The following is a 69,857-nucleotide window of genomic DNA, read 5'->3' on the forward strand; positions in this document are numbered from 1 at the left end:
CCCCGGAAAAACCAGCACACGGATGTTTATAGAAGCTTTATTCAAAATTGCCAACACTTGGAAGCAGCCAAGATGTCCTTCAGTAGGTGGATGGATTGTCAAATCGTGGTCCATCCAGACAATGGGATACTATTCACGGTTAAGCTGCGGTACAAACAGACAAGGAGGATTGTTCAGCACTGGAAAGAAATGAGCCATGAAGCTATGAAGGAATCTTAAATGCATATGACTAACTGACACCTGGCGTGCTGTGATTCATGGGGTCGCAGAGTTGGACACGACTGAGCGACTGAACTGAACTGAACTGACACCAACCTCTCTGAAAGGGTACACACTGTTTGATTCCACTGATATGACATTCTGGAAAAGGCGAAATCAGGGAGATGGTAAAACGATTAGTGATTGCCAAAGACTGGTGAGGTCAGGAGCTGGAAGGATGTTTAGGGCATTGAAAATCGGCTGCATGGTACCTTAGTGGTGGATATACACGGTACGTTTGTCCAAACACCCAGAGTGAACCCGAAGGCAAGCTATGGACTTCGGGTGATTATGACATGTTAATGTAGGCTTATCAGTGAAGAAATATTTACCACTCTGAGCAAATACTGAGGACAGGGGGCTATATTTATGTGGTGTAGGGTGTCTGTGAGAAAGCTCTGTACCTACCCCTTGATTTTGCTGTTAATCTAAAACTGCATTTTAAAAAAAGCTCTTCAATTTTTAAAAGTGTACAATGTGGTGGATTTTAATATCTTCAGAAGGTTGTGTAATCAGCAACACTATCTCACTTCAGAGATCTTTTCTAATTACTGTGCTTAGTCACTCAGTCATGTCCAAATCTCTGTGACCCTTTGGATGGTAGTCCGCCAGGTTCCTCCATCCGTGGCATTTTTCAGGCAAGAATGCTGGAGAGGGTTGTCATTTCCTTCTCCAGGGGATTTTCCTGATCGAGGAATCAAACCCCTGTCTCCTGTATCTCTTGCTTTGCAGGCAGGTTCTTTACCCGCTGAGCCGTCAGTTCAGTTGCTCAGTCGTGTCCGACTCTCCGCGACCCCATGAATCGCAGCACGTCAGGCCTCCCTGTCCATCACCAACTCCCGGAGTTCACTCAAACTCATGTCCATTGAGTCGGTGATGCCATCCAGCCATCTCATCCTCTGTCATCCCCTTCTCCTCCTGCTCCCAATCCCTCCCAGCATCAGGGTCTTTTCCAATGAGTCAGCTCTTCACATGAGGTGGCCGAAGTATTGCAGTTTCAGCTTTAGCATCAGTCCTTCCAATGAACACCCAGGATTGATCTCCTTTAGAATGGACTGTTGGATCTCCTTGCAGTCCAAGGGACTCTCAAGAGTCTTCTCGAGCACCACAGTTCAAAAGCATCAATTCTTTGGCACTCAGCTTTCTTCACAGTCCAACTCTCACATCCATATATGACCACTGGAAAAACTATAGCCTTGACTAGAAGGACTTTGTTGGCAAAGTAATGTCTCTGCTTTTTAATATGCTATCTAAGTTGGTCATAACTTTTCTTCCAAGGAGTAACCGTCTTTTAATTTCATAGTTGCAATCACCATCTGCAGTGATTTGGAGCCCAAAAAAATAAAGTCTGACACTGTATCCCCATCTATTTGCCATGAAGCGATGGGACCAGATGCCATGGTCTTAGTTTTCTGAATGTGGAGCTTTAACCCAACATTTTCACTCTCCTCTTTCACTTTCATCAAGAGGCTTTTTAGTTCTTCTTCACTTTCTGCCATAAGGGTGGTGTCATCTGCATATCTGAGGTTATTGATATTTCTCCCGGCAATCTTGATTCCAGCCTGTGCTTCCTCCAGCCCAGCGTTCCTCATGATGTACTCTGCGTATAAGTTAAATAAGCAGAGTGACAATATACAACCTTGACGTACTCCTTTTCCTATTTGGAACCAACTCACTGGAAAAGACTCTGATGCTGGGAAAGGTTGGGAGCGGGAGGAGAAGGGGACGACCGAGAATGAGATGGCTGGATGGCATTACCGACTCTGTGGACATGAGTTTGAGTGAACTCCGGGAGTTGGTGATGGACAGGGAGGCCTGGTGTGCTGTGATTCATGGGGTCGCAGAGAGTCGGACACGACTGAGCGACTGAACTGAACTGAACTGTTGTTCCATGTCCAGTTCTGACTGTTGCTTCCTGACTTGCATATAGGTTTCTCAAGAGGCAGGTCAGGTGGTCTGGTATTCCCATCTCTTTCAGAATTTTCCACAGTTTATTGTGATCCACACAGTCAAAGGCCTTGGCATAGTCAATAAAGCAGAAATAGATGTTTTTCTGGAACTCTCTTGCTTTTTCGATGATCCAGCTGATGTTGGCAATTTGATCTCTGGTTCCTCTGCCTTTTCTAAAACTTGCTTGAACATCTGGAAGTTCACAGTTCACGTATTGTTGAAGCCTGGCTTGGAGAAATTTGAGCATGACTTTACCAGCATGCGAGATGAGTGCAATTGTGCAGCAGTTTGAGCATCCTTTGGCATTGCCTTTCTTTGGGATTGGAATGAAGACTGACCTTTTCCAGTCCTGTGGCCACTGCTGAGTTTTCCAAATTTGCTGGCATATTGAGTGCAGCACTTTCACAGCATCATCTTTCAGGATTTGAAATAGCTCAACTGGAATTCCATCACCTCCATTAGCTTTGTTCGTAGTGATGCTTTCTAAGGCCCACTTGACTTCACATTCCAGAATGTCTGGCTCTAGGTGAGTGATCACGCCATTGTGATTATCTGGGTTGTGAAGATCTTTTTTGTACAGTTCTTCTGTGTATTCTTGCCACCTCTTCTTAATATCTTCTGCTTCTGTTAGGTCCATACCGTTTCTGTCCTTTATCAAGCCCACCTTTGCATGAAATGTTCCCTTGGAATCTCTAATTTTCTTGAAGAGATCTCTAGTCTTTCCCATTCTGTTGTTTTCTTCTATTTCTTTGCACTGATCGCTGAGGAAGACTTTCTTATCTCTCCTTGCTATTCTCTGGAACTCTGCATTCAGATGCTTATATCTTTCCTTTTCTCCTTTGTTTTTCGCTTCTCTTCTTTTCACAGCTATTTGTAAGGCCTCCCCAGACAGCCATTTTGCTTTTTTGCATTTCTTTTCCATGGGGATGGTCTTGGTCCCTGTCTCCTGTACAATGTCACGAACCTCCGTCCAGAGTTCATCAGGCACTCTATCTATCAGCAATAGTCCCTTAAATCTATTTCTCACTTCCACTGTAGGGATTTGATTTAGGTCATATCTGGATGGTCTAGTGGTTTTCCCTACTTCAATTTAAGTCTGAATTTGGCAATAAGGAGTTGATGATCTGAGCCACAGTCAGCTCCTGGTCTTGTTTTTGCTAACTGTATACAGCTTCTCCATCTTTGGCTGCAAAGAATATAATTAATCTGATCTCGGTGTTGACCGTCTGGTATGTCCATGTGTAGAGTCTTCTCTTGTGTTGTTGGAAGAGGGTGTTTGCTATGACCAGTGCATTCTCTTAGCAAAACTCTGTTAGCCTTTGCCCTGCTTCCTTCCGTATTCCAAGGCCAAATTTGCCTGTTACTCCAGGTGTTTCTTGACTTCCTACTTTTGCATTCCAGTCCCCTATAATGAAAAGGACATCTTTTTTGGGTGTTAGTTCTAAAAGGTCTTGTAGGTCTTCTTCAGCATTACTGGTTGGGGCATAGGCCTGGAGTACTGTAATATTGAATGGTTTGCCTTGGAAACAGAGATCATTCTGTCATTTTTGAGATTGCATCCAAGTACTGCATTTCAGACTCTTTTGTTGACCATGATGGCTACTCCATTTCTTCTGAGGGATTCCTGCCCATAGTAGTAGATATAATGGTCATCTGAGTTAAATTCGCCCATTCCAGTCCATTTTAGTTCACTGATTCCTAGAATGTCGACGTTCACTCTTGCCATCTCCTGTTTGACCACTTCCAATTTGCCTTGATTCATGTACCTAACATTCCAGGTTCCTATGCAATATTGCTTTTTACAGCTTTGGACCTTGCTTCTATCACCAGTCACATTTACAGCTGGGTGTTGTTTTTGCTTTGGCTCCGTCCCTTCATTCTTTCTGGAATTATTTCTCCACTGATCTCCAGTAGCATATTGGGCACCTACCGACCTGGGGAATTCCTCATTCAGTATGCTATCATTTTGCCTTTTCATCCTGTTCATGGGGTTCTCAAGGCAAGTATACTGAAGTGGTTTGCCATTCCCTTCTCCAGTGGACCATGTTTTGTCAGACCTCTCCACCATGACCCCTCCCGTCTTGGGTGGTCCCACATGGCATGGCTTAGTTTCACTGAGTTAGACAAGGCCGTGGTCCGTGTCATCAGATTGGCTAGTTTTCTGTGATTATGGTTTCAGTGTGTCTGCCCTCTGATGCCCTCTCGCAACACCTACCATCTTGCTTGGGTTTCTCTTACCTTGGAAGTGGGGTATCTCTTCACGGCTGCTCCAGCAAAGTGCTGCCGCTGCTCCTTACCTTGGACGAGGGGTATCTCCTCACGGCTGCCCCTCCTGACCGTGAATGTGGAGTAGCTCCTCTCGGCCCTCCTGTGCCTGCGCAGCCACTGCTTCTTGGACGTGGGGTAGCTCCTCTCAGCTGCCGCCCCTGGCATCGGGCATGGGGCAACTCATCTCGGCCGCCCTTCTGCGCGGTCCGTTGCAGCCGCCGTGCTTCCTAGAATAAGATTTCAGCTCATACTGATCAGAACATAGACTGACCTTCAGTGCGATCCTCTGCAGGCTTCTGGAGCTCTTCCTCCGCTCAGCTTTCTCTTCTCCAGCACTTTGTCATCTCCCTCTAGTCGTCTCAGATGCCCCAGACCCTGGTCTGTGCTGCATTCCGCCTTGATCACCTCCCAGGGCTGACCTCCCTTCCGACTCAGAGCTTTCCCCTCCCAGGGATCGCAGCCTTGCATTGCCTGTGGGCCAACATCTAAACACAGAGACTGTTTCACACATTTGTCTGGTTTTCTATTCGTGCACGGTGGGTGTGTAGGTCCACACCCTGTGATTCCCTGATGGCTGGGTGCATTACCCTTCTGGACTGGATTACAAACAGCATCTTTCTGATTGATTTCTCTGCCTTTATGCCTTTATTCTCTGTCAGATAGAATTCGAAAATTCTATCCTCAAGGTGGCAACTGGAGTGACACCTTAAATCCAAAGTCACCCTCTGACTTTGTGAAATCTCTCCGTAGGATCTGTGTTCCTCAGAGTAAATGATAAGGTCCGAGTGGTGGCTGGCACACCTGACACCATCAGGCCGAGCCCTCCTCCGCTCCAATGCACACGTGGTCCAGGTGTCCTTTGCTCCAGCCCTCTGCCCTCCTGTATGTCCCTGACACACGCCCGATCCTCTCCCACCTGAACACAGGCCCTGGGTGATCTTTCCACCTGGAAGCTTCTCCACCTGGTGATTTCATGGCTCACTTCCTCCAATATCTTTATTCTGTGTCCAAAGGTCACTCTGCTGTCTTGGACCTGCCACTTAAAGTATAAACTACCCACTTGTCCCCACACTGTCAACTCCACTTGTTCCACCTTGACTGTTCCGCTTAGCACTTATCACCCCTTAAAATAATATGTAATTATATGAATCAGCCTTCAATCAGGATACAGAAGCCACACAATAGACTGAGGAGAGATGGCCGTAGAATGAAATAACTGTAAAGAACCATGAAGCGGAGCCTGGATGGGAGCAGGGTTTGGGGGAGACTGGATACACGTATATGCTTGGCTGAGTCCCTCCACTCTTCACCCGAAACTGCCACGACATTGTTAATCCGCTATACCCCGGTACAAAAGGTTTTTGGTGTTAAATAAAATAAATAAATAAAAAAGAACCATGAAGCATAGCCCAGGATTGAGGTAGAGTTGCTAAAGAAGTACCAAATCTGGGGGAGCCCCCTCCCCAGGGCTGGGGTCCGACCTTGTGGGAGAAGGGAGCCTGCAACCCAAAGGATGGAGAAGTTGCTGGGTTGCCCTGGACCAGAGCTGGTTCATGCTCTGGGCAGAGGCCAGCAGGCAGGGAAATGCAGGCTGAGACCAGCAAGCAGGAGGGCCCTCTCCCCTCCAAGGGGATAGGTTGGAGCGCCTACAGGACTCACTGGGAGCCCATTGGTGGGGGAGGGGCATCCCCTGTATTCAGTGTGGTGAATGGCTGTGGACATCCCCTCCTGGTGCCACCATTAGCCATATAGCAGGAGAAAGAAAAAGGATCAAATGGAAGCACCCTGGAACCAGGAAGGAAGCCCCTTCATTCTCAGCCTCCTACCAGCAGAGCTTAACTCAGGGCAGGAGCAAAGGAGGAATGCCCACTGGCCCGGCTCCGTCACTGCAGAACCGGCAGTGGAGGATAGTAGGCTGATGCTGGGTTACAGAGGCAGTCCACTCACAGCTGGCACTGGAATCCGTTCAGTTCAGTTCAGTCGCTCAGTCGTGTCCGACTCTTTGTGCCCCATGAATCACAGCACGCCAGGCCTCCCTGTCCATCACCAACTCCCGGAGTTCACTCAAACTCATGTCCACAGAGTCGGTGATGCCATCCAGCCATCTCATTCTCTGTCGTCCCCTTCTCCTCCCGCCCCCAACCTTTCCCAGCATCAGAATCTTTTCCAGTGAGTCAACTTGTCGCATGAGGTGGCCAAAGTATTGGGGCTTCAGCTTTAGTTAGCTATCTTAATTACTTTACTTTTTTCTGCGTTTTAACTTCCAACTACTTTACATTTGAAGTAGGTTTTGGAAAAACAGCATGTACCTGTATCATGACTTTTAATCCACCCTGGCCATCTCTGTCTTTTACTTTGCATATTTAGTCCACTTATATTTTGACAGAATATTTAATGGTAGAGCTTGTGTCAGTTTCCTAGAGTTTCTGTAACAAGGTACCACAAACTCTGCAGCATAAACAGAGAAATTCCATTCTCTCACAGTTCTAGAAGCCAGAGATCTGAGGTCAAATGAGACAGGGAGGTGAAAGTGAAACTTTGCTCAGTCGTGTCCGACTCTCTGCAACCCCCCAGACTGCACAGTCCATGGGATTCTCCAGGCCAGAATACTGGAGTGGGTAGCCTTTCCCTTCTCCAGCAGATCTTCCTGACCCAGAAATTGAACCGGGGTCTCCTGCATTGCATGCGGATTCCTTACCAACTGAGAGATCAGGGAAGCCCAGACGGGGAGCAGAAAATGCAATAAAGGGAGTCTTAATGAGAAGGTCCTCACTGTGGGCCACTGGGACTGTCTTCCTGAGGACCTCTGGGTGGGGTCACAGTAGACTGTCCCACTGGGGAGCGAGGAGCCCAAGGTACGCAGCCCCTGAGTCCCGCTGTGTGCGGACTGGGCGTGTCCATTCAGCTGCACATCGGCTAAGACCCGTGTGTAACGGGGAGGCCCAGAAGAAGGGGTGCGGGCAGTGGAGGCGGGAAGCCGGGGTCCGATCTGCGTGCAGGAGCCACGCTCTCCAGCTGCAGGGTGGCCATCAGCTCCGTCCGACAGTCCGCCACTCGCCCTGCTCTGATGCGCTCAGGTTTCACAGTAAATCCGATCTGGTCAGTTCTGGAACTGAAGCTTCGGGGCGGCGCTGACCACAGGCCCTGAGACGCTGTCAAGGGGTGGTGAGCGGAGCTGGCTGCAGCCACACGGCCAGCCTCCTCTCCCAGCCCCACACACGCCCCTCCAGGATCCGGGAAGAACACAGCTGGATGCCTGGGCAGCGTTCTGCCCGCCAGGGCACAGGGCCATGGTGGAGGACCAGAGGGCCTGGAGGGTTTGGATGGCACCCCGCAGAGGGTGGGGGCAGGCATCCCATTCTCCCTGGGAGACCTGCCTGTGTCCAGGGTTTCCTCAAGGCCTGAATGAAGTCTGTCACTGTCATAAATGCTTAGATCAGGGACTCTCAGGTAATAACCCAGATCCAGGTTCTCTGGGGAAGGTCCAGGAGAACAGGGAACAGGAAAAGCTCTCTCATGATCTGGGGACACCTGCCTGCTTACTAAGGTCAGGCCCTTAGTAAGGACCCCGCCCTTTCCCGCTCCCGGGGAGGGTGGGCTTTGTGCTTAGCAGTTCCTTCCCAGATGCGGTAATTACTGGGTCCTGCCAGCACCTTCAGTGCGGCCCCCGGGGATCATGGAGAGGCTGATTATTATTATTGAGCCAGTGCTTGGGGCGGACCATCTACAGCCGTGCCCAGCCTTGGGCCAGCAAGGTACAAAGACACCACTGTCTGTTCCCAGAACCTGCCCGTGGGGCCCTGGGCCAGCGTGGGTCTCAGATAGGCTGGCTCAGGCCCAGAACCCACAGGGTCAGGGAGCAGGGAGGCCAGGATCTTGTTGGGGGCAGCCGGCGCTGAGACTAACGGAGCGGGCGCAGGGAGGCTCAGCCTGGACCCCCGAGCACCAGCCCACATGTGGCTGGTTTGTGCCTCACTCGGCCCATTTATCCAAATGAAACAGGCTTCGAGGCCTGTCCTGGGGCGACACGGGGGTCAAAGCTGACGGGAGAGGGGAAGTTCTGGGGTGGTCGGGGCTCTGGAAGAATGAAAGAAGTCAGGGAGTGGCATGAGTGTGGGTCCCACTCCAGGCAGGACGCAAGGCAGAGCCCAGGTTCACTGAGCCTCCTATGTGCCCAGGGACCCGCACTCATGGGTCCTCCCAAGGCTCACGGGACCCAGAGCCACAGAAGTGTGGGTTCCCCTCGGAGAGGGAGCCTCTGAGGCCCCAGAGACCCAGTCATTAGTTTATTCTTTCAGCCACAAACATCCAGTGACCGCCTACCACGTGGCCGGAGCCCCCACTTTGGGGAACTACAGGTGCAGCAGGGCAGACGGCGGTGAACCCACAAGTGCAGGAGCGAGCGGCCCCACTGGGAGGAGAGCACGCGTTCACCTGGAAACCCAGCCTCGCCTCGGGGTCCAGAGTGAAGGGCTGGGAGGCCAGGCTCCTCCTCCGGGGCCCTGGGGTGGGACACTCTCTGAAGAGGAGCTATCCAGACTGACCCCAGGTCATAAACCAGCGCCCCCAGCCTCATGAGGATCCGAGGTTTGCTTCCCAGGCCTAGGACCAGCCAGGGCAGGGGTGCCGGGTGGGTGAGAAGTTGGCTCTGGGAACCCTGGGACTCCACCAATCACACCCCGCGCGTCCCTTCTGAAGCTCAGTCCCATCAGCGGGCTACCGGAGAATGCGCCTAAGATCCCAGCCCAGGGCTCCAGGAGGGGCTCGGTGGAGGAGGGGAGGAAGGCCTGACCTTCGCTCTGGGCTCGGGCAGAGACACGCGTGGGCCCTCACCACCGCCACCCCCACCGGCTGACTGCCCTCCGGGCAGCTGTCTGTGAGCCAGCACCCTCGGGAGGCAGACCCGGGACAGCATCGCCCTTACCCTGGGGCACCTGACAGCCACTCCTCAGACTCCAGCGCTGAGCACACAACCACCCCCCTCCCCCCACAAGGACTGGGCTGGGGTGCTGGGTGGGCGGGGCGGGGTCCGTGCCAGGCGCTCCGGGTATAAACAGCCGCCTCCTGTGGAGCCGGCACAACTTCCCCCAGACCCCAGACCCGCCGGCACCTGGGAGCCCAAAGTCCTGGAGATGAAGGCCCTGTTCCTGCCCATCGCCCTCAGCCTGCTCGCCGCCCTGAAGGCCCAGGACCCCCCATCGTGCCCTCTGGAGCCCCAGAAGGTGAGCCTGGTGGAGGGGAAGGCGGTGACTCATGGAAGCCACCCGATCAGGCCTGTCTCAGGAGGAGGGCTCTGGCCCCAGGCTCCCCGCAGGAAGGGGTCAGGGAGCAGGGGGCTCTCTGTTCGCCTCTCAGTCAGGCTCCTGCTCGGCCCAGGGCTGCCCGGGGAGCAGCTCCAGCTCAAGGCCCAGGGAAGCGACTCCTGGGACCCCCGATGGCATGGCTGCACCCTCCGCAGAAAAGACACATCGGGTGCAGAGCCTGTTCCCCGAAGAAGACGGGCATCCTGCCTCTGTCTAGCACCGAGAGCCCTGCACCCCGGGTTGTTCTGACCGACACCCGGGCTGCAGACGTGCTGAAACCCAGCCTGCACTGGGGGAGGCAGGTGGTGGGTGCAGACGCGAACCTGGCCTGCCCCATGCTGGGGGCTCACGGCCCCGCCTTGCTCAGATCGCAGGGACTTGGTATGTGAAGGCCATGGTGACCGACGAGAGAATGCCTAAGGAGATGAGGCCCAGGAAGGTGTCCCCTGTGACGGTGACGGCCCTGGGCGGCGGGGACCTGGAAGTCAGTTTCACCTTCGTGTGCGTGTTGCCACACCCCCTGCCCTGGCCCTGCTGTCCCCTCCCCTCCCCCTAAATGGGCCAAGAGTGGCCTGGGGCCAGCCCCTCAGGACATCTCTTCCCACCCCAGATGGGGGTGCTTGCTAAGATGCGCATCCCCTGTACCTTGAGGGGAAAGAGTCCCGGGTGGCAGGGGTTGAAGGTGCCATCTGGGGGACGCTGGGCGAGAGGCCCATGTGCCAGGCGAGCTCAGATGGGCCCAGACGTGATTGTGGAGTGTGGCTCCCTTGCTCCTTGTGTGTCCCAGGAAGGAGGCCCGCTGCCATGAGAAGAGATTGAGGATGCACCCGACTGGGGAGCCCGGCAAATACAGCTCCAGTGAGTCCCTGCCCAGCCCCGCCCTGCAAGCAGAGCCCCAGCCTCGCCCTCCCCACAGGTGGTCTCGCTGCCCGGGGTCCCTGCCCTGACCCCACTCAGAGAGTCTGACCCCTCCCTTCCCAGGGGTCTCTTCCTGACCCCAGACACCAGATGGGACCGGTCCATTCATAGCAGGATGGAGGGACCCCCCTTCCTCTGGATGGTCCTGGCCGTCCACTCCACGGGGAGGCAAGGCTTGGGATGGAGAAGCAGGAGGGGCAGCTGCTGGAGTCTAAAGGGTCCGACCCAGCATCTGAACCCTCCAGCCTCTCTGACTCCACACCTCCTGTTGAGACTTTCCTAGGAGGAGGCTCCTCCCCAGGGTTGGGTCTTGGCAGCAGCATGTCCTGGGCACAGGCCCAGGGGGTCCCTGGATGAGGGTGTTGAGAAGTCCGAATGTTCCAGAATGTTCCTTATTGTGGTCTCCAGTATGTTCTCTAGGAACTGAGATGGTCAAGACGTACTTTCTCTGTCCATCGACAGATGGCAGCCAGAAGCACATGCACATCCTGGAACTGCCCTTCGGGGGCCACTACATCCTTTACTGCCAAGGCCAGCGCCAGGGGAAATCGGTCCACATGGGGAAGCTCATAGGTGAGGGCCTGCCCTCCTGCCCTCGGATCCCTATGTCCTCACCCACCCCACGGCCTCTGCCTCCAGAAGCCAGAGGAACCACATCGGCCACTCCTGGTTCCAGAATACAGACCTCGTGGTCCGTGTGCGACCAGCACAGTTTATGGCCCAGGCAGCCATTCCAGGCTCCTTCTGGGACTTGACCAACCCCAGGGGTCACTGCACATGCAGAGTCCCGCTTCCTGGGGCCTCGGACCAGGGCTTGGTCAGCGTGGGGGAGGTAGGAGGCCCTGACGGAGGAATTCTTGGGGCAGGGACCCTCACAGGGGTGAAGGCCAGAGGGCAGAGGGCAGCGCAGTTCCTCTGAGAGGGGACCCCTTCCAGGTCACGGGTCTGACCCTGCAGGTGGCTCTGGGATCCGGCCTGGGACCCCCCGGAGCTCCCAGGGACTCGGGTGTCCCCTGGGGCTTCCCCCGCTCCTTCCCCGGGACCTGCTGGCTGGGAGGGGCCTGTCTCCTCCGAACCAGCTCAGCATCCACCCCAGACTGAGCCCTCCTGCCCTGCACCCTTCCTGGAGCTGGGAGGGACCCCGCTCACAGGTGTCCCCTGAGACCTGACTACCGGGTGCCTGGCCTGCAGGTAGGAATCCTGACGTGAGCCCAGAGGCCCTGGAGGCTTTTAAGAAATTTGCACAGCGCAAGGGCTTTTCCCCAGAGGATGTCTTCACACCTGAGCAGACGGGTGAGGAGCCGGCCCTGTGGCACCCCGGGTCCACTCTGCATCCACTCCACGCCCCGGGGCCGCTCTGTGTCCACTCCATGCCCCGGGGCCCTCCCTCCATCCGCTCCTGCTCCTCCCCGGCCCTTGGCCCTTCCGTGGGGAGACGTCAGTGCTGTGATGGGTCACAGGGAGCCCCAGGGGCCCGGCTCTGGGTCTCACGTCCTGGCTGTGGGCGGTGAGGGGTCTGGGCCGTTGTGCAGGGCGTCTTCTCACTCCTGGGTTTGTGTTGGTCTCTGCAGAAAGCTGCGAGCCGGAAAGTGACTAGGGTGAGTGGTGCTGGAAGCCCGAGGGCCCCGGCTCACTGGGGTGGCAGGTCCACCGGGCTCCCAGGGCAGGCAGGAGGGACCCCGTGGGGCCAGGAGGAGGTGGCTCTGCTCTGCAGCCCCTCCGGCCGGCCCCTCCCTCAGGGTCTGTTCCTGGGCTTCACTCGCACGAGGCGCCCTCTCTGTGCTTGGGGCTCACTACTGTGTCACTCAGGCCATCTGTGCCCGCCCAGCTGTGCACCCGGAGAAGGTGCATCCGCCCCCCACGCTGCAGCCCTGGGGGCAGGGAGAGCCCCGTCTGCCCCCTTTCATCATGACTTTTCCCCTCCTCTCCAGGGCAGGGGGCACTGAGGCTCCATGGCAGCCCCCGGGCCGCGCCATCAGGACCCTCCATCCCCCGGGATGTGGGAGGAGACCCTGGGACCTGGGCCTCCCCACCCCCTGCTCCCCCTTTCTCCCCCAGCCCTCCCTCCCCTCTCCTGGCTTCAAATAAAAGGCTTCAGCGTCCCCGGTGGCTCTGCCTGTCTGTGGGGTCCCTCGGCGGGGGAGGGGGGAGGATGGGGAGGTGGAAGCCTTGCAGGAAGGACCAGAGGATCCGCTCGTGTCCTGGGTCCCCGTGGTGTGTGTCTCTGTCTGACGGGCCTGGGGGTCCAGGGAGAGGCGGGGTGCTGCTCGCCTCTGCTCGAGGTCCCGGGGGGTCTCTGCAGGTCTGATGCCCACGAGCACAGGTTTGGGTGGTCCCGAGGTTGGGGGGAGGGCTGTGATGTTCATGAGCACAGGTTTGGGTAGTCCCGAGGTTGGGGGGAGGGCTGTGATGTTCATGAGTGCAGGTTTGGATGGTCCCGTGGTTGGGGGAGGGTTGTGAGGGTGGCAGGGTCAGCCCCAGCCCCAGGTGGGGACACCTGTGCAGGTGGGGATCGCCCAGCCCCCTGGCCCCCCACAGGCTAGAGGCCAAGATGGGAGTGAGGGGGGTCAGCCTGGCCCAGGCGCCCTAGGACAGGGACGGCCCGACACTGGGTCCCAGACCCGGACGACTCTGCTGGTCCCTCCACCCAGGCCTGTCTGCACACAGGCGCTGCCCCTGGGGAGGGGACCACACCAGCAGTGACCTCCTGGCTTCTTCTCATGCCCACCTGCCATCTCCCAGATCCCCCTGGGGCCTGGCATCATGTCACCTGACAGCCAGCTGATGGTGACCATGGTCCCCTTTCTCCTGGTGGGAGGAGGATCCCAGCCCAGCCTCCCTGGAGACTGGGGACAGGGGTCCCTCCACACAGGGTCGGTGAGATTCCCCAAGTCTCAGGACCCCCAGTCCCCAGTGGGGGTGGCCAGCTCTCCCAGACCCTCCTGGACACAGCAGGCCCCACATGCAGATACCAGATTCCAGGCATTCACTGATCTGGTTCTCCCCTGGGAGGCAGAGAAGCAGCTGGGGCTGGCAGGGCAAGGGCTCAGAGTTCTGACGTTTGGGGGTAAGACTCGTGGCGGGGGTGCGAGGACCTGCCTGGTGACAGTCCTACTCAGACCTGCCCAGGAGGCCTCCCTCCACCTCACCTGGAGAAACCTGGGCCGAGCTGGGGGCCCTATGTCCAGCTCAGGCTTCTATGGAGACTGTTTTCAGGGTCCGGCTTCCTGGGGAGAGGCCGCAGGGCCCACACGGAGACACTCTCCTCTGTCTGGGAACCAAGCCCAGCTCTAGCCCACTGCTGTCTGCTCCTTAACCACCCTGGGCCTGCCTGGAGGGGTCCAGCTTTGCACTGGGCCGGGGGCTGTGGGGAGGATGGTCAGGGAAAAATGAGCTGGGGGCAGCAGGATCTGAACAGAATCCTGTAAGCGCGTGTCCCGCGGGAGGGACCAGGAGGACCTCAGGCGGCTGTGTCCCAGGGCTTGTGTCCCGCTGTCAACCATTGGGCTTGTCCCCAGCTGGACCTGGCTCTGGCGTGGAGGCTGAGGAGTGACACCAAAACAAAACTGGCCCCACGGGCTGGACTGACCCTCACAGTCTCCCGGCCACTGCCCTTCCCCCGAGGCCCCCTGGGGGTGGTGAGACCCAGCCCTTCCTTCCCAAAGGAAGGAAGCAACTTCCCGCATGGCAGCACCTCATCCATGCGAGGAGCAGCCTGACCTGCACATCTAGCTCGAAGGTGTCGGGAAGAATCCTCTGGATCTCGCTGCTCTCCTTCCCTGGAAACCGGGGTCAGCGGCCATGGCACATCCAAGGCCCTGCCGTCCACTCAGCAGGCGGAGAAGACCCACACCCAAGGGGCTGGCCCTGTGGGGTTCACCCACCTCCATCCCCTCTTCTTCTTGGGTCAGCCTCCAGGGGATAGGTAGTGGGCTGCCCAGGCCACAGTGGCCAGCAAAGAGCACGGGTCATGGCACCTTTGCTCCCTGTCAAGCTCAGACACTCCAGGGGGCCCCTCCCCTGCTTCTGGGAGGCACAGCCTCCCCGCCTCACCCCTCCACCACCTCATTCCAGAACATTTTCATCACCCTGGAAATGCCCCTCACCCTATGAGCAATCACCCCCCATTCCTCCTCCCCCGCCCCGAAGCCTGGAAACCACCACTGGACATGCCTGGGTCCCCCGTGGAGACACTGTCTGTGCATCTGCCTCCTCTGTGTGCTTCTCAGCAATGAAGTCACGTCACACGTGGCCTTTCGTGCGCCTGTTTCACCCAGCGTGGCGTCTCAGGCTCACCCGTGGGGCAGGTGTGGCAGGGCCACATTCCTTCTATGGACGAAGGTACACCACTGTGGCTGGACCACATACGGCTATCCATTCTTCAGGATGGGCTGTTCCCATCTTTTGGCTGCAGGGGATAAAGCCAGAGAACAGGCTTGGCCATGGACTCGGGTCCCGGTCTGCACTTCTTTTGGGTCAGGTACTCTTGCCTAGAAAATCCCATGGACGGAGGAGCCTGGTAGGCTGCAGTCCATGGGGTCGCTACGAGTCAGACACGACTGAGTGACTTCACTTTCACTTTTCACTTTCACACATTGGAGAAGGAAATGGCAACCCACTCCAGTGTTCTTGCCTGGAGAATCCCAGGGACGGGGGAGCCTGGTGGACTGTCTATGGGGTCACACAGAGTCGGACACGACTGAAGTGACTTAGCAGCAGCAGCAGCAGCAACCCAGGTAAGCGCTGTAGGCTCTCAGCACACCCTCCTGGGGTTTCCTATTACCCTTCACAAGCTTGATGTCTCTTGGTCCTTCTGTCTGATGACCCAGCCCGAGGACACTGGAGGTGTTGGTTCTGCCACAGACTTCTGGGCGCAGAAGTCACAGTGGTTATTTATTTATATATATATATATATATTTTAGCAACCAAACAATAGCTTCCCAGGGGGTGCTGGTGGTAAAGAACCTGCCTGTCAATGCAGGAGACACAAGAGATGCAGGTCCAATCATTGGGTTGGGAAGATCCCCTGAAGGAGGGCATGGCAACCCACCCCACTATTCTTTCCTGGCGAATCCCCATGGACAGAGGAGCCTGGCGAGGTACAGTCCATGGGGTCACAAAGAGTTGGACACGACCAAAGGGACAGTACAAACAACAGCCACATTCATCATTTATTTGGCTTTGATGGGTCTTAGTTGCAGCATGTGGGATCTAGCTCCCTGAACAGGGATTGAACCCAGCCCCCCTGCATTGGGACGGCAGAGTCTTAGCCACTGGACCAGTAGTCAGGATTCTTAACTACAAATACTGGATAGGACTCTAGCTGATTTTTTTTTTTCAAGTCCTATTTTTTTATTCCCCACTATCATGGGAAATCTGAGCAGATGAATTCCCCCTGTTTCAGAGTTAAAGCAATGCCATACATAATGCAAATAGGGTGCATGCATAAGAATTCTTTGACCATTTTTCTTCTGCTACACTTATAAAAACAAAGAAGACATTATTTTCCTATTTAACCAAATGATTCAGGCCCGTTCTCTTTGTCCCTTGGTTTTTCAGAGTGTAATCTCTTTCCTCAGCTACGGAAATGGGATTTTCTTCCTGTCTACTCGAGATAATCGGGTGGGACAACTGACATGATACTTTGAGGTTCTGATAATTGTGCTGATTGAGAGACATTTTTCTGTAAGAGTTAAGGTTTATGTCCTGAGAAACCCATCGTAAATATCTTAAGTTGAAATGCATTTAATACACCTAATCTACAGAACATCATAGTTTAGCCTGCTGCTGCTAAGTCACTTCAGTCGTGTCCAACTCTGTGCGACCCCATAGACGGCAGCCCACCAGGCTCCCCCGTCCCTGGGATTCTCCAGGCAAGAACACTGGAGTGGGTTGTCATTTCCTTCTCCAGTTCTAGCTGATTTAAACAGAAAAACAGTTCAATGAGATTCACGGGAATCTGGACATTCTGACTGGATCCATGCACAGGTAGCAGGGGGCAGTGTTCGGCCGGGGACACCCCCACCCCCACTTTAGGCAGAGCCTGGTCCGCTGGTCACGCTGGGCCTTCAGACCCTGGGTGGTGGCCTCAGGCATCGCTGTTTCTGGACCTGCACTGTGTTAACTTGACGGCAGCTTCGTTTCAGATGCCTGGCCTCCAAACTGAGCCAGGACACATTTCTGTTATTTTAAACCATCAACACTGTGTGTGCACACGTGGCCAAACACTCAGAGACACACAGACATACTCACACAGGCCACTGTCAGGCCCACAGGTGAGCGTCTCATCTCAGGCTGAATTAGCCCCTCTGAAAGCCCATCTGGAGCTCGTGCCTTCAGTCCTGCAAGGCCTGGACCAGCTCCTCCCAGAGACCAACCCCCACCCGGCCTTTCCTGAACCCTGCCCCTCATGAGTGGCCAGCCGATGCCCTCCTGAAGGGGCTGACGTGCTCCCATTCACACCATCTGCCCGCAGACCAGGGCAGATCTCTCTGTTCACACCAGCTCCTCCTGGGACTCAGGGCAGAGCCTGTCTGCTCACCTTCCCAGCTCTAGGGCCGCCGCCCCCGTGGCCCGCAGCCCCTCCGTCCATCTTCAGACCCTGCAGCGTCCCGTGGAGGCCCCACGCGGGGTCCTCTGATGGCCCACCCCCACATCTTCCCTGCCCGGCCCCTCCCGCCCCCTCCCCATATCAGGGGTGATGGCATTGGCCTGCAGGATCACCAGGATCGTCTCCGTCTCACACTGAGCTGACCGGCCCCCTGGTCCAGCCGCACCTTCGGGTCTTCACCATGAGCCTCACCTGGGCATCGCCTGGCCGGGAAGGGCACACAGGCGGTGCTGCCAGGACCAGCGAGAGGGATGGTTCCGGGGCCTCTCAGGGGGCAGTGCCCAAGCCACGCTGACTGCACAGAGCAGACGTTCCTTCCTGCTGCCGGACAGAGAGGACGGGGCCACCGTGTGTGAGGAGCCACCTGAGCGGGGACACAGAAGGGCTGAGACCCTCGGGAGCAGTGGGGAGCCCCGGCCTCTTCGTGACCTCAGGGTGATGCGCCCCCAGCAGAGGGCTGCATGGTCAGGGGGAGGGGTCATAGAAGGTTCTGGGGTCTGGGGAGGATGGGACCACCCGCCACTGGAGTCAGAGCTGTGCAGTGTGGGAACGGTGTGGAGCCTTCCCCTGCCTGTGCACAGGCAGACACACACTCACACTCGCTCACAGACACACAGCACATGGTCAGATGTAGGTACACCTGTGCATGCACAGGAGTCACACAGACACACTCACACAATACAATGTGCTCACAAACACACACTCAGCCTGACACGCATACCACATAGCTGTGCATGCAGTACGCATACACACACATGCAAGACACCGTGCACACACGTGTGCATCCATGTACAGAGGCACACACGCACACACACATACGCACAAACACCTGCACGGGGCACAACGATGCCGTTTGCACGTGGGTGGAAAGTTCCGGGCGCAGAAAGGCGGAGCAATGGGGGCTGCGGAAGCGAGACCTCTGTGCTTCTGTTGGTGGAGTCGCCCCAGCACCTCGGAGCTGGAACCAGGAGGAGCGGCAGCGACGGGGGAGGAGGTGGATTTGGGAGGAGGGCAGACGGTTCAGGCTACATGAGGAGCAGAGAAGGTTCCAGAGGGTCAGTAAGGCCTCTTGGATCCACTAGGGTACTGACCAGAGCACAGGAAGGTTGATTCAGGCTGAGAGGAGCAAGGGGGCTGCCTGGAGGGCAGGGGCAACGTAGGCCCAGTGGGGAGCCTGGAGGAAGTGCTCAGAGCCAGCCCGAGGCTGCACTTGGGACTCAGGAGGTCTGGGGATATCGGGGTATCAGCTCCAAGGCAGGAGCTGGAGCCTGGATGGGGACTGGCTCTCCAGAGGCCTCGAGGGACCAGGGCGGGTCCAGGCTTATCGGGGCTGGTGCAGTGAATGCTGAGGGGCGGGAGGGGGAAGCACAAGGAAGCCGCTGTCCTATCTCCTGGCTCTGAACCCAGAGGCACCGCTTCCCGTTCTGATAACCTTCTCCTCCCAGACAAGGCTTCTCCGGACTTGTCAGACCCAAGAGCCATGGGAGCTAATGACACGATTGAGAACCTCCACTCACAGGATCCAAAGAAAACGATGCCTCCCCTCCCACCCCGCCGGACTGGGGGGCCTTTGTGAAGGGGAGGGGACGGGGCTTTCAGGTCGGGGATAAATGGGTGACCCAGAGGCCAACCACCCCCGGAGCAGACATGGGAACCTTGGCCGGGCAGCTGCTCCTCCTGACAGCCGGGCTGAGTCTGCTGTCCACACTGGGGGCCCACCCCACTGATCCCCGCCAGCACTCAGGAGGTGAGGGGCTCTGAGAGGGTGGGGTGGGGGATGAGTGTGGCGCAGGTCAGGCACCTGCGCTGGGCTAGGGTCCCAGTCCTGCTGCTCCCGCCCTGGGCGAACTTGGCCAGAGTCCCCTGTCTGTGTCTTTGGGGACGTCTCCCACACAGAGGAGGGGTGCCAGGCGATGTCATGGAGAGCCCACTCCCCTGTCGGAGCACGGCGTCTTCCTGCCCACCTGGGGGAGGGGGGTGGCAGGCCTAGGCCTTTGAGCAGATTTCCATCCATAATGGGTACTCTCGGCCTCTTAATCCTGGTGAAGTCACGGCCAAGGCGGATGGCCTTTCTAAGACGTAGTTCCCTCGGAGGTCAAAGTCACAGTTTGCAAGGAACTTTGCATATCTTAAGCCCTTCTGTAAACATAAAGAATATTGTCCCCATTATATTTTGCAAGGCTTATTGCATTTAGGGTCAGTATTAAAGATCAAATGCATTATTATCAAGCATATTAAAAACTTGGAAGAAAAATGGTGCAAGTGGAACAGTATTTGAGATTTGCATGTGTCCAGATGCCACCCACTCTCCGGTCACTACTGAGTTCCCCTGGGGGACTGTCACAGCCTCACCTTCTCGGGACCCTTGGTGTCTCCTTGGCACCAAGGACGTGACCTGGATGTCCCCGAGGCTTGAGCGTGTGCTCCTGGCGTCCCCAGCACCAGGGTTCCCGCTGTAGTGTCCACAGCCCCCACCTTCCCTCTCTCAAAGATGGTCAGCTTGACGGCTTCTTGTCCACCTGGGCCCAAGGACCCAGATTCCTCTCTCCTTCCCTTTTTCCTTATTAAATACCCGTATCTGCGTCCTCCCTCTTCCCCACCCTTGAAAGGACTGGACTCATTCAATCCTGAGACCTAGCCTCATTCTCTCAAGAAAGTGAACTCCAGGAGCCAAGGATGAGGCAGGAGCTGGTCCTGGGAAACCAAATGCTGGTCACTGGTCCTGCCCCAAACCCAAGGGCTGCCAAGCACACGTGTGCTTGTCATCAGAACAGAACTGCCCTGGGTTTCAGGGGATGGTGTTTGGCAAGAGCAATGATTAGAGGTCCTGGGGCCCTCAAGTATGTCAGGACAAAGAAAGGTCTGGCCACACGGTCACAGTAATTTCTATGTCAGGTTCCTCAATGACCTGGTAAATGAATGATAGATGACCGGATGGTGGGCAGCGGAATGTAAGAACGGAGGGATGCAGGGACCCATGGACGGGTGATGAATGGATGGATGGACGGATGGCAGAAGGATAAAGGAACGGAGGAGGGCGGGTGGATAGGGGAAGGACGGGAGGATGGTGGGTGGGTGGATGGACGGATGAAGAGGTAAAAGAATGGGGGGTGGACGGATGGACGATAGTGGGTGGATGGGTGGTAATGTCGGATGGTGGGTGGATGGATGGATAGTGGGTGGATGGTGGAAAGACAAAAGGGTGGTGGATGGATGGACGGTCAGTGGGTGAGCAGATGAATAAATGAACGGATAGACAGTTGGAGGGAGGGATGCTGGATGGATGGATGGTGAACGCGTGAGATGAGATGAATAGACAGGGGTGGATGTCTGAGAGCAGGACTGAGAAGGCGCACATGGACACCTCTAAGGGCGCAGTCTAAACTGACGTGACCATCACTGTGAGCTCTCTGCACACTTGCTCCCTCTCCTCTGCTTTGCTTGTTGCCGCTTCTGAATCCAGAACTGTCCCACTCTCACGGGGTCCAATGCCTTGCGCATCTCCACTCGACAGGTTCGTCAACCCACCCTCCTCAGGAGGTTAGGGCTGAAGCAGTCTCCGTAGTTGTGGTGACAGGCTTAGCTGCCCCGAGGCAGGTGGGAGCTTTCCAGATCAGGGATCAAACCGGTGTCCTTCACATTGCCAAGCGGATTCTTAACCACTGGACCATCAGCCATGCTCAGCTGCTTCAGTCATGACTGACTCTTTGCGAACCCATGGACTGTAGCCTGCCAGGCTTCTCTGTCCATGGGGTTCTCTGGGCAAGAATACTGGAGTGGGTTGCCATTTTTCCTCCAGGGGATCTACTCCAGGGGACCTTCCCAACCCAGGGATCGAACCCCTGTTTCCTACAGCTCCTATGGAGCCCTATCATTGCAGGTGGATTCTTTACTCCTGAGCCACTGGGAAAACCAGGACCACCAGGGAAGCCCCCAATCATTTTATATTTTCCTCACAAAAGCTCTTATTACAGACATCCTTTTCCCCCAGCTTTTAGGAACATGGTATATAAAGCACTGGGCCAGAACCCTAGATACCCCTGGGGAAAAGAAGCTTCGCCCCTGCCACCCTTCACCTCCGTGATGAACATCAACGCTGCTTTGGAAATTAGAATGCCCATCATGTGAATGCCCTTCTCCCCCCGCCAATTCTTGACCTTGGGGCTGTTGGACCTTCCTGAGCTCTGGAGCCAGGCAGCAGCTACCAGGGTCGATCCTATGTCTTCCACACGGTTTATATGCTGGTTCTCCTGGCAGACTCCATACGGGTAAGGATGATGGTGGAGGTAATGAAAAATAAAGCCAAGTCGCCATCATGGACTGAGAAGGAACTAAGCCTCAGTTACCTGGGAAGTGCTTCACAAGCCTTGTCTCATTCGCCCTTACAGGCTCTCACTCGTGCTGGAAATGAATGGTTAGCTGGGATTGGCTTCCGCGGAGATGAGGAACAGAGGCCTCTCGTCCATAGGACAGGCAGGCCAGTAGTCATCCTGATGTGCCCGGTGGACCCCCCGGCGGGCTCATCCTGCAGCTCAGCGCTATAGGTGGGACGGGTGGGAGACTGGCTTGGGGTCTTCACCATTGCAGGCTGACAGACCCTGGGATCGTGCTGGGTGCCATCAGCAGGATGAGCTCACGTTTCTGACAATAGATCCAACGGTGCAGTTCTGAAGGTCCCGTAATGAGAGGCTCCAAGCCCTGTGTCCTCGTGGGGGGAGGAGAGTGAGTCAGGGCAATGACCTTTCTGGCAGCTCCTCCCCACCCCCACCCCGGCCCCCCGCGCCTGCTGGGTGTTGGTCTGTGCTGCCCTGGGCTCTGGAGACACTCAGGTAAAGAAGATGTGTTCTCAACCCAAACCTTCACAGCCTCCTTGAGCAACAGGTGGGCAAGCTTGGCCCAAGAGAAAGGCCGGTCCTGCTGCCTGAGGCTTCACCGGGCTTGAGATGGGGGGACTTCATCCAGGCTGAGGTCTGGGGGAGAAGAAATTTGCAAGTTTCCTTGGATAACTTGTGACCATTCATTCTGTGTGGCCAAGTCAGTGCTGGCTGGGGACGTGGATGGGGGAGGCCATAGGTGTCCACCTGTTTTGGAAGAGCAGGACACCAGAGCATCCGAAAGGTGACAGCAGGGGCTACAGTGTTGAAACCATCCTCTTGTTTTGTTTGAGCAAAGATACTGCAGAATTCCAGGCCAAGGTCCTGGAAGCCTTGGGGAGGGTGGGGCGGTGAGGGGCGTTGACAGGGCAGGAGCCTGGCTGGGAGGATGAGCTGGAGATGACCCCTGGGTTGAAGGAGGCAAGTTGGGGACACAGCAGAGAAGGAGGGGGCCTTTTGTTTGAGAAGCCAAGGCCCAGCCCCTCTAGACTCTGGCACATTTCCAACACCAGACGTGGGCTCCAAGGTCACTTCTGTTTTCCAGGAAGCCAAGTGGATGCCTTCTGTTTAAAATGCCCTTCTAGGAACTATCACCCGGGAAATTCCAATCCTGTAAGTGACCACTGGCTCAGCCACATGGAGGGCCGGGTCTCCAGGTCTCCGGGAGACGGCATTCCCATCGGGATGTCAGAGGGGACACTCGGCCCCTGAATGTGAGAGAATGGGCTTCTCTGTCCCCTGAAAACCTTAGCTCTCCACGGGCAGGTGGGGGCTGGCAGTTTTCTGTCCTGTGCTCAGATCTGTGTCCCCCGGCCACTCCCAACACTGGCTCGTGGTGCTTCTACACCATATCTGAGAACCAACTTCCTCCGGTTTCCTGGAGCCCAGGAGCTCCGTTGCCAGGCCGCCCCCCGCCCCCGGCGATGGCCTTTCTCACTGAGGCTGGCCCTGCACCCAGGGACAGGACCCCTGTGCTCTCCCTAGTTACCAGGTCCCATGCTTGGGGGACACGGCGCCCTGTCAGCACAGTGCCTGCCATCTCCGCTAATTTCATCCGGAGACCCAGGCAGGAATTCTGGGGACCACGAGTCAGCTGCTTACCTACTCCCCACAGCATTTGGGAGAACCCATGGGGATGAGCCTCCAGGAGCCTTGGCTGCTGGCAGTCCTGCTGGGGCCAGTAGAGAGGGGACACCGTGCCTGGTCCCCGCAGCCCCCAGCCACTGCCTCCTTCCAGGGGGCAGCGGGAGCCGGCCCCTTCCTGACCTCAGGGCTCCCCGCATGGGCCTCCCTCCTCCCTCTGGTCGCCCTCCTTCGGGCTCTGGGACCCTCTCTGACCCCGTGGGCTCTGGCAAGTCCGACCCGCATCCCTTCCAGGGTGGAGACCCATCATCCAAATCTGGTTCGTCAAGGAGAGGACGCAGGGCCTGGCCTACTTCAAAGATGTGATGAACAGCCAGCACTTGCAGATGACGGCACTCTTCGGTGAGGGGCTCCAGGACAGGAGGGCCGTTAGGACGGCAGCCTGGCCACAGAGGGGCTGCCCACCTCCGCGGGCACCTCTGGCAGCAGCACTCAGCCTTCGGGTCAAACTGCATTGCACCCTGTTCGCTGACCGGGGCACTCGCGTGTGTGTGTGTGTGTGTGTGTGTATGTGTGTCGGGGCGTGTGTGTGTGTGTGCGTGTGTCAGGGCATGTGTGTGTGTGTGCGTGTGTGTGTCGGGGCATGTGTGTGTGTGTGTGTGTGTGTGTGTGTGTGTGAGCCTGCACTGTCTTCCACCATCACTCTCAGCTGACCTCTCTTGGTCACTTTTTTAAAAATAATCTAATTTTATTTAAATACTTAATTTAAATAATTGTATCTTTGGCTGTGCTGAGTCTTTGTTGCTGCATTGGCTTTTCTCCAGTTGGAATACGTGGGCTTCTCACATGGGATCCTCCTGGACCAAGAATCGAACCTGTGTCTCCTGCAGTAGCAGGTGGATTCTTTACCACCGAGCCCGCAAGGGAAGCCCTCCTGGTCACTCTTCATCCCCGCTCCCCATGATCCTTCCAGCATCCTGAACCCTCAGGCCCTGGCCTCCTCCCTTCCTTCCCTGGACCCCCACCACTCACTGCCTAGGCCTCACTCGCCACGTTTCAACGCCCCCAACTTGCGGCCAGCCCCTATGGGCCAGCACCTACTCAGTGTCTTTCCTGCTGGTTCATCATGGGTTCCTGCCCCTGACAAGTCGCCAGCCTGCAGGGTCTTTTCCTGCCAACCTTGCCCCATGCCCACTTTCCTTCCTTGGCATCCCGTCCCTCCCAACCCTGCACCTGCTGGGCTCTGGACGGCCCCCTACACCTGTCCTCCCGGGGCCCTGGCTGGGTGAAGCCCACCCGGGGGGCCCAACTCTTGGCTTCATGTGCATCTGCCCCAGCCGTGAGCGGGACAGAGGCTGGGGCCACGCGGGGGCTGGTCTCACCTTCACAGTATCACAACAGACCAAGAGGGCCCTCAGGGATGCCCAGAGCCCTCCCCGGGGTCCCTCACTCCTCCTTGCTCCAGGCGGCATCTCCCAGGTGCCTTCTCTCCTCACCGTCCACCCCTGCTTTCCTGTGTAGGACAAACCTTCACCCTGAGCAAGGCCCCATCCGCCCCTGGATTGCGCATGCCCTAGGCGGACAGAGCTGGGAAGGCCTGGATGCGGGTGCGATGTGTCATTGCCCACTGGGATGGGCTTGGGAGCAGCTTCCAAGTCCCTGGCTCCCACAGGGAGAGGCTGGGCCCAGGCAGCTGGAAGGGGCAAATGCCCTGGGGGGCCAAGGGCCGCAGCAAGAGACCAGACGATTCTAGGATGAGTGTCTGCACGGGGTGGAGGTGGGGGTCTACTGGCCATGCTAGGGAAAATGGGGGCCCCCTCAGGAGGGACTGGGGGGCTGGTTCAGGGTGAGGACGACGAGATGGGAAGGTCACCGGACCCTGGAGGTCAGGCACAGACAGCTGGGGCCCTTTCTGTTGGAGTGGTACTTCTCACCCCCACCAAGCCATCAAATGCTGGAGGTCCTTCCCCCGAGGCTGAGGAAGACAGGGCATAGGGAGGAGGTGTGCCTGGGTGCTTCCCCACCATTCACCAGCAGAGCAATTCTCTGCCCTCCAGGACCAGGGGGTGGGTGGGCCCCCTTTCCTTTGGAGGCTTTGGATAAGAGGACCACCCCAGGGCCCCCAGTCATGTGGGCGGCTCCTGCTCCAAATGGCACTCACATGCACCTTGTGCTTGAAGGCTCTGGAGGCCCCCACCTGTTTGGAGGCCTTGGCAGAGCAGGCTCCAGCCTGGGGTTGTCCCTGGGGACAGCAGGCAGGTGTCCTCTCCGTGCCCAGAGAGCCCTGACTGAGACAACAGCCCTCCCGATGCGGGCTTGGTCGGCGGGCCTCAGCTTCCCGGATCCACCTTCACGTGTCTCCCCTGCAGGCCGCACCCTGGATGAGAATTGAGGTCCTGGGAATCTTCGAGGGTTTTGTGGAATGCAGAGGGCGGAACAAGACAGAAATCATCCACCCCGCTCAGGCTGGTAACAGGAATGTGTATTTCCTTCTTCTGACCGGTCAGCTGTGATTCCCTAAACCCAGGAGATGACTTCTGGCCTGACCCTCCTCGTGTACCACGGCGACCGCGTGCAAAGCCAGGGCAGCACGCAGGGCCCTCACTGTGCTATGTCCCCGCTGCCGCAGGCACCTGCCGGTCACACCGCATCTCCTGGTGTGTGGGGGCAGCTCAGGGTGCAGCAGCACAGGGATCCTGCCGCCCCCTCCTCCTGGCGGTGCTTCTGAGTGACCTGCACCCCTTTCCTCTCAGAGTCAACCCTCTGGCACCCCTCAGTCTGAGTGCCCAGGCTGCCCGTTTTCTCTCTGCAGCCATTCCCTTCTCCGTCCCGTTTTGCCTGAAGTTGGTCTTGACTCCCCATTGCGTGTCTTCTCAATAGAACCCCCGAGGTAGGGTCTGCGTTAGGCAGGGGAGCTAAACAGTGTTTTCCTAGGGGACTGGTTAGAGTCCCCCTTTTGGTTAATAGATGAGCTGGGCTAGAAGTCTTGGGCTCTGACCCCTGGTGGCCTTAAAGATCAGGAGATTGACGACACACAGGTCCAGGAGTTTCTGGAGGTGCTTGGAAAAGGCAGCCCGAAGTCTGGGGGACTGTCCAGTGAGGCTCAGCCCCGCCAGTGGTCAGCACCAGGGGCGATCTTTCTAGGACAGCGCTCAGAGGTCTTCCTCCTTTCCTTCTTCTTGCTGATTTTCTTCCCCAACAACATTGTTTCCTCGTGTGGACGGTCATCACGTATCCTCTCCCCTACTGGGGGGAGCTGGGATATTTCCAGTCTTTCGCTCTCATGAGGAAGGCACAGGAAGTAAAACACACACATGCAAGTGTGGAGCTGTTTCTACGGCACAGAATGAAATTCCCTCTCTGCACACAGCCCCAGAGGACTCCTCGAGCCGATCAGGTCTTCGTGTGTGTGTGTGTGAGAGAGAGATTATAACCAGAACTGAGCTTACCTCCTTGTGCCTAAGTCTCTGTTTATTTTTTTAAGTGAATGATAGTGTCTTTTGTGTATATTCCCTGCATGATTGCTTTTTTCTTTTTAAAATCTAAACATCTTTACACTAGGCGGTCAAGCCACTTTGCTTGTGACATGAGGTGCAAATATCTGTCCCAGCGGATTGTTTTTACGTGCTTTACCTTCACATATTGTCACGATGTCAGTTCTCTCCCAATCTGTCTATCTATACATGAACAAATCCTTTATAATACCTCAGCAGACATCTCGGGGAGAAACGGATGTGATGATTTGAACATTTACATAAAAATACAAAGGCTGAGAACACACAGGGTGATCTTGAAGAAGACAGGCGGCTTCGCCACCAGGTGTTCAGACTTCTTATGGAGCTCCAGGAATTGGGGCAGTGGGCAGGGACAGGCACACGGCAACAGGAAAGGACGGGGTCCAGCCCAGACCCACACGGGGGATGTTCATGACTCTGACCAGCCTGATGAGGGAATCCAGACCTGAAGAGCAGACTCTGCATCCTTCCCCGTAAATACAGTTCAGCACAGACACACAGGCGTCGTACTGAGAGGTGCTGCAGAGCAGTGGGAGAGGACGCGCTCAGTGAATGGTCCAGGTCCACCTGCAACTCATTTGGGAAAAAAATCTCATCTTGGCTCTTACTTCACATCATAAATAAAGATCAAGGTGGAGACAGTGATAAGAGAATAGACTCTGTATGATTTCAATATCTTTAAGACCATGGAATTTTTGCACCTTGTTTTATGTCCCTGGATATGTTCCAGAGTCTCCTACTTTACAGTCTATGGGAACTTGAATAGAATTTGTATCCTACTGTTGTGTGACATTTGTATAAAGATTAATTATGTTGAATTGGTTCATGTGCTTTGCAGGTCTACCATATCCTTCTGCTACTGCTGCTAAGTCACTTCAGTCGTGTCCAACGCTGTGCAACCCCATAGACGGCAGCCCACCAGGCTCCCCCGTCCCTGGGATTCTCCAGGCAAGAATACCAGAGTGGGTTGCCATTTCCTCCTCCAATGCATGAAAGTGAAAAGTGAAAGTGAAGTCGCTCAGTTGTGTCCGACTCTTAGCAACCCCATGGACTGCAGCCCACCAGGCTCCTCCGTCCATGGAATTCTCCAGGCAAGAGCACTGGAGTGGGGTGCCTTCTCCGCCATATCCTTCTACTTCTCTGTATATTTATTCTAGTAATTTTGGGGAGTTTGACATTAAAACCTCAACTAAAAATCTTAATTTATCTACTTAAAAAAAAAGTAATATATAGTTGAACTATACTAGTTCTATATTTTCCAAGTCTCCTGTAAATATTAACTGTTATCATACTTTCATAATTAAAAAAAATTAAAATAAAAAACTTTTAGAAAGGTTTTATAAAACAATGTAAAATGATGAAACACTAGATGTACAAAAATCAGGTGAGAACACTGTAAACACAGCATAACCTTAACCAGGCAAAATAAAAGCACAAATACGTAAAAAAGAAGATCAAGGTGGACACTAGCTCTGGGTGTGAGAGTCTAACATGATGGCATTTCTAATGGAATAGAACACTTTTGCTCTTGGAGTAAGCAGACTTCTTAGAACACAGAGTACACCATCAAAAGGGAACACTGATACACTGGGTCTTTATAGAATCAGGAAACTCTACAGCGAATGACACCGTTACGAGCGCAAAAAGGGCCCAGGAAGAGAGAGGACTGACGCCCTCCCCGTTTACACAGTCTGCTGGGCCTCGTCCAGCGTTTCCCAGTCAAGAGGGGGGAGTGTGCGCCGAGTGCCTGCATTTCTGATTAGCGGCTGATGCTACTGGTGACTTGAGAGCCGCTGTCTCAGAGGATGCGTGGAGCAGCCGTTTGACAGTCTCTGATGTGCTAAGACCATCATGAAGCTGGACAAAATCTACATCAGATTCTGAGAACATTTTCCCTGCCTGAGGCAGATGATTTTTCATTCACTGTCTGGTTCAAATGCCCGGCCAGCCTTGTTCACATCCTTCCACCCACTGGAGATGGACTTGTCCATTACATACGAGCCTCAGGTCTCTTTGGAAGCTATCCCTGCTCTTAATAAAAAAATGGGCTCCAAAATCATTTTTTCAAGCTGTTAATGCAAATGTAAAATGTAGCCTTTACAGCCAAACTTTAAGTTACTAAAAATTCATATTTCTGCAATGTATTATTGTACAAGGCGGGCTTTCCTATAACAGCCAGAGGAAATGTAATTGTGAAATACACCTGTGCTGGGTAGTACGTCTGAGCAGAGTTGTGGGGACAGAGTATGTGTATGTCCATCTTGAGAAAGTATTGAAACTGCACTCCTCGCGTGGGACTCAAACCCACCCGCACCTTGGGGTGGAACTTAAATCCACAATCCCTGACTTAGGAGGGAACTTGAACCCGCTATCTTTTCACTGAAACCATTAACCGGGTGTCAGGACTCACTGAAGCTCAGGGGTTTTTTTGTCTCATCACAGAAAGAGCGGAACGTGAGGCAAAGAGTGAGTTTATGAGCATCCGAGCTTGTGATACAAGTGGGCAGGGGAGCAGGCGCTGCCTTGAGGACCGAGAGGGCTCCACTGCTGTAAACAGAAGTGGGCAGGGGAGACCCCACCCGCCTTCCTCCTTCTTGGGCAGACTTCAAGGCTTACATCGTTAGTTCCTCTTCTGACTCTATAGGGTCTAGCTAGGACTGTCATGGCACTATTTACATCACATGTATAGTTAGCATAAGGATGGTAACACAGACTAAAACATGGTAACATCTCAGCTTTTTGAAATGTCCCCTTTCACCTAGTTTTCCCCTTTCACCTACATTTCTGTCTTGGCTGCATGCAGAAATTCCACCGTTCAAGAACTGTTAACTCCCTGACTTCATGGAACAAGATTCAGAAACCCCACATCTCATGTCTTGGACTTTAACTACCTGGGCTTGTGGCTTGAGTGTTCCTGGCACCTGGATGCACGTCTTCCTTCAAAGTACTGCACATTGTCACTAGGTTACTGGATTCTCTTCTTGAGTGGTCATTAGCTTACAACAGTCTCCCAAACTCCCTTAAAATTTCTGTCCTGTCTTTAATCCCCTAGTGGGATTTCTAAACTGACTATTTAATTATCCTACTCTATCCCCATCAATGGTGGTGGTGATGGTGGTTTAGTTGCTAAGTCACATATGACTCTTGAGACTCCTCGGACTGTAGCCCGCCAGGCTCCTCTGTCCGTGGGATTTCCCAGGCAAGAATACTGGAGTGGATTGCCATTTCCTTCTCCAGGGGGTCTTCTCAACCCAGGAATCGAATCCACATCTCCCACATCACAGTCTCCGGTACTGCAGGCAGATTCTTTCCTGACTAAGCCACTGGGGAAGCCATTCCTATCAATACAACCTCAGCAAGGGGACTGAACAATTTATACTCAAACAGCCATGACTGAGAGGTCTGAGTTGCCCACATCCTCACCAGGACTACAGGCTGCTTTTATCTCAGCCACTCTGGTGTATGTGCAGTGGTATCTCGCTATGGCTTTAATCTGCATTTTCCTAAAGCAATATACCTAAGGAGTAATAGCGTATCACCACCAATTGGTGACTTTTTTTGTGAAATGCCTAGTCAAATCTTCTGTCCGTTTTTTTCTGATGAAATTGTCCATATATGTAAGTCTGTGTTGGTCTCAATTTAAACAGCTTCACATAGAATTACTCTCTTTTTATTGTACTTTTTTTTTTAAGTTATAGCATTTAATTTACCATCTTAACCATGTTAAGTGCACAGGTCAGTGGTGCTCAGTACATTTACATTGCTGTGAAACAGATCTCCACCCAGAGCTTTTCGTCTTGCAAATCAGAAACTCCATACCCCAAACAAGACTCCCCTGTCTCCCCTGCCCCCAGTCTCCTGGTCAGCACCATTCTAGTTTCCATTTCCATGAGTAAGAAGACCACTTTAGATGCCCCCTAGAAGTAGATTCAACAGTGCTTATCTCTTGTGAATGGCTTATTTCACTTATCATAATGTCCTCAAGATTCATCTATGACATTAGCATATACCAGGATTTCCTTCCATTATAAGGTTGAATAAGATCCCCTGGAGAAGGAAATGGTAACCCACTCCAGTATTCTTGCCTGGAGAATCCCATGGACGGAGAAGCCTCGTAGGCTACAGTCCATGGGGTCACAAAGAGTCAGACAGGACTGAGTGACTGAACGGAACGGAACGGAACGGAATATTTCACTGTTTGACTCAACCACGTTTGTTTATCCATTCATCCACTACTGAACACTGGGGTGCTTCCACCCCTTGGCTATTGTGAAATATGGGCATGCAAATTTCTCTTCCAGACTCTTTTTTCAATTCTGGATATATACACAGAGGTTGGAAATACTGGATCTCAAAGCAGCTGTAATTTTTTTAAGTATCTCCATACTGTTTCCCATAGTGGTTATACCATTTTTAAATCATATCAGCAGCACACACGAGTTCCAGTTTCTCCATATCTTTACAAATACTTGGTATCGTCTCTATTTTCAATTAAGCAGTCAGCCTCAACTGATGTGTGAGATTTTCTCTCTTTGTGTTTGGGGTTTACATTGCTCTGATGATTAGTGATTTTAAGCACATTTTCACATGCTTGTTGGCCATCTGTGTATCACTGGAGAAACGTCTATTCAAGTCCTCTGCCCATTTTTCAACAAGTGAGTACTTCACTCCGTCTGGATATTAACCCATTGTTAGATACATATTTTCCAACAGTTCCTGCCATTCTGCAGGCTGTCTTTTCAACTGCCAGGTCCCCTGCGTGGGCCTATTTGACTGCTTTGTTGTTGATGTTGTTTCCTGTGACCGCTGTCACGTGCAGAAAATCATTATCAACCTAGTGTCATGAGCGTCTCCCGTTTTATTTTGGGAGTTTCATAGATTTAATCCATTCTGAGCTAATTTTTGTACAGTATAAGGGCCAAAATTTGTTCTTATGCACATAAACATCCAGTTGTCCCGACATTTGCTGAAGAGACTGTCCTTTCCCCATCGTGTGCCCTGGCTCCCTACTGAAGGTCAACTGAACAAACACACAAGGGTTCATCTGTGGGCTATCTATGCTGTCCCTCTGGTCTACCTATTTTCATGCCAGTACCACGCCATCTTGATTAACAAAGATTTGTGATGTGTTCTGGGGTCAGGAGGTGCATCCTCCTACGTTGCTCTTTAAAATTTTGTTTTGGCTGCTCAGGTTCCCTTGAGATTGCAAACAGATTTCAGATAAATATTTCTATTTCTGCAAAGAAAACACAAAGAGACTGATAGAGATCGCACTGACTTTGTAGATTGCTATTGGTAGTATGAACATTGTAGTGACAATCTTCTAATCTATGCACATGAGGTTTCTTTCCATTTATTTGTGTCTTTAATTTCAGCCACATCTTGCAGTTCTCAGTTTACAAGTCTTTCACTTTCTTGGTTAGATTTCTTCCTAAGTATTTTGTCCTTTTGATGCCATCATAAATGGAATCTAAATTTTAGATTGTTGACTTTTAGCATACAGAAATGCAACTCATTTGTGGGCTGGTTTTGAGTCCAATAATTTTGCTGAATTACTTTATCAGTCCTACAGTATTTTCTGGTGGAATCTTTAAATAAGAGTTCCCACACACAAGATCACATCATATGAAAATAGAAAATTTGAATACCTTTCCTTTTTCGTGCCTAACTGCCTTTGCTAGGACTTCCAGTACTGTGGTGAATATAAATGGCAAATAGATATCATTGCCCTGTTCTTTCTTTTAGAGCTTGGAGCCTGGCCAACGTCTGCACCAGGACCAGGAAGAGAGCCAGAGTCATCACAGGACTGTTTACCCCCTGGGTGAGTAGAGGCACATCTGATACACGCAGGAAAGCTAGGGTTACCTTGACCTACAAAGCTAGGGTCACTGTAAGCCCCACAATTTGCACCAACTTGGACTAATGTCAGCTCTGTCACCAGCACCACCGCCAGGGCTGGAAACAACTCCAGCATCAGCCCTAGCAACAAAACTAGAGGTAGAAAAATCTTGAATGCCAGTCTGAACACAAACTACAAAGAGAGACAGTTTTATTACCAACTCCTGTAGAAACCCCAGTGATAGTTCTAGCACCAGGCCTAGAATTAGAACCAGTTCAAATCAGTCTGGTCCAGAACCAGCTCCAGTACTACTTCCACGCTAAAGCGCACGCAGTCCCCAGAGTGTCAGGGAACATTTAACAGGAGGATTCCTGCATGCTGTTTTCTATTTCTCAAGGATTCTCTGTTCCTTATCAGTTCCTATTCTGGGAACGAATAGAGCCACGTGTGGTTCTCAAGACTGAGGTCATAGGATGAGACATGCAGTGACTCTTTTCGGCGTCAGAGAACTTGTATGTATTAGACTATCCATATTGTGGCTATTGATAAAATTCCACCCGGTGTAATAGCTGAGTAATCATCCTACTAAAGATATATAAAGCCTTCATTTCTGCTAATAAAATACCCTTGCTCCATCAGAGCGTGGGTCCCCGTGTCTGTCTGTCTTTCTCTCTTTCACTTTATCATCGACTCCAGACCGCCAGGTTCCGGTCCGTTAAAGGAACACAACACCAGAGCCAACAGCAGCTACAAACAGAGTTCGAGCTCCAACACCAAAGCTGGAGGAGCTCCAGCCTCCCGTCACCATCATCTGGGAGACAGGGTGGCTCTGTAACCAATGCTGGAGTCAGCTCCATCCCCAGCTCCAGAGCCAGAACCTGCTCCAACAGCAATTCCAGAGACAGAGCCAGTGCGAGTCTCAGGACTAGAATCAGCCGCAGATCTAGCTCTCGCCCACCTCCTGCCCCAGAGCTCACACTGGGGCCCCGTGCAGAGCTACTGCTGGCGCAGGCGATGCAGCAAGAGTCAACGTCAGCACCAGCCCCAGAGCTCAGCCTGTTCCAGCCACCAACCACAAAGCGCCGAACCCGCCTCCAGTAGCCGCTCGTGAAACCCAGCCAGTGTCACCTGCAGAACCAGAGTCTTCCTGTCCTCACCTGTGAGGGTATCATTTTTCTGCTTTGTCTTTTTCTTTTCACATACTTTATGGTTTCTTTATGGTGCTTTAGGAGTTAACTTTCAAGTAAAAGTTCATCTTTTCAGACATACTAACTGCACGATTTGGTGGCATTAACTACATTTACTATTCTGTGCACCATCACTATTATCTAGTTCCATAACACTTTCATCACCCCCAAAAGAAACCCTGTAGCCATGTAGCACTCACTCCCCCTATTCCAAGGCATCCCCCACCCAGCAATGTACAAGAATTCCAATTCATCAACATCCTCACCATCTGTCATCTTCTGTTTACCGCATTCCAGCTGCCCCAGTGGGTGTGAAGCAGTGTGTCCCTGTGGCACTGGCCTGCATTTCTCTAATACCTGGTCATGTTGATCATCCTTCCATGTGCTTCATGGGCCATTTGCGTATCTTCTTTGGAGAAATGTCTATTATTTGCAATGATGTTGTGTTTATGCTCTTGTGTAAAAGTCCTTTATGTATTCTGGATACAAGACCTTTATAAGATTTATTATTTGCCAATATTTTATGCCATTATTTGGGTCTTCTTTATACTCTTTTGAGATTGCCCTTTCAGTCACAAAAGGTTTTCATTTTGATAAAGCCCAATTTTGGGGGATTTTTTGTCCCTTGTATAATTGCCATTCTATTAAATATCACATCAAGGATATGAGATCGTCAAACCCAAGGGTATGAGACTTATCCCTATGTTTCCTCTAAGGCGCTTCCATCTTAGGTCTTAAATTTAGGTCCTTACTCCATAATTAGTTTTTCTTTGATGTAAGGCTCCATCCTCATTCTGTGGCATGTGGGCATCCGGTTTCCCCAGAGATCATTTGCTGAAGAAACTGTTTTTCTCTTATGAATGATCTTGATGTGCAAGTTCAAAATCAATTGCCTGGATTTATTTCTTAATTCTATTGATATGAAAGTGTTAGTTGCCCCATCATGTCAGATTCTTTGCAACCCCATGGACTGTAGCCCGCCAGGGTTATGCCACTCTCCAGGCAATAATACTGGCGTGGGTTGCCATTCCTTATCCAGGGGATCTTCCTGACTCAGGGACTGAACCCAGGACTCCCACATTGCAAACGGATTTTATACCGTCTAAGCAAGACATATCTATGTATCTATTGATAGATGTCTTGCTAATTGCTCGTCAGGTTTCCAATTTTGAAATGAAAAGCAAAAGTGGGCATCACCGACTTACTCCCATCCTTAAGGAGAGAACTTTCAGCCTTTCTCCCCTGAGTGTGACGTACGTGTTTTTTTCAAATATCCTAAATGATGTGAAGGAACTGCTCTTCTATTTCTACTTTATTGAGAGCAGGTATTTTAAAAAAAGGCTTGCGCTTCTTCCTGTAAGGTCGGACCCTGGTGGCCTTCTTGGCTTCCCCTTCCCGGTGGCCATCTTGGCTCCTTCTTCCCCTCTTCATCTCCCGCCGGAGGGAAAAAGTCCCGCCAAACCGCTGAGGAATCTCTGACGTAATAACCCTCAGCCGAGATCTACCCTCCTTCCTGACCTCCAGAGTGACCAACCTGGTCTCGCCACCTCTACTAGCTGACCATTCACAATTTCGTGTTCCCGAGCTTTGCCTTATTTAGGCCTGTCCAGGTTATATGATGTCACTTCCTGCGCCGAAGACATAAAAATCGCACTCTGCCTTTGTTCGGGGCAGAACTCCTCGTGGCCATTCTTGTGGTCAGTGGGTTCTGCCCGAGAGCACACTGCCAATAAAACCTGTTACTTTCCCTTGGTGTCTGGGTTATTTCCTTACAGCTTGAGACTCCCGTTTTCGCGACCTTACACTTCCAAGTTTTAGATGCTTTTTCTACATCAGTTGAGATGACCACGTGTTTTTATTGAGGTGGTGTATAACACCAGCTAACTGTGCTGAACAGCCCCGCTCATTCCTGAGATAGACAGCACTGGAGATGCCTATATAGTCCTTTCAGTATGCTGCTGGGTTATCTGCCAGCATTTCACTGAAGATTTTTACATCTAATGGGAATACCAGATGCCATGATCTTTGTTTTCTGAATGTTGAGCATGGCATCTGGTCCTATCACTCCATGGGAAATAGATGGAAAAACAGTGGAAACAGTGTCAGACTTTATTTTTGGGGGCTCCAAAATCACTGCAGATGCTGAGTGCAGCCATGAAATTAAAAGACGCTTACTCCTTGGAAGGAACGTTATGACCTACCTTGATAGTATATTAAAAAGCAGAGACGTTACTTTGCCAACAAAGGTCCGTCTAGTCAAGGCTATGGTTTTTCCCGTGGTCATGTATGGATGTGAGAGTTGGACTGTGAAGAAAGCTGATCGCCGAAGAATTGATGCTTTTGAACTGTGGTGTTGGAGAAGACTCTTGAGAGTCCCTTGCACTGCAAGGAGATCCAACCAGTCCATTCTAAAGGAGATCAATTCTGGGTGTTCATTGGAAGGACTGATGCTAAAGCTGAAACTCCAATACTTTGGCTACCTCATGCAACGAGTTGACTCATTGGAAAAGACTCTGATGCTAGGAAAGGTTGGGGGAGGGAGGAGAAGGGGACGACAGAGAATGAGATGGCTGGATGGCATCACCGACCCTGTGGAAATGAGTTTGAGTGAACTCCGGGAGTTGGTGATGGACAGGGAGGCCTGGCGTGCTGTGATTCATGGGGTCACGGAGAGTCAGACACGACTGAGCGACTGAACTGAACTGAATGGGAATACCAGACCACCTGACCTGCCTCTTGAGAAACCTGTATGCAGGTCAGGAAGCAACAGTCAGAACTGGACATGGAACAACAGACTGGTTCCAAATAGGAAAAGGAGTACGTCAAGGTTGTATATTGTCACCCTGCTTATTTAACTTATATGCAGAGTACATCATGAGGAACGCTGGGCTGGAAGAAGCACAAGCTGGAATCAAGATTGCCGGGAGAAGTATCAATAATCTCAGATATACAGATGACACCACCATAAGGCAGAAAGTGAAGAGGAACTCAAAAGCCTCTTGATGAAAGTGAAAGAGGAGAGTGAAAAGGTTGGCTTGAAGCTCAACATTTAGAAAACGAAGATCATGGCATCTGGTCCCATCACTTCATGGGAAATAGATGGAAAAACAGTGGAAACAGTGTCAGACTTTATTTTTGGGGGCTCCAAAATCACTGCAGATGCTGATTGCAGCCAGGAAATTAAAAGACGCTTACTCTTTAGAAGGAAAGTTATGACCAACCTAGATAGCGTATTAAAAAGCAGAGACATTACTTTGCCAACAAAGGTCTGTCTAGTCAAGGCTATGGTTTTTCCCGTGGTCATGTATGGATGTGAGAGTTGGACTGTGAAGAAAGCTGATCGCCAAAGAATTGATGCTTTTGAACTGTGGTGCTGAAGAAGACTCTTGAGAGTCCCTTGTACTGCAAAGAGATCCAACCAGTCCATTCTAAAGGAGATCAATCCTGGGTGTTCATTGGAAGGACTGATGCTAAAGCTGAAACTCCAATACTTTGGCCACCTCATGCGACGAGCTGACTCACTGTAAAAGAGTCTGATGCTAGGAAGGAGTTGGGGTGGGAGGAGACGGGGACAACAGAATGAGATGGCTGGATGGCATCACCGACTCGATGGACATGAGTTTGAGTGAACTCTGGGAGTTGGTGATGGACAGAGAGGCCTGGCGTGCTGTGATTCATGGGGTCGCAAAGAGTTGGACATGACTGAGCGACTGAACTGAACTGAACTGAATGGATTTTGGCCTGCAGATGTCTTTTCTTATGGCATCTTTCAGTTCAGTTCAGTCACTCAGTCATGTTCGACTCTTTGCAACCCCATGAACTGCAGCACATCAGGCTTCCCTGTCCATCACCAACTCTTGGAGCTTGCTCAAACTCATATCTGTTGAGTCCATGTTGCCATCCAACATCCCACCCTCTGTTGTCCCCTTCTCCTCCCGCCTTCAATCTTTCCCAGCATCAGGGTCTTTCCCAATGAGTCAGTTCTTCGCATCAGATGGCCAAAGTGTTGGAGCTTCAGCTTCAGCATCTGTCCTTCCAATGAACATTCAGGACTGATTTCCTTTAGGATGGACTGGGTGGATCTCCTTGCAGTCCAAGGGACTCTCAAGAATCTTCTCCAACACCACAGTTCAAAAGCATCAATTTTTCAGTACTCAGCTTTTTTTATGGTCCTACTCTCTTTACAGCATCTTTGGAGTTACATTAATGCCATCACAAAATGAGCTTAAAAGTGTTTGCTTGTTTTTTACTTTTTGAAGAATTTAGGGAGGATCTGTTTCTATCTTTCAGTATCTGAGACAAAACACCAATGAAGGCATCACGTTCTGGGTTGTTCCCTGTTGGGTTTATTATTGCTTCAGTTTGTTTACTCATTAGAGGTCTACTCAGACTTTCCATTTCATCTTGAGTCAGTTTTGCTAGCTTGTGTGTTTCTAGGAATTTATCCATTTCCTTTAGGTTATCGAACTTGTTGACATACAATTGTCTCATGTTGTCCATTTTTTAAATCTTTAAAAGAACTATTGGTGTCACTGATTTTCTCGAGTGCTCCTCTGTTCTGTTTATCCCTGCTCTAAATTTCATTATTTGCTTTGTTCTGCAAACCTCGGGTTTATTTTGCTCTTCTTTGCCTATCTAATCAAGGGCATCATGTCACCAGCCCCCAACAACAGCCAGGGCCTCCCTCCAGATATGTGTCATTGGGTGGACAACAATCATAGATTGGAGTGGAGTAGGCTACCAGGCACTTTTCACCACAAATGGCAGTCCAGGTCTCTCCCAGACTACAGTTTCACCCTGAACTTCTGCTGCCCCCAGGCTTTGGTGGCTGCCCATGGATGGGCTGACCTGGCCTCTCACAGACCACAGCCTCAGGTGTTGTCTGTGATCTGGAAACAAGAGGACTTGCTAAAGTTTGCAAAGGGGCACTGCCCACCGTCACAGGGCCCTACCCACCACCACCAGATTCTGCCTCTGGGTACTTACCTCACACCTTCCAGGCTTGGGTCACTGGTGCCAATGATCTTGGGCACTCAAAAGCATCCATCCATCAGATCTGACAACAGCAAAGCCGGTCCTTCCATCCAGCCACCAGTTCCCCAACACGGAGCACAGGACCAGCAGAAGCTCCCATTCCAGGATCTGGGATCGGCTAAGAAGATGGCCTGAACTCAGAAGCTGGAAAGGTGCCGACATGCTCAGTGTGCACTCCAGGCCCAAGCGGAGAGAATCAACGTGAGCTTTTCCAACATGAGCTTGGGCCCCTTCATGGTCAGCGGGAGATTACTGCCCCACTGCTTCTCCGGGACAGCCCCTCCTAGTTCCAGTGTACCTCACTCCCTCCATACCCAGAGGGGACCAAGATGCCCCAGCTCCTAGAAGCCCCTGGAGTTGGACGCTGGCACGGAATACTCTGTGGGGTCTGGGCTCTGCTGATCCTCCACTCCTTGGGGGCCAGGAGTAGACGTTCCATCCTCAGCATCCCCACGGCCCTCGGCCTCCAGCAGCCCTCATCTTCAGCTCCACACGCCCTTGGCAGCCTCAGGCACATGAGGGCTGGGTCTCAGGGTCTGCAACATCAGCTTCTCGCTGCTCTCCAACCAGCAGGTGAGGGACACCCTGGACCTGGACATCAGAAAAGTGACAAGGGCCAGAGTGCCCTGCTGATCCCCCCGGCCCCTCATTCAGACCTCTCTGGTCCAGACGGCACCCGAAGGGCTTTGACGAGAAGCCCCCTCTGGGCCCTCAGGGCAGCAGGCCCCTCCCTGAGAGGAGGAAGACGACTGCACAGCCTCCACTGAGCACGGGAGGAGACAGGGGCCGCCTCTGCATCCCTGGGGAGTTCTCTGGGAGCCATGCTATACGGGCTGGAACACAGGTCCAACTAAACACCTCTGAATCCAGGAGCTGAGAAGTGGGGGTTCTGACCAGACAGCCTATCCCTTGTCCCCCTCACCCTGCAGTGACCTCTGACCCCTTGCCCCACACTCAGAGACCTGTGTGGTCTGGTCCAGACACCCTCCCCGGTGAGCGCCTGTCATCCCCGCCCCAGGCTCCCTACTGCCTTCCTCCCCCAGGGACTGGTCCAAGCTCCTCCCACCCCGTCACCCCCATCCACAATGGACTCACCTCCAAGGCTGGGCTCAGGGCCTCAGGCTCCTGTGCAAGGACAGCCTTTGGGGCCAGGCTGGCCTGGACTCAAACCCACGGTGGGGCCACGTCACAGCCCGTGACAGGCCAGCTCGTGTGGTGACTCTCTGAGCCTCTGTTTCCTCCACTGAAAACGGGATAAGTGACTCTAACCTGGGGAGAGGGTGCTGGGGATTAAAGTAGGGAGAGGAAGACACCCAAAGTGCTTGGACTCAGGAGGTCCCCTGTCTGGGGGAGCCCAGCACAGGACAAGGTCTCAGCGTGGGCTCAGTGAATGTGAAGAGCCATGATTCTGACCGCCCCAGTCACGGCTGGACTTGGTCACTTAGACGTGAATGACCTTGAGTGCTGGGACCGCTGCTCATCTGCAAAGTGGGGTGAAATCATTGAATGACAGGAGGGCTCACTGTTAACAGTAACTGCCCCCCACTCTCCGCACAGCGGTGCTGGGCGCCCTTCTCCATGGGCTCCCTCTGACCCTCGGAACCGGGCAGGCCTGCTGCGGGGACAGGCTGGACCTCAGTCTCGGGGTGCTGTCAGAAAGACAAGCAACGTGGCGAGAGGACGCGGGGACGTGGTGGCCTCCCCTTCTCCTGCCGAGTCGGCGTCCAGCGACTCACCCAGCGGGGCCCTGGGGTCCAGACGGAGGGTTGGGGGTTTGCTCGGTGACTGTCCTGTCTCCTGGTCTCCAGGACCACCCCGCCCAGCGCTCGGCGGCCAGCCTGGCTGCGGTGGGGGTGGAGTCGGGTCTCAAGGGGACACGGGCCGAGCAACTGACAGACCACACGTTAACGACCAGAGGAGCCGTCGGAGGGAGGCGGGGACGCGCATGCGCGGTGCGGCTGCGGGGGGGGGGTGTGTGTGAGCACGAGGCCCCGCCCCCTGGGGTCGCCCCGCCCCCATCCCGACGCGGAGGTGGGGAGGGCTGAGAGCCTGCCGCGCACCCCCCGCCCAGGAGGGAGAGTCAGCGCGGGGACCGCCCTGAGCCTCCTGAGCAGCTCTTGTCCAAGCGCTCACGGGACAGTTAGGAAACAGGCCAGGAGAGGGGCAGGGACTCGGCCCAGCACAGCGCGTGGGCCCCGTGCAGAGGAGAAGGCAGAGTTCCAGGCTCCGAGGCCGGGGTTCAGCCCTGCCATGGATGTTTGCTCTGGGAACCAGACAGCCTGAGGTCCTGGGGTACCCTGCCCACCCTCCCACGTGGGACCCTTTCCTTTGAGCATCGACACATGGGCTCAAGTGCGCGCGTCACACACACACTGAATGCCCTGCTGGAGAGTAGACCCTGGAAGGATATGAGGGGGAAGAAAGAGGTGGGAAGCGGCCATGATAGGACCCATCGGTGGGGAGGGCACAGGAGGCGGTTCCTTGCTGCCTGGACGCCTTCATTCTATCTCCCACAGTTCAGTTCAGTTCAGTTCAGTTCAGTCGCTCAGTCGTGTCCAACTCTTTGTGACCCCATGAATCACAGCACGCCAGGCCTCCCTGTCCATCACCAACTCCCGGAGTTCACTCAAACTCATGTCCACAGAGTCGGTGATGCCATCCAGCCACCTCATTCTCTGTCGTCCCCTTCTCCCCCTGCCCCCAATCCCTCCCAGCATCAGAGTCTTTTCCAGTGAGTCAACTCGTCGCACGAGGTGGCCAAAGTATTGGAGTTTCAGCTTTAGCATCAGTCCTTCCAATGAGCACCCAGGATTGATCTCCCTTAGAATGGACTGGTTGGATCTCCTTGCAGTGCAAGGGACTCTCAAGAGTCTTCTCCCAACACCACAGTTCAAAAGCATCAATTCTTCGGCGATCAGCTTTCTTCACAGTCCAACTCACGTCCATACATGACCACGGGAAAAACCATAGCCTTGACTAGATGGACCTTTGTTGGCAAAGTAATGTCTCTGCTTTTTAATATACTGTCAACGTTGGTCATAACTTTCCTTCCAAGGAGTAAGCGTCTTTTAATTTCATGGCTGCAATCAGCATCTGCAGTGATTTTGGAGCCCAAAAATATAAAGTCTGACACTGTTTCCACTGTTTTTCCATCTATTTCCCATGAAGTGATGGGACCAGATGCCATGATCTTTGTTTTCTGAATGTTGAGCTTCAAGCCAACCTTTTCACTCTCCTCTTTTCACTTTCATCAAGAGGCCTTTGAGTTCCTCTTCACTTTCTGCCATAAGGGTGGTGTCATCTGCATATCTGAGATTATTGATATTTCTCCTGGCAATCTTGATTCCAGCTTGTGCTTCTTCCAGCCCAGCGTTCCTCATGATGTACTCTGCATATAAGTTAAATAAGCAAGGTGACAATATACAGCCTTGACATACTCCTTTTCCTATTTGGAACCAGTCTGTTGTTCCATGTCCAGTTCTGACTGTTGCTTCCTGACCTGCATACAGGTTTCTCAAGAGGCAGTTCAGGTGGTCTGGTATTCCCATCTCTTTCAGAATTTTCCACAGTTTATTGTGATCCACACAGTCAAAGGCTTTGGCATAGTCAATGAAGCAGAAATAGATGTTTTTCTGGAACTCTCTTGCTTTCTCCATGATCCAGCGGATGTTGGCAATTTGATCTCTGGTTCCTCTGCCTTTTCTAAAACCTGCTTGAACATCTGGGAGTTCACGGTTCACATATTGCTGAAGCCTGGCTTGGAGAATTTTGAGCATGACTTTACTAGCGTGTGAGATGAGTGCAATTGTGCGGTAGTTTGAGCATTCTTTGGCATTGCCTTTCTTTGGGATTGGAATGAAGACTAACCTTTTCCAATCCTGTGGCCACTGCTGAGTTTTCCAAATTTGCTGGCATTGAGCGCCTATTCCATGAAGGCTTCACCTGCGTGTGTGCTCAGTCATATTCGACTCTGCGATCCCATGGACTGTAGGCCACCAGGCTCCTAGGGCCATGGAATTCTGCAGGCCAGAATACTTAAGCGGGTTGACAGTTCCTACTCCAGTGGCTCTTCCTACCCAAGAATCGAATCCGCACTCTCCTGCATCTCCTGCATTGGCAGGCAGACTCTACCACAGCGCCACCTGGGAAGCCCCCTACTCCATGCAGGCACCTGCTAAATGCTGGTGGCAGAGCCATGAACACAGGCTGACAGATGAGATCTTCACGCCCAGGCACATATGCCTCCCAGGCAGGTTTAGATGGGTCTGACAAGAGGCCTAAGTAAGGCTCCTGGAGTTCCATAATCCAGGCTGAAGGAGAAATGGGCTCCTTGAGAACCTTCAGCATCCCATCACCAGGACGGGGCTGGGAGGGCACAGGGACCCCTGGGAACATGATGCGTGTGCTCTCTGCCATGGGGAGAGTTGTAAAGTCCTTTGTCTCTGACCCTGGAACCCCGTGTTGTCTTCCGGCAGCTAGGAATTGGTGACAGGCTCAGTTGTTAGTGTGCAAGAGGTCCAATCTCAGACCCTTCTTAGCTCTCAATGGACCAAAACCGAAGTTGCTCTCCATGGTCCAGACCAGAGCACTGGGGCAAAGAACTGAGGGTTTGAGGAGAGCAGAAAGGGCTTAAAGCAACTCTTAAGAACCACAATTTGAACAGGAACGGGTCCGGGGCTCCAGCAAGTGCTGAATCATGGCACACTGGACTAGAGGGCAGCCTCCGGACCAGTTTTTTTGGTCTAAGTCATGTCTCTACCACTTAATTTGTTGTTGTTTTTTTAAGCCTTCAACTCAAGTTTATTCAAGTAAATCTTGTATCTGGTTCTGCTGTGTAGTTTTCCACTGATAGCATATTTATCAATATGACTTAATGGGGAAGAAGGGAACACATCTGACTGACTACATTTCACATACTTTTTCTTAGCAGTTATGCATATAAAGAAATGACAGTGGCACAATCGCCTGGCATTCACGCCTCAGAAGAACACGTCAGTCACACCAGGTGGAGTTATTTTATTTTTATTAGGGCAAGTGTGTGTCTGTTACTCATCTCACTTGCGAGCGTGACTGTGCGGCATCTTTCTCTCTCTACATGGGCCACTCCCGGGGTCTGGTCACGATATGCCACCACAGAGGGGGCAAGTCACCTTGCTTTCGGGCTGGGGCAAAACTTCAGTTCGGGGACCACCAACTGGGGTTTCTTCCTGCAGCTGCTTCACCTCCCGCTCCCAGCTCTCCCTCCGCAGTTTCTTCCACTGCTCTCTCTTAGCAAAGTAGTCAGGATACATCACCTTCTCTGAAGGATGCCAGTCATCTAAGCACCACTCGGGAACCTTGTAACACTCGTACCTCTCATAGGAGGTGCCCCCCGGAGACTCAGGGAAGATGTACGGCTGAGGATGCTGACCACGCCAGAATTCTTCCTCTGCCTCCCTCAGCAGCTGGGTGGCCTTCACCATATCCTTTTCATTATTATGTTCATCAAACCGGGCTCTCAACAAGCAAGCAAAGTACTGGTATTTATCGCTGTGGATGCACCATGATTCCAGGTGTCACAGCGCCCGCTTATAAAGCCGCAGCACCTTCTGCTGGTGGGTCAGATAGACCGCCAACGACAAGAACGCCATGACGCCCGGCTCACCTTCAGCGGCCCAGGGGGCTCTCTCTACCACTTAATTTGTGTAGGTCACTTCCTCTCTCTGGGCCTTGGTTACCTTTTAAAAGTAGGAATCAGGTGAAGATTAATGAGCTAATACAGGGAAAGCTCTTAAGAAAATGTTTGGCACACCAAGAGTTCGATAGAAGGTTTTGTGCAATTGGTTCAGATCAGGGCCCCTTGGGCAGGACAGGGGGCAGAGGCTTCGCTGGTGGGAAGGGCATGGAGGCGTGGCAGGTCCAGAGGATGAGGGGGCTAGCTATGGGCTGCCACCCCCTGATACCTGTCCAGATGTCTGTCTGGTTCCCCAGGAGGCCAGCAGGGGTAGCAGTGCCCCGCAGTAGAACTGGGGGACTGTTACTGGGTGGGCAAAACCTCTGGGAGAGAGAAGAAAGCACCCTGAAATTGACTGCTCAGCCAGGTCATCCAGGTGTGGGAGAGAGGGGAGGGGCTTGGGGAGGAGGAGAGGGTGTGGGGCTGATGGATGAGCAGATAGTGAGAAACAGGTGCAGCTAACTCAGGAGACACTCAGGGCTTCTGGCGGTCGCCTGGGCTCCCTGTTACCAGATACACGAGGGGAGGGAAACTTGGATCTAGGAGAGCCTGGCTGGGGTGACTAGGGCCAGTGGAGTAAGGAATCCAAATTTACTGAAAAGCAGACAGCGATTTTACTAACCAAGCGGGCTCCATCGGAAAGGCAGGAGGACTGCTGGCAGGACAAGCAGGCCACAGCCGAAACCACGGGTGAGGCCGCGGACAGGAGGATACAGTCACTCTGCAGAGAATGGTCGCAGCTGGACACCGAGCTTTGGAGGAAAGTGTGAGCTCCGGGGTGGTGAGGGCTTCCCATTGGCTGAGCTGCCTGCTTTCCCATTGGCTAAGAAAAAGACATGCAAAAAGGCAAAATGGTTGTCCCAGGAGGCCTTACAAATAGCTGAGAAAAGAAGCGAAAGGCAAAGGAGAGAGTGACAGATATCCAACTGAATGCAGAGTTCAGAAGAATAGCAAGGAGAGATAAGAAAGCCTTAAGTGAACAACGCAAAGAAATGGAGGAAAACTATAGAATGTGAAACACCAGAGATCTCTTCAAGAAAGTTAACGATACCAAGGGGACATTTCATGCAGATGGACACGATGAAGGACAGAAACTGTATGGACCTAACGGAAGCAGAAGAGGTTGAAAAGAGGTGGCAAGAACACACAGAACTGAAAAAAAGTCCTCATGACCTGGGCAACCACGATGGTTAGTCACTCACCTAGAGCCAGACATCCTGGGCTGTGAAGCCCAGTGGGCCTTAGGAAGCACTGCCAGAAACAAAGCTAGTGGAGGGGATGGAACTCCAGCTGAGCCATTTCAAATCCTCAAAGATGATGCTGTCAAAGTGCTGCACTCAACATGCCAGCAAATTTGGAAAACTCAGCAGTGGCCACAGGACTGGAAGAGGTCAGTTTTCATTCCAATCCCAAAGAAGGGCAATCGGAGCTCTTTCCTGGGGGGTGAGGCTGATGTGTGTTCTGGAGAGGGTCAGGCCTGCTTCCTTCTGAATGACCAGGGGAATCCGGTATTCACACTGTAGACCGTGGTATTGCTTGGGCCAGAGATTTCCAAACATAAAGCTGAGACAGAAGAGTCAGACTTTACAAAATAAACAGTAAAGGGAATTCCATAGCAGGTCAGTGCTTAGGACTCTTGTGTTTTCCCTCTAGCGGGCACAGGTTTGATCCCTGGTCAGGGAACTAAGTCCCACAAGAGCCATGGTGAGACCAAAAGATAAGAAAACATGTAACATATATGAACTAAGTGAATAATAAAACAAAACGACAGTGAAGACCTTTGTCTCTGCTCCCAGGCTGCCCCTCTGGTCCCAGGGTCTGCTCACACACTCGGATGCTCCCATGGTCCTGGCTCTGGAGGCATCTATCTGCTGTCTGTCTCACTTACTTGGGACTGGCAAATGTTATTCCATCGTGATCCCGTTATTTCCACAGAACCCCCACTCCAGCATGGAATCTGCCGGCCTCTCCTCACCGGCTGCTTCATGAGCTCTTGGGGGCAGAGAAGGGCTGGGGTCCCGCTGAACAAACCCAACTGCTCCAAAAAGTCACGCCGTGGCAAATGCCCGAGGCTTCAGCCCCCAGGCCAGAAGGGCAGCTTTCAGGGCAACGAGGCAAAAGAGAACCCCGCAACCGTATGAAAAGACTGACGTACACACGGGGACCACGATACCCTCCTCTGTGGCGGCAATTCAGAAGGTCACCGGGCAGAGACGGGAGAAAAGAATGATTGAAAGACCAAGTTTCACAATGAGATATGTGCTACAGTATTTTATAGAATCTGTGTTAAATCAGGGGAGAAGAAACATCTTAACACATGAGGGGAAAGCACATAAATTTGAAAAGAGGAAATAATCGGCTGGAACTAACAACTGTCACCACATGTCAAAGCAGCGCACGTCCTCTTATGTAAAAAGTCCCAAGGGACCTCCCTGGTGGTCTGGGGGTTAGGACTCAGGCTTTTACTGCTCAGGGCCTGGGTTCAATCCCTTATCAGGGAACAAAGATCCTGCAAGTGGCGCAGCACAGCGCAGCCAAAAAAAAAAAAAAGGAGTCTCTAGAAAGGAAGAAAAGCAGTCCCGCAGATAAAGGAACACAAAGGTCATTATCAGACACGCCACACACACACACAGTTCAGTCTTATGACTCCAAAACCCCCAGGGTTTGGAAATATGCTCCGGGGCTGTGTGGAAATAGGAACTTTTATCATTGATGGGAATACATGTTTCTTTCCGAGGGAGAGAGTTTGGTCATGTCTGTCAAAATTACAGATGCGTTTACCCTCTGACTCAGCGGTCCCAGGTCAGGGGGTCCATCCCGCAGAAACATCTCCACACTTGCCATGTGTGTGTTTTATTTCCTGTGCCTTCCTCATCAGAGCAGAAGACAGGAAACATCCCAGCTCCCTCCAGTAGGGGAGAGGATATGTGATGACCGTCCACACGAGGAAACAGTGTTATTGGGGTAGAAAATAAGAGGAGGGAAGGGAGGAAGACCTCTGAGAGCTGACCTGGAAAGATCGCCCCTGGTGCTGACCGCTGGCAGGGCTGAGCCTCACTGGACAGTCCCCCAGACTTCGGGTTGCCTTTTCCAAGCACCTTGAGGAGCAGCTTTGTGAGCCCCAGGACTTCTTGGCCCAGCTCAGCCATTGAGCAGGAGGGGGACTCTAGCCAATGCCCTGGGAGCACCGTCTGGTTCCCCTGTTAAACTCGAGCCCAGCCCTCTGAGTTACCACTGGGAGACAGAGAATAGCTATTTACCTCCTGTCTGAAAAGATCGAGGCCACCTTCATGACAGAATCAAGGAACAGACATCCTTACAGGCCCATTTTATGGAGGGCAAGGCTGAGGACAGTGAAGGGAACAGGTATGCGGGAGTGATGGGCAGCATGGGTGCTCAGGCCAAGGACCTCACATCCCCTTCACCACAGCCCCTGCCCGGTAGGTCCTGAGGGACTCCTGCGGGACCTGCAGCTCCCACCTGAGCTGGGACACCTTTCCGGGCCCCGAACTCATCTGACCCTGGCCCCAGTTGGCTCCAGGCATGTTCAGTTCAGTGTTCCCAGGCCTCTAGAACACTGCCTGGTGTGAGATAAGCAAGTAAATTCTATTGAACCAGTGCGATCCTCCCAGCAGGTCTAAGAGACAGATGCTATGTTACAGATGAGGAAAGCGAGAGATTCCGGGGTTCGTTCACTCGGGCCTTCCGCGCTGTGAGTGGTCCCCGCTGTGTGCACGCACCCCGGACACTGGGGTGAGCCCACCCCAGCCCTGCCCTCAGGGAGCCCACCCACAGCGGGCAGCATCTCAGCCCCACCCAGCCCTGCCCTCAGAGAGCCCACCCACGGTGGGGGGGCAGCATCTCAGCCATGGCCGCAGTGGCGGGGTGGGGTGGGGGTGGGTGGGAAGCAGAGCCAGGGCCTCTCCAGCACAACATCTTCCACCAGCTTGTGGAGCTAGAGCAGGCTCTGGAGTCAGCTCCAGGTCTGGAGCCCCCTGAAGCGTGAGAACATGCCCCATCCGTAGATGAGTGCCTGCTCGGGCCCCAGCTCCAGAGCTGGAGATGGGACCAGCTCCAGACTAGAGCTAGCTGCAGCTCAAAGGGACTGGCTTCAGAGCTAAAGCCATTTCAGTCGCTAGTTCTTACACTGAATCTGGTATCAGCGCCAGAATTGGAATCAATCTCCGAACTAGAGCCAATTCTAGAGCCAGCTCCAGCACGGTTGCCTGATACACCCACGTTCCAGCCTCGTAAGAGGCACCAGCTCCCAGGCCTGTTCCACAGGCCAAGCCAGCCATCTGTCTGGCCTCATCCACAGCTCCACCCTCAGCACCAGTCGCTAAGCTCCGGCCACTCCCAGCTACAACCCCAGAGAGGGGCTAAGCTCCGGCCACTCCCAGCTACAACCCCAGAGACCTCCTCCACCTTGCCTGTGAAAGTCACTCAGTCGTGTCTAACTCTTTGCAACCCCACAGACTATACAGTCCATGGATTTCTCCAGGCCAGAATCCTGGAGTGGGTAGCCTTTCCCTTCTCCAGGGGATCTTCCCAACCCCAGGAATTGAACCCAGATCTCCTGCATTGCAGGGGGATTCTTTACCAGCTGAGCCACAAGGGAAGCTCGCCTGTGAGGGCAACGCCTTATTTCTGTTGCATGTTATAGACTTTTTTATATTTAATATGCTAAATTTTAGGTTCAATGTAATGTCATCTTTGGTCAGTTTTACGTGGGCACTTTGCTAACTGCATCCTCTGGACTGTGTTCCATCGCCAACCCCTAGGTCAAGAGCAACTTCATCATGACAACAGGAGCCCTGCACCCACCAAGCAGTTATACCTCAACCCCCACCCCTGACAACCATGAACCTGCCTGCAGTCTCTGTGTACGCCCCTCGCCCCGGCCTGCGGCCCCCTCCAGAGCTCAGCTGACCCCCCTCTGTCCCACCCCACCAGAGGTGAAGACCTCCGATAACACCAATGTGTTCAGTGCCATGGCTCCACCGCCCACGAGTTTGTCCTGGAGACGCTGACCTTCACCAGAGGGGTGAGGTCAGGCATGCAGCCAGCTCAACCCTCCCCAACAAGAAGCCGAAGGGGCTCAAGGTTGCCAACAGCACCTTCTCATCGCCCCCCACACTGGCCAGTCACAGGGTGCCCTGCCAGGGTCCACACCCAGCTGGGAAGCCAAGCACTCGCAGACTGAAGAGGCCAAGACCAGGTGGGCACCTTGTTCCCAAAAAGACAGCCCAGACCACCCGAGTGCACTTCACCTTGAACTGCTGCCGCCAAGATGACACTTGCTTCCCAACAGGCCGACCTGACCTCTGGTGACCCACTCACAGCCTCCAGCGCCTTCTCACCTTTGGACCAGCTCCAGGGTCAGAGCTAAGCCACGCCCATCTCCACTGCCTCGGGCATCACTTTGGGCCCAGTCCTGGAACCCGCCCACCAGGCTAGCTCCGGCTGACTCTCCGAGGAGCACTGCCCACCAGCACGGTGCCCTGTCCACCATCCAGGCCCTGCCCTCTGTGCACCTCCCCCACACCTTCCCAGGTCACAGGGTCCCTGGGTGTGCCCATGGACACCCCAGAGCACCACTCAGCCAGCGGCTGTGACCCCTGCAGAGCTGGCCCCTCCATCAGTCACCAGGTCCCCCCCCAGACTCCAGGACCAGGGACAGCTCCTGCCCCTCGGCCGTGACCAACTCAGGCAGGGGCGCCGACCTCAGCTGCGGGGACACTGCCCTGCGCTGAGTGAGCATGTGCCCAGCTCCTCCACTCTGCAGTGTGTCACAACAACGTGGGCTGTGACCCCGAGTCCCCTGATGTCCAGGGAAACAAGGTGACTACGCCACCCCTTCCCCGAACAGCTTTTCCCGGCTCTTCCTTCCGGCGACCAGTCTCCCCCTCCACACACAAGAGGCCAAGAGGCCCGCAGTGCTGGGTGCTGGCGTGGGGCGTCCTGCAGAGTCCAGGGCCTCTGCTGCTCTCGCCATCCGTGGCTCTGGGACTCGACACCGTCTTTGTCCCCGGGACCTCGGGCCTCCGCGGCGCCTCCAGCAGCACCTGGCCTTCAGCTGCCCGCACGTCCGTGGAGCCCTGGGCACACAAGCGCTGGCTCTCGGGGACTGCAGCCAGCCCCTCACTGTCACTCTCCATCCGGCAGGTGGACGGCGCTGTCATCCATGTCAGCCTGGACGTGAGAGCACAACATGGACAGGAGCTTTGTGCCACCTGGGAGGGCAACGCCTCGGTCCCTCACTCACACGCCCCCCGTACAGACCTCTGCTGAATGGCAGCCTTGATGAGAGGCCACCTGTGGACCCTCCGGGCAGCAGGCCCCACCCTGAGACGAGGCAGATGACCACCACAGCCCCCACTGTGCGCAGGGGGAAAGTGAGGTGGCCTCCTCCTCCTGGCAGTTTATTGCAGACCCATGCTTGGGGGCGGAGGAGTTAATGTGCCCTCCATGATCCTCCAAACCTAGGATGCTGCGGATCTGATAGGACAGCCCCCTCATGTCCTGTCCCCACACACAACCTGCGGTGACCTCTGACCCCTGGCCCCACACTCAGAGCCCTGTGCGGTCTGGTCCACCCTCCCTCCCCGGTGAGCACCCCTCGCCCCCACCCCAGCCTCCCTACCGCCTTCCTCCCCAAGGGACCCTTCCAAGCCCCTCCCCTCAGAGCCCCCTGCCTGCAGGGCCCCCTCCCCTCTGCCCCCCAAATGACAAATTCCCACCAACCTGGTTCAGAGCTATCTCCAAGGCTCCTGTGCTGGAACCGATCTGGGGTCAGAATGACCTGGGTTCAAACCTATAGCAGGGCCACGTCCCGGCCCTGTGACAGGCCGGCTCCTGTGGCGACTCTCAGAGCGTTTCCTCCACTGAAGATGGAGTCAGCGACTCCGAGCTCGGGAGGAAGGGTTGGGATTTAAAGCAAAAGGACGATGGCGCTCAGAGTGCTGGACCTTGTGTCCCGTGTCCTGCCATCAGATAGGCGGACAGGGAGCAGAGGAGGAGGGGCACCGCCCCCGCCCCCGGCCCCAAGCCCAGACTCGGGGTCCACCTCCAGCTCCCTTCCTGGTGACCGGACCAGGCCCTGGCCGGGGCCGCGGGGTGGAATCCAGGGACCAGGGCGGGGGACACATTCCGTGTCTCTCTGGTCCCCAGGCCTTCCCAGCAAACAGCCAGGGCCCTGCGGCCCCGCAGGCCTAGCCGGACGAGGGGGTTCAGAGCCAGGGGCAGAGATGCGGACCCCGGGGCCCGCCGCTTGGACGGCAGTTACTGGCGGGCGTCCCCGCGGAGACGCGCGGTCTGCGCATGCGCCGTCCACCGGCCTGCGTGCGCCTCGCGCGGGGCCGCCCGCTTTCGAGCCGTCGGTGGGAGGCCCGCGCATGCCCAGAGTGCTCCCTCGCCAAACCCACCCAGGAGCCAGGAGCTGGGCTAACCTCCAAATACTTCTGATGGGGCCCTTGGCAAACTGAGGCCAGAGAGGCAGGAACTGGCCTGAGGCCACGACGTGGGCCGAGTCCAGAGGAGGTGGGGAGATTCCTCCTCCTAAGTTAGGGATCAACCGTCCTGGGGAGGGGTTTTCTTTGGGAATGAGAACCTCTAAGATCTTGGAGTTACCCGCCCCTTCCCATTTGGGACCCTTTCCTCTGGGTATCGCCACGCAAACGCAGATGCTGGAGCGGGCACACACACACACACACTCACCACACTCACACTGTCTTTCACTGCCCTCTTAGGGATCAGAGGGGACTGAACACTAGGGAGGGGACGAGAGAAAAAGAAGAAAGCGATTGTAAATTTGAGACAGCTCTGCCACGGGGGCAGGGGCTTCCAGTCTCTTGACAACAAGCCTGGGCTCATAGCATGATGAAGGGAGAGATGCCAGACTGATGGCAGGGGCTCCCTGAGATGCCCAGAGGTTTGTCCTGCATCCTAGAGATTGCACCCTGCCCAGCCCACTTGTCTGCAGATGCTGGAGGCAGCAACACGTTCTGCTGTGTCCCATCGTCCGAGGCTCTGGCCTCAGCAAAGCCCGTCCTGAGAGCCTTTTCCAAAGCTGTAGACCTTGGCTCTGTCTGCACCCCGGATGCACCAGAGGTGACACAGGGAGGACCAGCGCAGGCCACCACTCTGATCCCTCCTGGGCAGTCCTGTGTTCCTGCTCCCACCATGTGCATGCGTGGAAGGGAAGGGGAGAAGGGGCTTCTGTCGGAGCAGGAGCAGGCTGATGAGTCAGAAGGCTGGTGGGCTGGTCATGTTCACCTCCCAAGTCAATGCTGGTGAGATGTCTGGGGAGACTTCCTGTTCAGAAGCCACCCAGGAATCCACCCGGGGTTCCACCAAGGGCTTTGCCTCTTGAGCGGGCATCGTCCCAACCCAAGGAGTCTGGGCACTTCCCTTCCTCCCCTCCCACCATCTGGCCCCTGGCTTGGCCAGGCGCCGAGTCAGTTTTCACATCTTTGTAAGATTCTTCAAGCCAATTTCTTTATTGGAAATGAATTTCAGGACAGGAACGTGAGTGTTTTTTGCACTGCTTGTTTTTTTTAACTGTCTCTCTTTGTCTGAAAATTAGCCCCATGTGAAAAATGGATCCGCCCTGAACCTGGATGAGCCCCTCAGGGTGAGGGTGGTCACAGCAGACCCCTGGAGAAGATGCTGGAGCATCTGGTGCCCGCCTTCCGGGACAGCAATGTCTCCTACATCACCAGCTTTCTGCGCACCTACAGAGCCTTCCTCCTGCCCAGCAGGTCCTAGACCTGCTGTTCAAGAGGCGAGCACCCCGCCCCTCCCTGGCACAGCGGCTCCCCGCCCACCCACCTGCTGTGTGTCTTGGGAATGTCACTTTATCTGAGTCTGAGTTTCTTCACATGAAAGCTGGGCTACCAGGAGGCCCGACCTCATAGAGTTTGTCAGGACTGTCAGATAAGTGTGGACGGTGCGGCCCCGTGCCCGGCCTTGTGAAAAGGGCTGCTGAGGGATGGGATGGTTTTCATTCCTGCTCCCCGCCCCCCATGAAGAAGCTCTCTGCTTCCAGCCCTTGAGCAGAGGCATTCTCCAATTTGTAAAGGAAGTTCAGGATCCTATCTCGGGGTCCCCTCCTGGGATTAGCCAGAGCAGGGATCGCTGGGGGCTGGCAGAGGGCTCCAGGCCACTCAGGTGTTTGTAAGGTGCTGGGTGGGGTTCATTAATTCAGCAAATCTGTATCCAGCACCTACTGTGTGCAGCGCAGCCAGGCCAGAGCAATGAACAGGGCAGGCACGGCCCTCCCTGCCCTCCTGCAGTTCCCTTTGCGGGGGTCAGAGATGGGGGTGGGGGGCTAAGAGTGGGGTGGGGGGGCCCAGAGTGGGGGGGCCCAGAGTGGGGGGCAGACAGGAGTGAGTCAGGCTCCCCCAGGAAGGGAGAGATGGTCACCGTGGACAGAGGGCTTCCTCCAGCCAGGACTGCCCGCCCCCCCTGCTGACCAGGCCTTGGCGCCGAGATGGGCGGGGTGAGCCCAGAAGCCCGGCCCCCAGGTGGTACCAGGGGAGGGCCCAGAGAAGGAAAGGCCAGGCCCTGACTCTGCTGTCCCCCGCCCGCCCCCAGTGCCATCTCCTCCATCCTGGGCACCTGGCTGGACCAGTACTCGGAGGACTTCTGTCAGCCCCCCAACTTCCCCTGCCTCAGGCAGCTGCTGGCTTATGTGCAGCTCAACATGCCCGGCTCTGACCTGGAGCGCCGGGCCCACCTCCTCCTGGCCCAGCTGGAGCACGCAAAACCTCGGTGAGGCAGAGCCGGAGAGTGAGGAGGGCGGGTGGGCGCTGGACTCGGGGGAGCGTCCCCACGGCAGCTGTTGGGCCGGGAGCAGAGACTGGCCTTAGACCACCTGTGTGGGGACTGCCGTCGGGGACGACGTCGTGTTGTGGGTTTGGGCACCGAGGCTTCTCCGGAAACCTCTGGGATGTGGTCCTGTCTTTGGAAAGGCAGGCGTGTGGGTGGTCTCTGCTCCTCTGCAGCTCCAGAGTCACCTCCGGAATCAGAGGTGGCTGCTGGAGCCAGGTGCAAGGGCAGAGAGGTCACGGCGGCCCAGGGCCTGCGTCCGCCTTCAGCTCGAGCGCTCCCTCTACCGGCGGCTCCAGAGCGGCGCCGCCACCAGCGCGGGTTCCATTAGCAGCTCCGGAGAGAGATGAGGAGGCAGCTCAGGGCCTCCCCTGGACCCGCCCCCGGGGCCAGCTCCCGGCCCACACCTTCCACCTGTTTCCCAAACAGGACTTTTCTTCCCCTGCCCGGTGATGGGGCTTTTTGTCTTCAGTTCAGTCGCTCAGTCGTGTCCGACTCTTTGCGACCCCGTGGACTGCAGCACGCCAGGCCTCCCTGTCCATCACCGACTCCCGGAGTTTACCCAAACTCATGTTCACTGAGTCCGTGATGCCTTCCAACCATCTCATCCTGTGTCATTTTCATCCCCTTCTCCTCCCGCCTTCAATCTTTCCCAGCATCAGGGTCTTTTCCAATAAGTCAGCTCTTCGCATCTTTTTGTCTTGGGGCTTCTTTTTTTCCGCTCTACCCTCTTATATTTGATGATTTGGAATATTCAAATATAATAGTATTTCAGCCATCATCATTTTGAAATGTACAATTCATGAGCATTAAGTACCTTCACAATGCTGTCTGGCCGCCACTGCTCTCTTGGTGGAGAACGTGTCACCCCTGAAAGGGAACCCCAAGCCCAAAGCACTCACTGCCCTTTCCTCCCTCTTCCAGCCCCTAGCCACACCTAATCTGTTTCTTTCCCTATTCTAGACATTTCCTATCAATGGAATCATATAGTAAATGTCTTTGTGTCTTTCTGCATCTTTGAAGAAATACTCATTTTTGTTTTATGTCGTTATTTGAAAAAAAAAAGCATTTGATTTGCAAGGGAAATCCCAGATGGATTAAAGCACTGTTAGTAAATTTGTGCATAATTTCAGGGTAGAGACCCCTGTACTAAGTGTGACACCAGAGTTCAAAGTCATAAGGAAAACGTCTGACCCTTCCTGTGGCAAAGACACACCAAAAAAATGCAGAAAGTGGAAAGATAAATCACAAACTGGAATGGCATTCCTCATATCTGTGCTATTGCTCAGGCGTGTCCAACTCTTTGTGACCTCATGGACTGTAGCCCGCCAGGTTCCTCTGTCCATGGGATTCTCCAGGCAAGAAGACTGGAGTGAGTTGCCATGCCCTACTCCAGGGGATCCTCCCCAGCCAGGGATCCAACCCAGGTGTCCTGCATTTTGGGCGGATTCTTTACCATCTGAGCCACCAGGGAAGCCCCCTCATATCCCAGGGAAATGCTTAACACCTCTATGGTCCTGAAAACTCTGCAAAGTCAATATTTTTAAAGGAGACAAAGAACAAACACATGCAACTCCAACAAGAGGCAACACACATGGTCAGTATACGTCAGAGATGCCCAACCTCCCCAATAAGGACACGAGAATGCAAACAAACGTGGAGACAGTAGGGTCACCCTCACACTGGGTTTCTAGTCTGGTGACAACCAGCCCTGGGGACAGTGTGAGGCCCAGCAGACCCCCTGGAGGGAGGTGTGGAAGGACACTCCTCTCCGGGAGAACAGTGTGTGGGACCCCAGAGCTCCACAGGTGCATCCCTTTACCTGCAGAGCGACTCCTAGGAGCTCACCCGCAGGGATCCTTGCGTGATGCGTGTGTACATGTGTGCCTGTGCGCTTGGGGGTGTCAGGTGGGGAGATCCCAAGGGCGTGTACCTGCAGAGCGACTCCTAGGACCTCACCCACAGGAATCGTTGCTTAGTTTTTCACAGATGCATTGTCAAGAGTCTCCATCAGCGCACTGGTTGAAACAGCAGGGGACCGGAAACACTCGTGTCTGTGGAGAGGGGAAGGGAGCCCCAGGCATGGTCCGCATGGATGAATGGATGCCCTGTAGCTGCTAAAGCGGGTGCCGGCAGGGAGATCCCAGGGTGCTCTTACCCGAGACTCACGTGGCCCAACCCTCTGCGTCCGGGATCCCGGCTGTAAGACCACGTGGCTGTGATGTCAGCAGGGAGACGCGGAGGTGCATGAATCTATATGTGAGAGAGATAGGAGCGGCAGCTGAGAGGCGCACCAGCCACTGCCCGGGTCACCCTGAGGGCCTTCCCCTTTCATGATGCTTCTGTTTTATAATGTGCATGTTACTTTAATAATTCTGAAAAGATTAAAACCGTTCTAAAGTCATTCCGCTATCACTCCTCTGTGGAGTAATATTGTTTAGTGCTTTTTCTTTTTTGAGAGCATAATACAGTTGGGCTCACAGTGAGACTGAGATTCACAACTAAGGAATTCCAGTGTCGTGGGCTTATTCTGTGGTGTCGGTTGCCAGTTCTCTTTCATTTCTGATTTTATTCAAGCCCCCTCTCTTTTTCTCGAGTGTAGCTAAATGTTCATTTTGCTTAACTTTTGTTAAACAAATTTAAAGAGCCAGATCTTCGTTTCGCTGATCTTTTCTGTTGGGTTTTTATTTACATTTTGTTTATTTTTCACTGTGATCTTTGTTGTTTTCTTCCTTCTACAAACGTTGGGCTTCGTTTATTCTTCTCTTTCTCATTCCTTGACGTGTAGAGTGTTTATTTGAGATTTCTCTTGTTTACTGACGTAGGCATTTATCACTATGAACTTCCTCTTTAGAATTGCTTTTGCTGCAGCCCTAGTTTTTATTTCTAAAGTTGTTTTATTAAGAGGACAATAAATGTTTATTACAGTAAAATAGAGAATTATAAAGAGATTAAGAATCAAGGAAACCAAGTGCTCCCGCCCAGAAGGAGAACCGTAACAGGGGATGTCTGGTTCCAGCCCCATCTGTTTGTGTGGGGGGTGGGGGTCCCCTGACGGTGTCACCGATGGCAGGAATTCTGGGCCTGTATTCTTCCAGAACCTGACTCCCCCAGGGCTGGACACTGGTCCATCAGTCCTCTCTCCTTTGTGTCCCTTGTGGCCCAGATCAGAATTTCTGGGGAGCCCTCTGCTTTGGGACCTGAGGCCGTTCCGATTTTTCACTTCCATCGTCCTGCAGGAAGGAACATCCTCGCCCATAAATTTTTATTTACCCCGGTTCCGCAGAAGCGGAGTTTCTTTTTCCTAATGTAAAGGGGTTTAAGGTGTCGGCTGCAGTTTTCCATGTCGGCGGTGTCTTGTCAACCTTGATCCCTGTTTAGGAAACCGGAGGTGCAGACTCTCAGGGGTGCAGACTCTCCGGGCTGAGACCTCAGGGAGGCAGGAGGGGGAGGAGCTAGGAATAGAGATGATGAAGCGCCTGAACTGGCCCAGCAGGAAGGCCTCTGCACCAACCACAACCGCCCCAGCCTGTTCTAGGCTCCACGCTGCCCTCCTCTGATTCACTGCTCCCCACCCTGACCCGCTTCCAGTCCCAGCCCCTCCCCAGGCCTCCAAGCAGGCCTCGCCCCCAACACACCCCTGCCCCACCCCCAGGCTCCGCCCCCGATTCGTCTGGGAACTCCCTGGATCTACGCCACCAAAATGAGTCTGACCACCCAGCGCCCTTGGAAACGGAAATGCTGCCTACCAAGTGCACAGAGAGACTGATGTGCGGGGCGCATTCCAGGGGGCTCAGCGCAGCTCAGCTTGGTGGTTTGGGAAGGAGAGGAGGAAGGGAGGCTCGCCATCCCTCCCTCCCTCCCTCCCACATCTGGCCCCCAACACAGGTAGGGGTAGAATTGTGCCATAAGCTGATGGAGAAACTGAAGTTTAAAGAGACTTGCCCCCTCTGCGCCCTACGGAGTGGCAGAGCCAGGATTTGAACCCAGTGCCTGTTAGACCCCTCGGGGCGCGCCTGGCATTAAAGCTGCATCCAGATGCTACAGGAGGGACCTCTGGGCCCTGATGTTCCCTGAGTCATCGGTCCTGGTGCCCAGAGAGGAACCTCGTCCTCTGGTGGGGACAGGCTGGTCCGGGTACTGGGAGAGCCCGCAGTGCCCAGGGCTGGTGGCCCTTCCCCAGCGGCCACTGCCAGCCCCAGACAAAGAGATTAGCTTTGCCCCACACCCCTCAAGTTCAGAGAGGGCTAAAGCTGGGAGGGTGTGGCCCCCAGGGAAGCCAGGACTCCGGAGCTCCAAGAGGCCACAGCCTGGGACAGTGGCTAGCAAAGAGCACAGAGTCCAAAGCCAGGGAGGCAGGGATCCTAGACCCAGCTCAGCCTAGTTCTAGCTGGTGACCTCAGGCAAAACTCTGAGACTCAGTTTTGCCATCTGTGAAATGGCCTGCCTGATGGGTCATTGGGAGAATTACTCAAAAAATGACACGTGGATCTCTTGCCCAGAGCCTAGAATGTGTTCAGAGCCCCCTGCCAGGCTCACAGTGGTCCCGCAGGGCCCAGGGTCCATGATGTCCCTCCTCAGGGGCAACCCCTGCGGTCTTGCCCCCAGGAATCAGTTCAGTCGGTTCAGTTCAGTCGCTCAGTCGTGTCCGACTCTCCGCGACCCCATGAATCACGTCACGCCAGGCCTCCCTGTCCATCACCAACTCCCAGAGTTCACTCAAACTCATGTCCACAGAGTCGGTAATGCCATCCAGCCATCTCATTCTCGGTCATCCCGTTCTCCTCCTGCCCCCAAGCTTTCCCAGCATCAGGGTCTTTTCCAGTGAGTCAACTCATCGCATGAGGTGGCCAAAGTATTGCAGTTTCAGCTTTAGCATCAGTCCTTCCAGTGAACACCCAGGATTGATCTCCTTTAGAATGGACTGGTTGGATCTCCTTGCAGTCCAAGGGACTCTCAAGAGTCTTCTCTAGCACCACAGTTCAAAAGCATCAATTCTTCGGCGATCAGCTTTCTTCACAGTCCAACTCACATCCATACATGACCACAGGAAAAACCATAGCCTTGACTAGACAGACCTTTGTTGGCAAAGTAATGTCTCTTCTTTTTAATATGCTGTCTAGGTTGTCATAACTTTCCTTCCAAGGAGTAAGCCCCCAGGAATAGGCAGCATTATGTGAAGAAGGTCCAGGAGGTCAGCCCAGCACAGGTGAAGGAGTTTCAGTGCCGGAAAGACAGCTGGAAAGTCTCCATTCTCCTGACTCCCAGAACCAGCAAAGACTAAATCTAGAATTGACTAGGTGTTTGTGACACATTTTTTCTAACCAATAAGAGCATTTCAACAAACATCTTCCAGGTCCTCCTAATTTTGCAAAGGGCCCTTTGATCCCCTGATTCTGAAATCTTCATCTTTGGGAGCCTCCACCCCATCCTTGTCCCCGTCTCTTCTTCCACTTCTCAGGGCCTACCTGCCACCCAAACTCCTTCCTCGGCCTTGCGTTTCTTTGGCCAGGTTGGTTTCCACTCTGTAGCCACCTGGCCCGGTTCTCTGCCTCGGTTTGCATTTTCATCGGTCGCGTCCCCTCTGGGGCCTCGGTGATGCGGGCCTTTTGTCCCCTTCTTACAGGTGAGGAAGCCCACCTGTCCACTGCTCAAAGGCACGGTGTGGAGCTGCGGCAGAGCAAATGGGACTTGGGAGCAAGTTGTTTGCTTGCAAGTGAACCCAGGAAGCCTGGGGGACGACTGGGGTAGGGGGCCTGGAGGAGGGAGCAATGTGGTGGGAATCAGCTCAGTCTAGCTGGGCAACCAGGTCCCAGTGGGACTGGCTCTGTCCCCCCGGGTGGAGGATCATCCCCAGGATATTAACACTCCTCACTGCAGGCTGGCACTGATTTGCAGGACGCTCCCCGAGGCTGAGAGGAAGGACACAGGTGTTCCAGGCAGACTCTGTCGGCCTCTCGGGAACTGGTTCCCCCAGCTGCAGGTGCATCCAGGTGGACTGTGTGAGCACAACAGCAGTATCAACACCCCAGTTTTCCCAAATCCAAGCCCTCGAGCCTCTGCAGCAGGTCGCCGCACTCCGCTCTGTTCTCAACCTGTTAAGTCCCGTTGTTGGTCCTGCTGTGGCCTGCAGCCTGCTCGGCTTGCTGATTTCATTCTGTCCATCCTGGGAGCGGGCATCAACTCCATGTGTAAACAAGGTTGCAAGCAAGGAAACCAAAGCTCAGAGAGGGGAAGTGACAGCCCCAAAGTCACTCTGGGAGCGTGAGGATGGATGCCGCCCTGGTCCAGCCCCGCTCCCACCACCCCTGCCATGCAGATACACCGGGAGCTTTAAAAGCTGGAACCCCCAGCACAGTGAGTGTCTGCCTCCCTTCTGTCACACAGGGTCCTCTGGACACCTCCCCACTCCTGCCAGGCCCTGAGGATCACATACAGGAGACCAGGGCTGAAGATCTGGTCAGCCTAGTAGGACCCCAGCCTCCACAGGGGAAGAGGGTTTGCCCAAGAGCTGCTGGGGCCAGGCTGTGAAGTGATCCTAGAGCCTGCCTGACTCAGAGAAGCTGGCTGGGTGAGATCACCGCTTGACAAGGCCCCGGGACAAAGGTTCATTGATCCTCCAGCTGCATTCATGTGGGCCCGGAGCTTGAGGGCAGACCTCCATCATCTGTACAAAAGCCTCTGAGCTGGGCACTACGGTTCCCCCTTGTTCTAAGTGGACACTGAGATGCTAAAACTCTCCCTGGCCTGTGAGTAGCAGCCCTGGGGTTAAAGCAGCCCTTGGGGCTTCCAGGGGGCACTAGTGGTAAAGAACCTGCCTGTCAATGCAAGAGACATAAGGTTCAGTCTTTGGTTCTGGAAGATCCCCTGGAGAAGAGCATAGCAACCCACTCCAGTATTCCTGGCTGTAGAATCCCATGGACTGCCTGCCTGGTGGGCTACAGTCCATGGAGTCCCCCAGAGTCACCCACAAATGAGGTGACTTGGCATGCAGAGCAGGCGCGCATCCTCTGGTCCAAAGACACAAGCTTGCCCTCCCCTGCATCTCCTTCCCCATGACTGGTTTGGCCTCCACTTGGGGGACATCCGAGCAGGGGTGTCAGAACCCCAGGACCTGGAACACCTCAGTGGCCTGTTCCCTAGCCCAGCCCCATCTGGAACACACTTCACATCTGAAACAGTACACACACACACACACACACACACAGTCCACGAAACACTGGCTTTTCCTTGAAGAGCTGCCCTCTGATGCTTTCTTTTTCTAAGATTTTTTTTTAACGTGGACTGTTTTTAAAGTATTGATTTTTTACAACATTGCTTCTGTTTTACGTTTTGACTTTTCAGCCACAAGGCACAAGGGATCTTTTTTAAAATATTTACTTATCTGGCTGCATGGGGTCTTAGTCACAGCATGTGGGATCTGGTTCCTCGATCAGGGATTGAACCTGAGCCCCCTGCCTTGGCAGTCTTAGCCACTGGCCCAAAAAAGTTCCAGCATGTGGGGTCTCAGCCCCCTGACCAAGGGTCAAAGCCGTGTGCTCTGCACTGAGTGGCAAAGTCTTAACCACTGGACCATCAAGGAAGTCCCTCTAGCATTTTTTATTTTATATATAAGTCCCAGCTCTTCCCCCACTTCAGTCATAGCCCACTGAGCAGCAGTGAGGACTGTGGGTGCCTCTGAGTATTCCCACTGCCAGGATACCAGACCCTCCTGCCCACCCCTGCAGTTCCCCTACAGAGATGAACAGTGATGTATGTGAGCAATTTATATGTCTCGAGCTGTGTCCTCTGGTTTCTAGAAGTAGATAAACCCAGTTGAAGGGGGGAGGGGTCAGTTCAGTTTAGTCACTCAGTCAAGTCTGACTCTTTGCGACCCCATGAACCAGGCTCCTGTGTCCATCACCAACTCCCGGGTCTTGCTCAAACTCACTTCCGTTGAGTCAGTGATACCATCCAACCATCTCATCCTCTGTCGTCCCCTTCTCCTCCTGCCTTCAATCTTTCCCAGAATCAGGGTCTTTTCCAATGAGTCTGCTCTCCGCATCAGGTGGCCAAAGCATTGGAGCTTCAGCTTCAGCATCAGTCCTTCCATGAATATTCATTCATTCATTGGAAGGGTGAATATGAATGGTGGAAGTGGGGAAGGGTGTCAGAGACCTGTTGTGGAGTCAACCTCCAGGAGAAGAGGCCAGGACCGTTTATCTCCCTTCACCCTTTCACCCAGCTTCTCCCAGGCCAGCCCTGAGGCTGTTCTTGGGCTGGATTTATCCTCTCCTGGGGGAAGGGGGAGAAGGCAATGGCAAACCACTCCAGTACTATTGCCTAGAAAATCCCATGGATGGAGGAGCCTGGTAGGCTGCAGTCCGTGGGGTCACTAAGGGTCGGACACGACTAAGCGACTTCACTTTCACTTTTCATTTTCACACATTGGAGAAGGAAATGGTAACCCACTCCAGTGTTCTTGCCTGGAGAATTCCAGGGACGGGGGAGCCTGGTGGGCTTCCGTCTATGGGGTCGCACAGAGTCGGACACGACTGAAGTGACTTAGCAGCAGTAGCAGCAGCAGGGGGAAGGGGGAACAGGGAAAACAGAGAATGCTGGTTTGGCTGTTGATGGAATGCTGGCCTGCGTGCCAGGGCCCCAGGGCTGGATCTGTGCATCTGGCTAACCTCAATGACCAGGCAGGGACCAGTGCCTGGAAGGCACACCAGAGAACTTTGCAAACCTCTGAGTGAGACAAACCAGTTGGTTGGTCCCAGACCAGGTCCCAGCGAACCAGTTGTTTGCAGCTAAAAATGGAAGCACAATCTTTCAGTCAGTAGTCACCAGCTCCCTGGCCTGTGATAGGCCCCTGGAGACTCGGGGAAACAAGCCCTGCCCTACAGGAACCTGTGACCCTCAAGGGAAAGCCCAGGAACCCGGGCAAAGGCACCCACAAAGGATGTCGTGCCTGGTGCCACACGGATCTGCATTTGTGACCTCAAACTGCATCATCGTGACCCTGACAAACCTCTTGCAGGGAAGAGAGTGGGGGTGAGAGAGGACGGTCACACACCAGGCCACGCGTCAGTCCCTGGGAGAGCCAAGTGGCAGTTCTGGGCTTCTTGAAGGAAAGAATTCAAGAGCGAGCCATGGTAAAGTGAAACAAGGTTTATTCAAGGAAGAAACACACTCCATAGACAGAGCATGTGCCATCTGGAGAGGTGCGAGAGGAAGCAGGACACAGAATTGTCAGTTTTTATAGGGGTGGGTAATTACACAGGCTAATGAGTGGAACATGAGTTTGAGCAAGCTCCAGGAGTTGGTGATGGACAGGGAGACATGGCGTGCAGCAGTCCATGGGGAAAGAGTCTGACACTCCCGAGCGACAGAACTGAACTGAACTGAATGAGTGGGAGGAGTATTATAGCTATTTTAGGGAAGTGGTGGAGATTTTCAGAAATTGGGTCACCGCCCACTTTTTGACATTTATGGTCAAGCCTCCTCAGTTCAGCTCAGTTCAGTCATTCTGTCCTGTCCAACTCTTTGCAACCCCATGGACTGCCGCACACCAGGCCTCCCCGTCCATCGCCAACTCCCTGAGCTTACTCAAACTCATGTCCACTGAGTTGGTGATGTCATCCAACCATCTCATCCTCTGTCGTCCCCTTCTCTTCCTGCCTTCCATCTTTCCCAGGATCAGGGTCATATTCAAGCAGCTTGGGATAGTATAATGAGCTGTATACTGAGACTCAAGATCAAGTGCAAGTTGAGTCTGCCATCATAGACCTAATTGATTCTAATCAATTTAGGTCGTGTCCTCAAGCTATGTCATCTTTTTAAAGGTTGTGCCCTGTCCCCTCCTGTCTCACTATAACCTATCTGAGCCACAGTTGCTATTTTGTCTCCCATGCTGTTTCCCTGCATCAGTTCAGTCCAGTCGCTCAGTCATGTCCGACTCTCCGCGACCCCATGAATCACGGCACGCCAGGCCTCCCTGTCCATCACCAACTCCCGGAGTTCACTCAAACTCATGTCCACAGAGTCGGTGATGCCATCCAGCCATCTCATTCTCTGTTGTCCCCGTCTCCTCCCGCCCCCAATCCCTCCCAGCATCAGACTCTTTTCCAGTGAGTCAACTCATCGCATGAGGTGGCCAAAGTATTGCAGTTTCAGCTTCAGCATCAGTCCTTCCAATGAACACCCAGGATTGATCTCCTTTAGAATAGGCTGGTTGGATCTCCTTGCAGTCCAAGGGACTCTCAAGAGTCTTCTCCAGCACCACAGTTCAAAAGCATCAATTCTTCGGCGATCAGCTTTCTTCACAGTCCAGCTCTCACATCCATACCTGACCACGGCAAAAACCACAGCCTTGACCAGACGGACCTTGTCCTTACACTTTCTGTCATTCATCATGCCCATCCTTGCCTGAAATGTTCCTTTGGTTCCTCCAATTTTCTTGAAGAGAGGTTTAGTCTTTCCCATTCTGTTGCTTTCCTCCATTTCTCTGCATTGTTTACTTAAGAAGGCTTTCTTATCTCTCCCTGCTATTCTCTTGAATGCTACATTCAGTTGGGTTTATCTTTCCCTTTCTCCCTTGCCTTTCGCTAGAAAAGACACACCCAACTGAATGTACCTCCTTTTCTTCTTTTCTCGGTTCTTTGTAAAGCCGCCTCAGACAAACCACTTTGTCTTCCCGCATTTCTTTTTCTTGGGGATGGTTTTGGTCACCACCTCCTGGACACTGTTAGAACCTCTGTCCACTGTTATTCAGGCAGTCTGTCTACCACATCTAATCCCTTGAATCTGTTCGTCACTGGCCCTTGTTTCGGCTCCCTTCTTTACAAACAGGGTGCCTTCCTTTCTGTCCCTCTGAATGCCCCCTCCCTCACCACCCCTCGCCTTTGAGGTCCACTATCTCTGCCCTTGGCCTACCCTTGGAGATATCTAAGACAGTCCTCCTGGGGCTCCTGGACTCCCTGGGATGAACTAGGGTCAGTACAACCTCTGGAGGAAAGTATGGCTAATTCCGTTCACAGAGGAGGCAGAGGCTCCGAGAGATTCCGAGAGCTGCTCACGGTCTCCAGGCCAGTGTGCCAAGCTCAGGGTTCCTAAGCAAGAGTGATGATCCCAAGCCAGAAAGTAAGGACGACGTCCTTCTGGTTTTCCCTTCCAGTGACTGTTTCAACGCTCTTCTAAAAACAATAGTTTTCTCCCCAGATCGAACCCCTGTCTTCTCAAGCGCGCACCGCGCCCCCCTTCCCGGAGTTCGCTGACCCACGCTCCTCTCCCCGAAGACGGGTCTTCCGCCTTGGAGGCGTGGGCCACGTGGCCCGCAGAGTGCAGAGCCCCAGGGGGACCTCTAGGGGGCGGGGCTGCAGCTGGTGGGCGGGTCGAGGCCGGGTGGGAGGAGCATCGGCCGGTGGGTGGGGCGCGAGGCCCTTTCCCCGCCCCCCGCGAGCCCGGCCCGGCCCCGCCCGCCGGCTGCGTCCGGCCCCACCCGCCGCGCGACCTGAGGCGCCCGGGCCAGCCGCCTGCCCGATTTCCGGGCCCAGCTGCGCCCCTCCGTCCGTCCCCACCTCGGTCCGGCCGCGAGGGGTGAGTCTGCAGGCGGCAGGGGCCGTCGCGCTCCGTCCGCCGCGGCACGGGTCCGGCTGGGGCCCGCAGTGGCCGGCGGAAGTGGAGGCGCGCGCGCGCGCGGGCCCCGGGCTCCGGGGTGCAGGTCATCGGCGGGGGCGGCCGGAGCGCCGGCCGGGCTCTGCGTCGGCGGCGCGGCCCACGATCTAGCGGAGCCGACGCGTCAGGTGGAGCCTTCGGAGGAGCCGGCGCCCCGAGCCCGGGTGGGGAAGCCGAGGTCCGCAGGGGCAGCGAGAGCGCCAGCGGGCTCGCCAGAGGCCACGGAGCGAGCGGGGCCAAAGCCCCGAAGCTCCTACCCGGGGACCCCGATCTGACCTCGGGCGGGCTTAGGGGGTCCCGCGCTCCCTGTGGCCGGGCTGGGCCGAGTGCTGTTACAGCCCTCCCCTCGTGTCCCGAGCGGCGCGTACTGCGTCTTGTCCCCCGCCCCTCTGTAGCTGAGGAGGACCACCCCACCCCGCCCCCAGCACCAGGCTGTGATGGACCGGGGAGGAGAGTGCCTTGCCCAAGGCTGGCGCCGAGCAGGGGAGAGGTGAAACGCGCTCCCGGGAGAGCTCTGCCTCCCGATGGAACGCTCGGCTGCCACCCCTGGCCCCCACCCCCGGCCAGGGAGATCGCCGCCGCCCATCTCTGCCCAGCAACCCCCTTCCCCAGGCCGCGTGTGCCCCTGCGGTGCCGGCTTCGGGCTGCATTTCTGGCGACCCGGCTGTTTCCCCCAGAATCCTCCAAGTGCTCTGGCCCTAGTAGCTAGGAAAGCCGACTCATCATGGAAGGTTCAAGAGGGAGACCTGTGAGCCAAGGCAGGGTGGTGCGGCCCGTCACCTTTCGGGCCCAGTGCCTCTCCCAAGGCACAGCATAGGCTTAGGCTGAATCCTGACCCTCTGTCCCCTGGAACTGCCAGATCTGGGCCTGGAGTCCAGCTGGACAGGGCAACACTTGGACTCCACATTCCCCTTGATGGTGGTGCCCAGGGGAGGGCAGAGCAGCAAAAAAAAAGGGGGGGTCAGTGTCCTGTGGATAAGGAGCATCCTTTTGCAGGTGTTTTCCGACCCCGGAGACCCAGACTCTGAGCCTGACACTCCTGAGAGAGGTGGGACAATTCAACAAGACCCACTCGGTCTCTGCAGGTGCCCAGGCTCAGATGCCGCCCCCAGCGATGCACTGCCCGAGACTGGCCCTGGGCCTGGGATTCTGCCTGCTGCTGGGCATCACCCTCTGCTCTCTGTGGTGAGCATGCCCCTTGCAGCCCTCTGTCCCCACCCCAGACTCCTCTCTCTCTCAGCATTTCAACCCCCAAACCTGGACCCCTTCCCAGGATTTCCAGGTCCCACCGTCCTCTCCAGGCACACCTGTCCCTCCCCCCTAGCCCCAGTAAGACTGAACCAGCCTGTCTTATGGGTTTTCCTTTGCACTGACCCCCTGGCCTCTACACTTAACTCTTGCCTCTGCCTGGACTATTCTTCTAGCCATGTTAATGAGGAACTCCTGTTTCTGCTCCAGAATTCACCCTGTGGGTCCTTTCCACAAAGCTCTGGGGCTTCCCCCACACCACCAATCCCTTGTGGGACTGGTGTCAAGAATATTCCTGCCCCAGGAGTGAATGGCTGCATAGCTGTATAATGACTCACTGCAGAAGGCCAGGAGGCTTTGTCCTCTGAGGTCAGCCAGACCCAAGCACTGATAGGTGGAGGGTGGGGGGAGGACCCCAGGTGTGCCACTGGGGACCTGCATTTCCACTAACATGCACCAACCTGATTTCTCAGCCTCAGCTTCAAAATCACGTCAACACATGTATTTCCTTCCCAGGGTGTATGTCGAGGACTGGCTGCTGGTCTCCTACATCCCCTATTATCTCCCCTGCCCAGAGATCTTGTAAGTATGGGGCAGGCAGAATTAGGGGCCTCCGGAATAGGGAAGATGGGAAGGCTTTTCAGGTCACTCTGTAGGTTCTTCGGTCCTAAACTTGTGACTCTGAGCCACGAATGTGGAAGTCCCTGTTTCCGTCTTCGGGTATCCTTGCAGTGCCCTCTCCACGGTGTGACTTGGAGCATGTTGCATAGCTTGGAGCCTCACTTGCCGTATCTGTAAAATGGGACGATAGAGCTTGGGGTGTGATGATGCCGGTAAATATCTAGGTGCTGCGCTTGGTGTACAGGAGGTGCTCAGGAAAGAATGCTTTCAGGAGTTGACCTTTTTGCTCCATGTCGTGCTCTCTGTGAATTCGAAGGACAAATGCACACATGGCCAGTCTCCCTCAGATAACAGGTCTGACATTGGACAGTTCAGAGTGATAAAGATGATTTGGGACAGTCTCAAGGTGGCATTTGGCCCCGTGGTCTTCTGGTTTCCATGACACCGAAAGGAAAGTTTAAAATCTGGATCATAGACTACTAATTAACAGTAAGGTGTGTTTCACTATTAGAAACAGAATGTAGTGAATTAGGCAGGACAACAGAAAAGACAAAAGAAAACAAAAGCCCCCTTGTGTCCACTGGCCCGAATCACTCTGATTCCATGTCAGCTTGTTGATTGCTGCACTTCCTATTCAGATTGTTCTCAAAGCAGAAAGTACGCTTGCTGTTGAAAATAGTTGTGACCAGAATGTTTTTGCAATTCTTATCCTATTTCCCCAGAATATGCTTTATTTTTCAGCATCTGGTCACCATCATTTTACTCCACCCAGGGGCTGGGCCCTAATTCTTAAACCCTCTCCTTTTTCCACCAACAACTGTGGGGCATTTGGGTTGTTTCTAGTTTACCAGCATTCTAAATTAGTTCGTAACGAGCAACTTTGGATATAAAGCTTTCTTCATCTTTTTTAAGAAATTAATTTATTTGCCTATGCTGGGTCTTAGTTGCAGCACACAGGACCTCCCGTCTTCATCTCAGCATGCAGGATCTTTAGTTGTGGGTGGCACATGGGATCTAGTTCCCTGACCAGGGACTGAATCCCAGGTCCCTGCTTTGGGAGCACGGAGTATAAGCCACTGTATAAGCCACCAGGGAAGTCCCAGCTTTTTCCATCTTAAAAATCCTTTTATTTGGTACGTTCCTGGGCCAACGGACATGGCCAGGGTCTTCATCCATCTCCTCAGGCTGCTCTCCAGGGTGCCTGCTTAGTCGCTTCAGCCGCTTCCGACTCTTCGTGACCCCATGGACCGTAGCCAGCCAGACTCCTCTGCCCGTGGGATTTCCCAGGCAAGAATACTGGAGTGGGTTGCCATTTCCTCCTCTAGGGGATCTTCCTGACCCTGAGTCAGAGTGATTTAGGCCAGTAGGACACGAGGGTTTTTGTTTGGACCCAGGGATCCATCCTGCATCTCTTGTGTCTCCTGCGCTGGCAGGCAAGTTCTTTACCACTTACACGACCTGACACCACCTGGAAGCTCTCCAGGGGGACCCTGGCAAACACACAGATGCACCTCCCCACCCTCCCCCACCCCCAGCAGCTGCACTGCACCTGGGCTGGTGCTGCAAGTATTAGGTGTCATGAAAAACAAAAACCAAACCACCTTGCTGATTTGAGAGATGGGAAACGCGCTGTGGTTTAAATTTCACTCCTTTGATTCCTGCGGGCCCTCATCTCCCCACACCTTCCCATTTACTGAATTTCCTCTTTGGTGACCCGCCTGCTCCACCACCTGCCCGCCTTGGCCTGTTGGCGGGTCCTCTATCAGCACCTTTGGCTGAAAGTACTCACTGCTTTTTTTTTAATTATTTGCAGTTTTTTAAAAATTATTTGCAGTCTATCTTCAGGTTCTGAGTTTTTTAAACAGATTACAGTTGGAGATTTTTTGATAGTTTTAAATGGTCACACCTTCCTCTCTGTTCATTTGGATTTCTTCTTTCAACTTTAGTACCTTC

General features: G+C 54.1%; 3 protein-coding genes and 1 long non-coding RNA gene across 7 annotated transcripts in view; 3 read left to right on the forward strand and 1 right to left on the reverse strand.

Annotated features, from left to right (window-relative positions):
• The first annotated feature begins 9,608 nt into the window (after positions 1–9,608).
• Positions 9,609–12,294, forward strand: LOC129539437 (odorant-binding protein 2b-like). Its single transcript, XM_055400047.2, has 6 exons — positions 9,609–9,698; positions 10,147–10,280; positions 10,567–10,637; positions 11,160–11,270; positions 11,889–11,990; positions 12,269–12,294. The coding sequence occupies exons 1-6, from the start codon at positions 9,609–9,611 to the stop codon at positions 12,292–12,294; spliced, it is 534 nt and encodes a 177-aa protein (XP_055256022.1).
• Positions 12,295–18,770: 6,476 nt separating this feature from the next.
• On the forward strand, positions 18,771–23,858 carry LOC148776062 (uncharacterized). The gene is made up of 5 exons (XR_016038677.1): positions 18,771–19,054; positions 21,299–21,575; positions 21,696–21,851; positions 22,726–22,793; positions 23,559–23,858. It is a non-coding gene; the product is annotated as an uncharacterized LOC148776062 (long non-coding RNA).
• Positions 23,859–43,871: 20,013 nt separating this feature from the next.
• Positions 43,872–44,484, reverse strand: NDUFB9 (NADH:ubiquinone oxidoreductase subunit B9). Its single transcript, XM_055400046.2, is given in 2 exon segments — positions 43,872–44,007; positions 44,010–44,484. Coding segments are annotated over 2 exon segments (537 nt in total). The 5' UTR covers positions 44,470–44,484; the 3' UTR covers positions 43,872–43,930.
• Positions 44,485–65,826: 21,342 nt separating this feature from the next.
• GBGT1 (globoside alpha-1,3-N-acetylgalactosaminyltransferase 1 (FORS blood group)) overlaps positions 65,827–69,857 on the forward strand; it is an 8,566-nt gene continuing 4,535 nt past the window's right edge. For 2 of the 4 annotated variants that reach the window (XM_055400038.2, XM_088841045.1), the window contains exons 1-3: positions 65,827–65,957; positions 67,032–67,220; positions 67,800–67,865. In XM_055400038.2, coding sequence (XP_055256013.2) covers positions 67,135–67,220; positions 67,800–67,865 — 152 coding nt within the window. In that variant the 5' untranslated portion in view covers positions 65,827–65,957; positions 67,032–67,134. Of the gene's footprint in view, positions 65,958–66,085; positions 66,214–67,031; positions 67,221–67,799; positions 67,866–69,857 lie in introns of those variants that run through there. The other 2 variants (XM_055400039.2, XM_055400037.2) reach the window with 2 other exon arrangements.

This window comes from Moschus berezovskii, chromosome 11 (assembly GCF_049115385.1).
Source record: "Moschus berezovskii isolate FMDL1 chromosome 11, NW_MosBer_1.0, whole genome shotgun sequence".
In the NCBI taxonomy this organism is placed as follows: Eukaryota; Metazoa; Chordata; class Mammalia; order Artiodactyla; family Moschidae; genus Moschus; species Moschus berezovskii.

Coding starts and splice junctions, on each gene's coding strand:
- LOC129539437 (XM_055400047.2), top strand. CDS start 9,609: ATGAAGGCCCTGTTCCTGCCCATCGCCCTCAGCCTGCTCGCCGCCCTG. Junction 11,271..11,888: donor CCACATGGGGAAGCTCATAG/GTGAGGGCCTGC, acceptor CCTGGCCTGCAG/GTAGGAATCCTGACGTGAGC. Junction 11,991..12,268: donor CTTCACACCTGAGCAGACGG/GTGAGGAGCCGG, acceptor TGGTCTCTGCAG/AAAGCTGCGAGCCGGAAAGT.